The sequence below is a fragment of the Plutella xylostella genome, chromosome 12 (assembly GCF_932276165.1).
Source record: "Plutella xylostella chromosome 12, ilPluXylo3.1, whole genome shotgun sequence".
Taxonomy (NCBI): Eukaryota; Metazoa; Arthropoda; class Insecta; order Lepidoptera; family Plutellidae; genus Plutella; species Plutella xylostella.
Window position 1 is genome coordinate 10140209 of NC_063992.1, and position 62892 is coordinate 10203100.

At 39.1% G+C, this 62892-nt stretch overlaps 5 protein-coding genes across 9 annotated transcripts in view; 4 read left to right on the forward strand and 1 right to left on the reverse strand.

Moving 5' to 3' along the window:
• The window catches only part of LOC125489281 (retinoid-inducible serine carboxypeptidase-like), a 13980-nt gene extending 2409 nt beyond the window's left edge, over nt 1-11571 (forward strand). The window contains exons 5-8 of the mRNA XM_048624683.1: nt 1-44; nt 10435-10512; nt 10737-10891; nt 11486-11571. The exon at nt 1-44 is cut by the window's left edge and continues 401 nt beyond it. Of these exons, the coding sequence (XP_048480640.1) occupies nt 1-44; nt 10435-10512; nt 10737-10891; nt 11486-11548 (340 nt within the window). The 3' untranslated portion in view covers nt 11549-11571. The remainder of the gene's footprint in view (nt 45-10434; nt 10513-10736; nt 10892-11485) is intronic.
• LOC125488555 lies at nt 383-3636 on the forward strand. 3 transcript variants are annotated; one of them, XM_048624680.1, is made up of 2 exons: nt 383-766; nt 1361-3636. In XM_048624680.1, exon 2 carries the CDS (start codon nt 1961-1963, stop codon nt 3335-3337), a length of 1377 nt encoding a protein of 458 aa, XP_048480637.1. In that variant the 5' UTR covers nt 383-766; nt 1361-1960; the 3' UTR covers nt 3338-3636. The 3 variants fall into 3 exon arrangements, with proteins under 3 accessions (XP_048480637.1, XP_048480635.1, XP_048480636.1); XM_048624678.1 differs by lacking the exon at nt 383-766 and adding an exon at nt 888-1099; XM_048624679.1 differs by lacking the exon at nt 383-766 and adding an exon at nt 1118-1220.
• A 7584-nt stretch (nt 11572-19155) lies between the features above and the next one.
• Nucleotides 19156-31591, forward strand: LOC105382737 (facilitated trehalose transporter Tret1). 2 transcript variants are annotated; one of them, XM_048624731.1, is made up of 10 exons: nt 19156-19384; nt 20218-20353; nt 21870-22084; nt 23700-23761; nt 24170-24252; nt 25422-25566; nt 26749-26915; nt 27978-28173; nt 28567-28750; nt 30755-31591. In XM_048624731.1, exons 1-10 carry the CDS (start codon nt 19355-19357, stop codon nt 30923-30925), a joined length of 1389 nt encoding a protein of 462 aa, XP_048480688.1. In that variant the 5' UTR covers nt 19156-19354; the 3' UTR covers nt 30926-31591. The 2 variants fall into 2 exon arrangements, with proteins under 2 accessions (XP_048480688.1, XP_048480687.1); XM_048624730.1 differs by lacking the exon at nt 24170-24252 and having other exon boundaries at nt 19158-19384; nt 23700-23844; nt 30755-31590.
• Nucleotides 31592-37748: 6157 nt separating this feature from the next.
• LOC105382771 (glycine-rich cell wall structural protein 1.8) lies at nt 37749-41355 on the forward strand. Of its 2 annotated transcripts, none has more exons than XM_011552708.3 (5): nt 37749-37859; nt 38613-39638; nt 39738-39927; nt 40123-40173; nt 40421-41355. In XM_011552708.3, the coding sequence occupies exons 1-5, from the start codon at nt 37851-37853 to the stop codon at nt 41197-41199; spliced, it is 2055 nt and encodes a 684-aa protein (XP_011551010.3). In that variant the 5' UTR covers nt 37749-37850; the 3' UTR covers nt 41200-41355. The 2 variants fall into 2 exon arrangements, with proteins under 2 accessions (XP_011551010.3, XP_048480650.1); XM_048624693.1 differs by having other exon boundaries at nt 39738-39786.
• Nucleotides 41350-49096, reverse strand: LOC105382738. Its single transcript, XM_048624694.1, has 6 exons — nt 48870-49096; nt 45625-45760; nt 43591-43745; nt 42986-43093; nt 42315-42480; nt 41350-41752 (listed from the first exon to the last, which is right to left on the reverse strand). The coding sequence occupies exons 1-6, from the start codon at nt 49011-49013 to the stop codon at nt 41685-41687; spliced, it is 777 nt and encodes a 258-aa protein (XP_048480651.1). The 5' UTR covers nt 49014-49096; the 3' UTR covers nt 41350-41684.
• Between the last annotated feature and the right edge of the window lie 13796 nt (nt 49097-62892).

Consider the following 62892-nt stretch of genomic DNA (forward strand, 5'->3'; position numbering starts at 1 on the left):
CGAGTACCTCGAAACTGACTACATGAATCCTGTCACCGACGGAAGTGAGTAATATCACATTCTTTGCTATGGAACTGGTAAGGGCCTAATCAGATGGCAGAGGGAGTTATTCCATACGTCTTACCGCTACCCATGGCTGAAGCGGGTATATAGTCCATCTGAGTAGGCCCTTGATAGGTTAGCTCAAGTGCTAACATGAGGAAATCTATAGTGTAATCCAGTGTTTTTCAACCTTTTTCATGACGCGACCCCCCTGAAATCAAATTTTTTTTCGCGACCCCCTTAACCCTTCGGTTTTTCATCATGTTTACAGTAATACCAATTCAGTCCATAAGACGTATTTATGGTCTCCATTATTAGGATTCGATATAAGTACATACCTACTGTTGCGGCTACTGAAGCTGGCAACATCGGTGCAAGAGGAGGAGCGCGGGGAGCAGCGACACCACGTATAAATGCGTCATCTTCGGTTGTCCGGACCCTCTTACCCTCTTACCTTTCGGACGCACGATCTTATCATACATATTTCTCATACAACCATTGTAAACCAGACATTAAATTATTCCATACCATAAAATACAGTCCACTCATTTATTAGCTTAGGGCTTATCCTATCATCATCATAGTCAGGACCCTAGGCCCAGTCAGTTTGGTCCTTTCGCCGTCTTTACGAAGAATCGACGCACGCGCACGCAGTGGACTTCGGACCCCCAGTTCGCCGGCATTTTGGAGGACACGTGGAGGACTAAGGACACTGACAAAAGGAGTGAGTCGTTCCAATTTCCTATCTTTCCTTATCTCATCTTGCTTTCCAAATCCTGCATAATTCCAGTGATTTAATTTAGCGCTAATCGGATCGGGCATTGCGATCTCTTTAAATAGTGTGATTTACTTCATTCATAAATAGCTATAGCTACTTCTATTACGCATTTCAGCTGTTTCAGAGGCAATAAACTCATAAAATTCACCCATTCATAAAATCGTGCGTTGCTTATCAGTAGCCGCATTCTTTCTATTGTCCGCCGGCTGACCTTGGCCGTCAATGTGCTTCGCATAACCTTAACTATACATTAGTCGTATTTTAGCTACATTCATTGAAGTACGTATTTATCGCCTTGCTTAATTACAACTTATAACATAATATAATCTAATAATGGCTAATAACAGTGACAAAATTGATAATAGTGAATTAAAGCTTCTAATTAAAAAACGTGGTTCGTGTAAGGCCCAACTCACGCAATTTGAAACCTTTTTGAGTCGCTTAGATGGTTGTGATGGGCTGAGTGAGCTTCTAAAAACGGAGTTAGGGATACGTATGAAGAAAATCGAGTTGCTACAAAGTGATTTTGATAAATTACAGTGTGAAATCGAGTTGCTGTCGGACAACGTGGACGAGGCTTATGCGGACCGCGATCAGTTCGAGTCCAAGTTGTTCCGCCTGCTGTCCGTGGCTCACGGGCTGCTCGCGGCGGCGGCGCGCTACCCGGCGGCCGGGGCTCCCGGGGGAGACGGGACGAGCGACGCTGCCGAGGAATGCCGTGGAGGAGGTTTCGTCAGGCTGCCCAAAATTGACCTTCCTCACTTCGATGGCGATTATCAGCACTGGCTTTCATTCAGAGATACGTATATTTCACTTATACACGACAACACCAGCATTAATAACGTAAATAAATTTCATTATTTACGTGCTGCACTTACAGGCAGCGCGTCTTTGATCATTCAAAGCTTGGATCTAACCTCTGAAAATTATTCTATTGCTTGGCAATTACTTTCTGATAGGTACGACAATCCGAGATTGCTTATCAACAATCACATTAGTGCCTTATTTTCTGTGGACCCCATTCAAAGGGAGTCTAGCTCAGCATTACGTAACATTGTTGACGTAACTAACAAAAACTTACGTGCCCTCGCCTCTTTAGGCGAACCAACCGATCATTGGGACAGTTTAATTGTTTTTCTTATGTCCAAAAAGCTAGACTCGTCCTCTTACAGACAATGGGAAGAACATAGAAACAATCTTGATTCTTCGCCCACATTACAGCAATTTATTAAATTCTTAATTAACAGAGCGGATCTCTTAGAAACCTTAACTGATACATTAAAATATAAACAAAATAACAAACCTAATAATAACAATGACGCATTCAAAACAAAAAACTTTTTAGTGTCCACTGATAACACTAGAGCCTATTCATGCCCAATGTGCTCACAATCTCACGGCTTATTTAATTGCCCATCATTCAAAGCTTTGGACATTGATTCACGCATTAAAAAAGCAAAAGAAAGTCGTGTTTGCATGAATTGTTTACGATTAGGTCATGTAGAAAACGCTTGTACGTTGACACATTGTAAGTACTGTAAGTACAGACACAACACATTGTTACATAAAGACGTAAAAAAAAACACATACACCAACAAGTCTGCTTCAGTACCTACAACCAGTGGTTTAGCGAACAATGTAGCCCTTTCGTCGGACATTTCACCAAGTACATTAAATAACCATGGCTCTGTACTGCTTTCCACAGCGCTCGTGAAGGTGGCAGACAAGCACGGGAGCCTGCACACAGCGCGGCTGCTCCTCGATAACGGCAGCACTTCTAATTTCGTCACCGAGTCCCTCTGCGAGAAACTTGATCTGAAGAGGTATAACGCGAGCTCCACAGTGTCAGGTATAAATAATCATGCGACCTCCACTACAGAGTCTTGTGACCTTGCTATACAGTCTTACACCGGTGATTATAGGACTAACGTGCGCTGTCATGTGTTGCCCCACATTACTAAATGTCTGCCCTCGTCTTATATAGATACAACAAACATACCTATACCTACCGGAATACTACTGGCTGATCCTTCCTTCAATGAGCCTGCGGCCATAGATATTCTCGTAGGTGCTGAATTCTTTTGGGACGTATTAGGTACAAAAACCATAGACTTAGGTAAACGTCAACCTAAGTTACATCATTCTAAATTAGGCTGGCTCTTATCCGGGTGTGTTTATAATAATAATATTCCCCATAGCCAATCTTATCTTTGCCATTTCACCGACACATCACGCACTGAACCCAGTCTTACGCGTTTTTGGGAACTTGATTCAGTGTCTTCTAAACATTGCTTATCTTTTGAAGAAAACAAATGCGAGGAACATTTTAAAAATAAAACTTGTCGTGACGTTGATGGTAGGTTTATTGTTACCATGCCGCTGAAGGAATCTCCTGAAGTCTTAGGCAATTCTTACACAATAGCCAAGCGTCGTCTCTTATCTTTAGAACGCAAATTAGACAAAGACCATATCTTAAACATAGATACCATGAATTTACGCGAGAATATCTTGACTTAGGACACATGACTGAGAATAATAATACTTATGTACCTTATGAAATTAATTATTCCTAATGGAACTCTTATTCAGATAACCTATACTTTGCGATAAACATAAAAGCTGGTAATAAAATTACTAAGCGGACCATACTTTCATTGATAAGTCAAGTTTTTGATCCCTTAGGTTTAGTAGGCCCTTGTACAGTCGAAACTAAAATTCTCATACAAAAACTTTGGATCAACAAATATGAGTGGGATCAGGAAGTTCCACAACATATAAAAACATTATTTCACGAAATCATTAACTCCTTACATAACTTAAACCAATTTAACATTCCTCGCTGGGCGTTCTCAGATAACATAATAAAAACAGAAATCCATACATTTTCAGATGCTTCCGAGCGGGCATATGGCTCATGTGTCTATATAAGGACCATCAGAAATGATGGTACAGCGCACGTTTGTCTTCTAACCTCGAAAAACAAGGTGGCTCCCATCAAACCCACCACCATCCCTCGACTCGAGCTTTGCGGAGCCCTGTTAGGCACAAGACTCTGTAAAAAGGTACTTGATTTACTCACCTTCAAGATCGATCAGTGCTATTATTGGTCGGACTCGACAATAGTACTGGGCTGGCTTAACACAGCCACTTCTCGTCTTGAGCGCTTCGTTCGCAACCGAGTCAACGAAATACAGGAGAGTACTGCCGGAGACACATGGAGCTACGTTCCCTCTAAACAGAATTCTGCGGATCTTGTTTCTCGCGGGGTGAAGGCTGACTTAATCAGTGCATCGGCGTTATGGTGGAGCGGGCCCACTTTCTTACATAATTCTAACTCAGAATTTCCCTCAACCCCTAACTTAAAAAACATAAATCAACTTCCAGACATAGTATTACATACAAGTATAGTGGAAACTAACGAAATAAATACATTAATGAATAAAATTTCTAATTACAGTAAATTAATAAGAATATTTGCATATGTACAGCGGTTCATTTATAATTGTAAAAATAGTAATAAAAAATATGGTAACTTATCTTTTTCAGAATTAAAATCATCAAAAATCGCCTTGCTACAAATCGCTCAACAAGAAATGTTCACCGATGAATTATCATATTCTCAAATCGGGAAATACTTTAAACAAGAAAAATAGATTGATTTCCCTTTCCCCTTTTTATGATACAGATAATAATCTGATCAGAGTTGGAGGTCGTCTTGACAACAGTTGTTACAGTTATAATGTAAAGCACCCTATACTCTTGTGTAGTAAACACCCTTTAACCAAACTTATATTTGAGTTTCATCATATAACCTTGTTACATGCAGGTCCTCTTTTGATGCTTTCATGCATAAGGCAAAATTACTGGCCACTCTCGGGACGTAACCTTGCTAAACGAATAGTTCGCACTTGTGTACGTTGTTTTAGAGTGAAACCTAAAACAATACAGCCAGTTATGGGTAATCTGCCAAGCCATAGAACTAAATTAGAGTTTCCCTTTTTAAATACTGGGGTGGATTACGCTGGGCCAGTGCTTATAGCCGATCGTAGCGGAAGAGGTGCAAGACTGACGAAATCTTACCTATGCATTTTTATTTGTCTTGCAGTGAAGGCGGTGCACATCGAGCTCGTCTCGTCTCTCACGAAGGAGGCATACCTGGCTGCGTTAAATCGCTTCATGGCTCGCCGGGGAAGGCCCCAGACCATTTATTCGGACCACGGTTCCAACTTTATTGGTGGTTTTAACGAGCTCTCAGATCTTTTTAGAAGCTCACTTAGCGACATTCCAACCATTCTATCACATGACGAAATTGATTTTAAATTTATTCCTCCATATAGCCCCCATTTCGGCGGAATTTGGGAGGCGGCTGTCAAATCTGTCAAACACCACTTGCGGCGTGTTCTTGCCCTAGCTCATCTCACTTATGAAGAAATGATCACTTGCCTGAATCAGATAGAGGCCATTTTAAATTCACGTCCCTTAACACCTCTATCTTCTGATCCTTCCGATCTTTCATTTCTTTCCCCCTCCCACTTCCTCATTGGACGACCGCTCACGTCGGTTCCTTATCCTCAGGTGTCGGATTGCAACGTGCATCGCCTGGACCGCTTCCAACGCATCGAATTCCTGCGGCAGCACTTCTGGAATCGATACTGCGCAGAGTACGTGACCTTGCTCCAGCAGAAGACGAAGTGGCTCACGTCGACGGGACACCTACAAGTCGGATCCCTTGTCTTGGTCAAGGACAAGACGCAACCCCCCTTGATGTGGCTCATGGGACGGATCGTCCAGCTACATCCCGGCAAAGACGGAGTCAGCAGAGTGGCAGACATAGAGACCAAACGAGGCATAATTCAACGGGCCTACAACAATATCTGTCCTCTACCCTTGGACTGTTGAATACCTCAACGGCGGGGAGCTTGTTGCGGCTACTGAAGCTGGCAACATCGGTGCAAGAGGAGGAGCGCGGGGAGCAGCGACACCACGTATAAATGCGTCATCTTCGGTTGTCCGGACCCTCTTACCCTCTTACCTTTCGGACGCACGATCTTATCATACATATTTCTCATACAACCATTGTAAACCAGACATTAAATTATTCCATACCATAAAATACAGTCCACTCATTTATTAGCTTAGGGCTTATCCTATCATCATCATAGTCAGGACCCTAGGCCCAGTCACCTACTTATCGGATATAAAACACATTCTTTTACAATTACATACATCGGATACGTCGCCATACGGTACGTAGGTACTCGTACGACGAATGCCGTAAAAAAATACTTGTGGTAAAAATTTACTCTTTGAACCAAAATACCTAACTTTGACATAATCTTTTACTGAAGAATTCGTTGTGAGGTAAAAAATCAAGCCTACATTCTGTGTAAAAAGTATCGAGACTGGATCAATAAAACACAAAACGTTTATTATTCATCCAAATTTATTTTAAATCACCTTCAAAGTATGCTTCTTCAGAAACGATACACATACGCCAGCAAATTATCCAATCATCACAGCATTTTTTAAAGGCTTTTTCAGAGTTGTGTGTTTAGAATTCGCGGCGATTTTTCCATTGAAAAAAATGTCACGAAGTGGTAATTTGTGTTTAGGAAAAAAAAGAAGCTAGAGCCGTGAGCTGCAGCCATATCTGGTGCATATGGTGGATGCTCGATGACATTTGATGAGTGTTTGCTCAAAAATTCATTCACGATGATCCTTGCGAAGGCGCATTATCGTGGTGCAAAATCTTTTCTCGGTTTTTTCCACAAATCTGGCCTTCTTCGTTTTCTTTACTTGCCGTTTGACTTTCTGGCATGAATATTAGAATAGAATAGAATAGAATAGAATTCATTTATTCACAAGAAACAAGGTTATACATGAGATCTTAAACATCAAAATTACAGTTTCTATCATGCTTCACCGAGGAATCGGTATGTGAAATACTTAACAAATAAAATGTTATTTCATGCACAAATTGAGATGACTTAAATAGGTATTAAATGCACCACAATAATTACATAAATTAAAATACTATGCCAATTCAATACAATTAATTAAATAGGTACTAGTGATATGTCAATTGAAATTAAAATAAGAATAACAAAATATTAATACATATTAAAATTCATTTGCAATCTCATAATTTAATTTATAATTCATTCTTTTATAATTAAAAAAGTCATTGATTGAATAAAATACATTTTCTGTCAACCAATATTTTAGTTTATGCTTAAATAGTTTTAGAGGCAATTGTTTTATTTCATGCGGTATACAGTTATAGACCTTTATAGTCATGATGTGACAATTTTTGCTATACAAGGCACTATTATGCTTTGGTAGAACTAGGCGTTCTTTGTTCCTTATGTCAAAATTTACAATGTTGCCAGCTTTTTTATAAAGATTAGGGTTACTTTTAACATGTATAGCTGCCTCTAGAATGTACATAGAAGCAAGTGTCATAATTTTAGACTTTTTAAACAAAGGCTTGCACGAATCTGTTTGTTTCTTACCGTATATTGCTCTTAAACATTTTTTTTGAACAATAAAGGCTTTATTAAAGTCTGTGGAGTTTCCCCAAATCAATAAGCCATATCTTAGGACAGACAATACATATCCGTGATATGCTGCAAGAGCAGCCTTTTGGCCTGTTATCCTGCTCAATCTATACAGTACATACACGAACCTATTTAGCTTGTTACATACGTTTTCAATATGAGATTTCCAATTACAGTTCCTATCAATTGTAACTCCGAGAAATTTGACTGTATCGGACTCTTTGATTGTTTTATTTTTATGTTTTACTGTGAGACCCATTTTCTTGTTGTTATAATTTTGGAATTGGACATATGTAGTTTTATCAAGATTAACTTGCAGATTATTTGATTCAAGCCATTCAACAACAGATTCAATGGTTAGATTGATTTCGTTCTCTAATCCCTCTTTGTTGCTTGAAATCAAAATAGATATATCATCTGCGAATAAAATTGACCTATATTGGGATATTTCAGGTAAGTCGTTTATATACAAAAGGAACAATATTGGGCCAAGGACACTTCCTTGAGGCACTCCGAATGTATTTACTCTCGTTGAAGAATCAAAAGACATCATTTCATCATTGACCAAGCTATCAATACGAACAAACTGCTGTCTATTCTCTAGATAGCTTTTTATCCAATCCAGAGCAGTACCCCTGATGCCATAACAGTTACATTTCTCTAAAAGAGTTTTGTGGTCAACATGGTCAAATGCCTTTGTCATGTCAAAGAACATTACTACAGCTGGTTTCCGAATATCAATTAGTTGAGAAATATCTTTTACGAGATTATAGATAGCTAGTGTAGTTGATTTATTTGTTTGAAAACCAAATTGCTCGTCTCTAATGATACTGAATTTATCCAGGAATGAAATCAACCTTTTTTTAAATATTTTTTCAAATATTTTTGATATTACTGGAAGAAGTGCCATGGGTCTATACTTATTCATTAATGTTTTGTCACCCTGTTTATGTAGCGGTTTTATCATATAAAATTTTAGTTTATTGGGAAATATTCCGTGCTCAAATGATAGGTTGATGAGATGAGACATAACTAAAGCTATTATATCAGCGCTAATTTTTAGTATTTTTGTTGAAAGTTCATCAGGACCAACAGAATTCGTATTTTTTAGCATGAATATGGTTTTAAAAACTTCATCAGGGCATGTAGGATGGAGAAACATGCTGCTGTGTATGGGTTGCAATTGTGTTTTTGTCCTTGCACTATTTTTATCTATTTTATCAGAAGAAACACTATCTATAAAGAAGTCATTAAAACATTCTGATATCTTACTGGGATCACTAATCAATTCATTTTTATTTGATTTTATTGATATTATCCCACTTTTTACCGATAACTGACCGTTTGTGTAGTTATTTATTATGTCCCATGATTTTTTGCATGTATTTTTTGCTTCTGATATAAGTGCAGTGTTTGTTCTTTTTTGAGATAAATCTATTATTTTTTTTAACATTTTTGAATAACTTTGAAATTTGGATTTATTATTTAGAGTTTTATTTTTGTAATACGTAGACCTTAGTCGACTTTTTGTAATGCATGAAATCTTTACACCTTTGCTGATCCATTTTTTACCTTGTTTGACATCTCTTACTCTTACTCTGCACAATGGAAAGCAAAGATTGTACATTAATGAGTAGATGGAATGAAAATGATCAAAAGCTTCATTGACATCAATTGTATTGTAGCATTCACTCCATGACAAACTATTAATGCATTCACGAAACTTTCTTATGTTGTCTTTGTTAAAATCTCGTTTATATGTGTAAATACAGCTTTTTGACTTGGTGGTACTTTGAGGAATGTTTAATATCTGTCCCGTGTTGTGGTCTGATAATCCTAGCTCAATAACCTTACCAGTAGCATCCACAATATTACTACAGATAAGATCGAGGCATGCTTCTTGTCTTGTTGGTGAAGTTACATGAGAAACCATATTATAGTTTGAGAGAATAGATTTAAACGTATTAGCTTTGTCATTTGACTTTATGATATCAATATTAAAATCACCAACAATTATAACTTTTTTGTTCGATTTAATTGTTAAGTTCAGTAGTATTTCATTTAGTGCATCAAAAAATATATTTACGTCAGGGTACAACACCATGATAGTCAAAGAAAACAGTCAACATGACTTTGACTAACAATCGATAGAAGACAAAAAGGAAAGTTCGCCGTGAGTACTAAACACAACTCTGAAAACAGTGTTTAAAAAAATGTTGTGATTATTGGATCATTCTATGGCGTATGTGTATCGTTTCTGAAGGAGCATATAGGTACTTTGAAGGTGATAAAATAAATTAGGATGAATAACAAAGATTTTGTGTTTTATTGATCCAGTCCCGATACTTTTTACACAGAGTAGGTAGTATACCTGGTATGAAAATGGTGTTAAGAAGATAATTTTAAAGAAGAATTCTGTAGTTACTTCTCAGAGCAAGAGATATCATGCAGCTAATTTTTTTGGTTTAATAAATATTATTTCATTTTCATTTAATTTTCAGCTATAAATGAAGCTAATTAACCAAATAAGCTCAAACATAATTTGTTAAACATATCTGCGGATGGGATTTTACACCTGGAATTCAAGTCTTCTAATTTGGATAGGTACCTTTTAGTTAATGAGAAAAACAGAATACCCTGGAATTGACAACTCAGGCTTTGAAGTGTTTTCAGATTCCATTTGCCACCTATGCGAGTGCGAGCCTATGCGAGTTGATATGTAAGCAAAGAAATGGATTAAATTTGGAAAGCGATTTAATTCTATATGTCGCAAAAACAGATCCACGATGTCATAAAATTTATAAAAAACAAGCTCAACCTTCGCATTAATGCGCATCTTAGGATTTTATTTTTTGTTTATAAAATATTAAAATGGTTATTAGTAATTATCCGTTTCAAAAAATTCTCTTACAGTACGAGAGATTGTTTTTTGTACCCAGTTTTTTCGACCTCTGGCGACCCCCCTACAGAAGCTTCGCGACCCCCCAGGGGGTCGCGACCCACAGGTTGAAAAACACTGGTGTAATCTAACTAAGCATACACTGTGTCATGTTTCAGTTGAAAGACTCCTGAATGAGACGGACATCATCGTGACCAAGTACAACGGCAACATGGACCAGATTTGTGGCACTGCAGGTACCTACAACTCTAAGTATATAAACTTAAGTGAATATATTGTGTAGAGGTTGACAGAAATATTTAAACTTTATTACCTAAGTATAGGATAAATTACTCATGCAGTAAACATAAGATTTCGTGGGATTCCCGCAACTTGGAAAACGTCCACCTTTTTTCTGACGGCATTACTAACATGTTGAAGATTGGGAGTCCAGAATTGAGACCAACGCTTTCCACAACAGGTCAGATGCTGTGGGTGGAGCGCCTGCAGTGGGCCGGGGCTGCGCAGTTCCAGGCGGCCCCCCGCGAGCCCGTCTGGGTGAACGGCCGGTTGGAAGGATACGTGCAGTCTCACGGCAACTTCCGGTTCTTCTACATGAACGTGGCGGGACACAGTGTGAGTTTAACCGGGGTTGCCACCATCGAACATTAGCCATTAACAATCCTTGCAGCATCGCTCACTGGTCAAGTCTGATGTAACTGAAGTATCGATCTGACGCGTGTTTTGAAACTATACAAGGCCAGAACGCAGAGGTTGGGACTGCTCGCGTATATTTTCAAATTAAAATGGTGCCATAATTTACTTGAAAATATACAAGGCACTAATCGCGTATATTTTCAAGTAAGTTGGGCCAAAATTATTGCTTGAAAATATACTGCAGCAGTTACTACTGTTAAATAGTAAAATGATCTTAGAAGAGGGTGTAGAACAATTCATAAAAGACAATTACGGTGAATTCAAAACTTGATGAAAAATATTTCTGTAATAGGGCAAGACCTCTACTACACTCACGAGCAATACCCGGGACACTTCGCGGGTTGGGGATAGATCCCCAGACTGGGCAGTTATGGGTTTAAAGGCAGAAAAACATATTTTCTCTAGAGTCTTGGGGGTGTTGTATGATATCTCCAACTCTCACGGCACAGGTGATGGCATATTTTTCAGTCACAGTCTTCATTTTGAAATTAATGAAACTTATTTATTTTCTAGGTGCCAAAAGACAGCCCGGAAGGGATGACGGCGATTCTACGCGATATGACTTCGTTTGGTTAAATAAAAAAAGATTTAATTTAAAATAATTGTTTTTATTTTTACACCTGAAATGCTTTACCTCGCTACGTCAGATTTCTAACGGTTCATGACAGTAGTTCCTAAAGAGTAACCCCCTTATTCATAAAAAAGTTACTGGACGGATTAGCTATTGAACTGTTTTGTCACTCTCTGTCAAAGAACAAATTGTTCTCTGTCAGAGAGGGACAGAACAGTTCAATAGTTAATCCGTTCAGTAACTTTTTTATGAATAAGGGGGTAAGTTTGTAGGTATAACTATACTGTATACTGCAGTGTAAAAAATATCCAATCCATTTTGCGATCGGATTGCGTGGATAGTCTGGTTGTGTGGTGTGGATCCGGCTATCCGTCCGTCGCAGGCATTACTAGCGCAGCTGATGTCTCTCCAGGCAAGCCTCAAACCCACCAATAATGCAGTGCAGCATCCTACTAATATTAAAAATACGAAAGTTTGTGAGTATGTATGTGTGTATGTTTGTTACTTCTTCAAAACGGCTGAACCAATTTTGACGAAATATGGTAAGTATGGAGTTATCTGACACCCTGGATTAACTCGTAGGCTTTTTATCCCGGTATTTCCACGACTTTTTGAGGTGAAGCGGAGCTCGCGGCAACTGCTAGTTTATTATAACTCGCAATGGTTTATAAGAAAGAAGATTCACAGAGTAACGTATTAACAGTACCTTAGGCGCAACGACCGACGAAAAGCCCTGGGCTGTCAGCGACTGTAAATTATAGTGCCACAAACTTATCTGTTCCGGTGAGAGCTCACGTAAATGTCTAATATTTCTTCATTCTATAAGATTTTTAAGTTTGTCAGTAGTGGTAATTCGCTCTTGTGGTTTTAATAAACCCATCTAATCTATATCAATACATAATCCATAAGTAAGTAATGAGATATGGATCAATTTAGTTCGATCTCACCGGAACAGATAAGTTTGTCGCACTGTAATCTGATTCTCTTCACCACGATGACAAACCCTAGCCCAGCTCTAGTGTTTGTCACGTAACAGCAACATAATAATAACATCCGAACATATCTATTAAATAAATTGAAATAGCCATATCGCAGAATCATTAGATATAAATTTAATCATTTTAACTCCGGAAATAAATCCACTCTAGTATACTCGGAAGAGTAGATTTATTCCTGGATTAATAATTCGCTCACGGATAACAAAATTTCTAAGAAATGTATTTTAAATAGATTGTACATACCTACCTACTTAAGAATTATTACTAAATATGATTATGAATAATGATTAATTAGCTATTGGAAATGATTGAATGATTATGCCCTTAAATTTCGTAGAAGCCAGAGGTGTAGGTCGTAACGTATTATTTAAGTACTTACATATATTTTTTATCCATATCAATTTATATTGTAAACTATTATAATTACCTACGTAATAATAATTTTCAGAAAATGTTTACAATTATCTAAAAGTAGACACTAGCGTAAGCACATAATACATATATTAATTGAATACCTTGGATCAGTGCGTGGTATCATAAATAGGTGTTTTAAAAACCTGTAGTTATCAATAAAATCTGTAACTGCCACTTTCAATAACCTATCGATAACTAACAGTTACTATCATACGATTTTGACACAACAAAAGTAGCATTCTGTCAAAATCGTATTAAAGTAACGGTCAGTTATCGATAGAAAGAGTTAGTTACTTATTCCAAAATGGCGATATGGTTCGCAACCTATCACGTGAGTACAAATGTACTGCGAAAAGTGGGTGGCTCGCTTTGTGAGCCACCTCTGACTACTATTACAGTCGTGAGTGCATTTATGTATGTATGTAGTTATTGAAGCTGGCAGTAACTTTGATATTGATATTGAAGTGACTTTGATAACCGCCACATATTGGGAACCGATGGGACATTTTAGGTGACGATGACGGAACATCACCGACCTATCCGGTTTGGGATCACGTGAGTGTCGTGATGCCACAAATCACATGTTTATAATATTTGTTGTTATTTTGTTACCGCCATGTGATTGTGATTACCAAGTGATGACAAATATTCCCACGTCACATCGCTACATCACCGGGTCGGCAGACCAAACTATTAACATAAGTATATTTATTTAGTTAATACTTTTTTGGACAAATATGACATATAAGTGTACAAAAGGTGGACTTATGCTAAAACATTCTCTACCAGCCAACCTACAGGAGGTACATACATACAAGTAAAAAGGTAGAAAGGTGCAATAAAAGATAAGTATGTATATATGAAAGCAGGAAAAACTAAAATATTTAAGTAAGTATTTGTAAAAGTATGGTAAAAGTTGGTGGTGACGTATAGTGCAGTAAGTAGTTATGATGGTTGATACTCTTCTTTAATAAACAATGCTACGAACTAGATGGAGTACCTACCAGTACAACAAAAAAAAACTCGACAAATAGCACCTTACTTTTCTACCGCTGAGCTTTTATTTTGAATAAATTCGTTTACTAGATTTGTGAATTTATTCATTAGTACAACGATTGTCATTAGGTTGAACTTCTGACTTTAATCTCTTTTATCGACGAGTACTTATGTACTTAGTACATTTTTATACTTTACGTAAACGGTAAACGTGCACCGATTTTCCCAAATCAAGTCCTGATTTGTGCGTAAATAAAATTGATAATGATCTCTGATTTCATTTCTATTTACTATCTCGGCTAATATCTTACTTGAAAGCCTATTGGCGTAGGTTCAACTGTCATTCATTACTCGTCAACATCATCGTCATTATCAGCGAGGTGATTCTGTAACAACTCGTGGGATCATTGCTGAAAGTCAAAACCTGATTTATTCACTATTTTGACATCATACATCCCAGCTGGCACGTTCATAGTACTCACACATTTGCAATTTTCCTTACAATCATGTTTAACATACGCGTCGATCACACGTGACTATCACTGACGGATGAATATAAAAAATATCATTTATAAAAAAAATACGAGACGTCACGAGTCACGACTAAAAAAAACATCAATGAAAAAAATGTTACATTACCTACAGGTACAAAAACGCGTGGTCTTGTCCACCTCAGCTAAGGCTATTGAAAAAATGAAATGGATATAGGTACTTAAGTAAAATTGTAGGTACTAGATATAAGTAAAAATTGTAATAGATTATAAGGAAAAAGTTGAAAAGATGCTCGAGGAGTTTCTTTCGCCATTTCTTTCCTTCTCAATGACGGGGCCTTTGTGAAATGGTGGTAGATGACTATCGACAAATAATTGTAAAATTTTAGGTCGATTAAACCATTTGAATTTGAATTTGAGGTATACAGGTACTATAAAGTCCTGAAAACGGAATTAGATCCTTACTAATTGTAAAAGACTGTTTAATCGATCTATTATATGTATTTATTTAAGCACAAATCCGTTAAAAAGCCATTTTCTATCGGTATCTTATTTATTATATATTAAAAACTATGTAAATGTACGTAAGTGTAAGTATCTAAATAACTAGGAGCGGTGGTAGCTCAGTCGGGTAAGCGCCCGCTTCTCACGCCAGAGATGCGGGTTCGAATCCCGGCGCTGACATGTACCTATGAGTTCTTTTAACTTAAGTACAATGTATACCATCGCTCTAACGGTGTAGGAAAACATCGTGAGGAAACCTGCATATCTAGATCTAGCACATCTAGATATGTGAACCCACCAACCCGCAGTGGACCAGCGTGGTGGGAAATGGTCCAAGCTTAGGAAGGCAGTTTAGATCTTGGGGATATGCACAAAGGTTCCACTCGAGAGAGCCAGGTGCAGGTACTTACCCCCACATAGAATAGAATAGAATATCTAAATAACTGACAATGATAAAAAGTCGTTCCAAAATCGCACTCTTCATTTTCATGACTTTATGACTTTAGTCCACTGGACTATAAAAAGTCATGTTTTCATCATGTAAATGATTTTTTTTATCACAGAATGACCCGGCACATCTCGAGTGGTTCACAATCTGTATCACACTGAGATATCTGCATCTCCAGCAAACACCTTGGCACGCGATTGATCAGATTGATGAGATTGATTAGTTTTTAACTGACTTGCGTAGGTAAGTTCTGCGGATGTCTACTTGTCGGCCTATTTTCCGAGGCAGAATATTATCTACTAAGTATATAAAAGAATGTCAGCAGCTACTTGTTAAGACATACATACATATATGCACTCACGACTGTAATCCCCCGTTGATCTTATACATTTTGTGCTCCATAATATTATTATATGTAACATCTATACATTTTGGTCTGAAATAAATGATTTATTATTATTATATTATACAGGGTGGTGCAAAAAGGGCATACTAGGCCGAAACCTACGTGTGCAGCATGTTATAGCTAAGCCCGGAAATAAAATCAGAATGTCAACATTTGTGAAAAACAAACACCATTTTCGATAGGCATCGGTTTAGTATAGCCTTTTTGCAACACCTTGTATTTCCATCAGTGATGATAGTTTATACTAATGAGAATGACGAATGACTGCCATCAATTTGTCATGTACTATAATGAAGGAAAAAAGCTATTGCTACGACGATTTTCCTGAGGAAATTATACCATAAAATTGTACCTCTACCATAAAATTTGCTCACGTGCATATAAAGGTAGGTGATGTCGTGTAATAAATAGATGCATCTCATGTTTTATAATGTAAATTCTTCCTGATTTCAGCGTAATGGGAAGGAAACATGTATTTTATAAAATAATTAGGCATAAGAATTAACACACAGACACACTACGTGCACGCACTATACATATTGGTGGTTAATAGTTAAAAAACAAAACGAAAATTGTTTCAGTCGTTTAGGAGATACCTACACTGCCTCAGATACACAGACACGTAAAATTTATAACACCCCTCATTTTCCGCCTAGGTAAAAAAAAAGTATAAATCAAAAGAGTGACTCAGTAGGCCATTTAAAACTTTTTTTTCTTAAGATATTTGAAAAAAAAAAATTTAGAAACTTTGCTGGTCACGTCATTTTAAAATACCTACTCTACTAGGAAAAGTCGTTTTTTTTTTAAGAATTTCCAATAGCCGTGTTTGCCTTTTGTCAGCTTACTATTCTACTTTCGCAACAGTCAGTGTGTATTGATTGATTGATTGATTTTTGGAATTCTTTATTAAATAAATATAAATACAGTTGACACAAAAAAAAATACAAATCGAGTCGACACACAACATCAAAAAGATTGTTTTTACCAGGCTAACCACCTACAAAAAACTTATATCATGACCTACTAGAACAACTTAAATAACAATAAATGTTTAAACATACTTAGTGGTTTCACTGTTAATTAATATTTTTTTACACATGTACTATTAAGTTTTTTAGTTACATTTTAAAGCATTAGAAGAAAAGAGAAGCGAAAAAAGTGAATATTATAAAGTCAGTGTGTATTGCAATTGTGATAGCTGACCACAACACACTGGAAGTTCCGAGTGACGTAGCAACAGTACCTTTACCAGCAGGTCAGGTACAGGTTTGATAGTTTGTCGAAAACTATAAAAGTTTACGTTTTCTCGCATAAGTACTAAGTGGCGCCTCTAATGGAAACTATCATGCAACTTTTGATAGATAATGTATGCAGATAACAGGAGAAAACGTAATTTTTTTTAGTTTTTAAAAACAGCAAATCCCGTACTAGGTACTGTTGCTACGTCACTCGGTGAGTCCGTTTTTTTTAACCGTGCCCTAGGATACCGCCACCGCGTTCCGTGGTGGAAGGATAACTCTATAGCTGTTAGCTTTTTCTCTATCTATCTACTAATAATACTTACATTTAACCATAGCTAATCTCAACCAGGATATCCTAGTTTAAACGAATTAGGAATGTCGAAATGTTGATTCGTTTAATAGGCATTGTATCTGAACTAAAAACTTCGTGGCGTCCAAAACACTTTATCTTTTGTTTTTTAACGACGTTTACACGATGAAGAACTTGATCGGTCCTCTTTAAAAACCCCGTATTCAACATTTAAAAAGTCGCATAACTTTTGAACGGCTGATCCGATTTTGATAAAATATGGCTAGGCGCATATTATACTCGTGGTAACATTACCGATGACCCAAAAAAACTTCCTCAGACAGATACTCAGACACCACAGACATGTTAAACGTCTTCAGCGTGTGTTTTTGTAGGGAACATTCTTCTTCTTCTTCTTCTTTGTAGGGAACATAATGTGGCCATATGGCTATGGTTCTAAGTTTAGAATCCCCAATAAATCTACTATTACTAACGGACCTCTAAAATTAAACAAATATCTAGTGGCCTTGAAAACCGGTTGTTCTTTATCCGGCTTGAATAGTTAATTATAAATAGACGACATGTGCAAAAAATCGGTCAAGTCTAGTACGACACCAAAATCAATTGCGATAAGTTTAAAAATAATTATTCGTCTAATTAGTAATCCGGCGGAATCCTGACAGTTTTATTGCCCTGAAATGATCAAAAATTTTCCTTTTTTTCGGTGAAGAGATTTTTTAGTAGCATCACTTATAAAATGACAGAATTCCGCGGGATTAAAAATTAAGGTATACTTAGAAGTTTAGAACCAATCAGATTAGGTACTTAGGTATTCGCAAACTGTTCAGGGTGCACCCGTCATAAGGAACGGGAAATACGATCTAACCCCCCCCCCCCATCAACAAGCCAAAAAAAAAGTATTTGAAAGGTATTACTTATGCTACTGTTAGTTTTAAGCAACAAAATGTATTATGAATCAACCATTGAGTTATACATATATTTGGAATGTACCTGTTGCGTTAATGTCTGAAATGAAGTAGTACGTAAAAAACTAATTACTTTTAGTTGAAATTAAGATATTTAAGGTACCTTAGTATTCTTTAGACTAGCCCCTAGGCTGCCTAACTTTAGATAAAAATGTACCTAGCTACTAGCCTCGGCACTAAAAATATTACGTTATATCGAAATGAGGACGAAAATTTCAGTCACCTGACTTCAGTTAACTGAAGTTTTGCAAATATACTTGTTACTTATAAGATTTGTGCAAACATTTAAGGATAACATTATCATAATAATTGCAACCTTTAGAAAGTGTGTGATTGCGTAAATGATCACAAGATTTATTGAAATCTTCAGGAGTCTCATTTACTTCCGAACTGATACTAATGATTAATAAAAACGGATCTCACAAAAAAATAATTTTACTGTTATGAAATTTAAAAGAACTCGTACAGAACTAAGATTTTTTGCTCATGGACTGTAAACTTCAGACAGCATTAAATCATTGAAAATACCTACAATCTTTAAACTCTACATATATTAAAACGATACGAAACGATATAACTTCAAGGGACAGAAGAGGAGAAATACTTATTCTGCATGCAGTAAAATATTTTTTACAAGAGAATATGTATTTTAAACCTCAACTCGATATCTTTACACATTCCCGAGTTAGGGCCGTTAGAGACAGTCAGAAAATAACAAAAAGTCAATAAGTGACCCTGTGGAGGTACGTACGGAACCCTAAAAACAACATAAACATTGTTATCATAGCTCCTGATTGACAGCGTTCTAACGGTAGTTAGCATCTCTAGTTGTCGGATTTATCTGACAGCCGAGTGATCAGTTGGGACTGACCGCGGTAATCTTCAGGTAAAGCCACGGATCAGCCGCAGTCAGTCTGCGAGTGACCCGCCCGGGCGCGACTCCACGGATGTGAGCGGTGAACAACGGAAAAACAATCGCGTTCGATTTTCAAACTTTACTTTTTAAAGTGGAACTGTGAAAGTTTTTTTTTGTTTACCATGATTGTGCCGACCGCCTTTTTGAAGCAGGTTAGTGTTTAGTTTTCTGTCTGGTTTTGTTTACCAATTTTAGCTTTATAAAATACATATCTATTAATTAATGGTGTAAGTATAGGTAAGTACTGTAGTTAATTTATTTTATATCGGATATAAAAATATAGATAGATAGAGTACTCTTTATTTTTACCCCAAGAAATAAGTAAATATTAATTTTATAGCAAATTTAATCAGGGTACGTAAGGTGGTATTATCGTTTATAGCGATCTCTACCAGACAACCTTTGGATAGATGGACCAAAAGACACAGAAATAGAGTACAAAACGAACTCATAGATTGTACTATGAAATGTAAGCCCACATAATTTTTCGCCCAACGATGCAAAATACAGGTTGCTAGAGACGTAAAAAGAGGGGTGTCGTTAGTTTGACGTGTCTGTGTATCTGTCTGTGGTACTGTGGTAGCATAGCTCTCAAAGGGCTGAACATTTGGTATTGTTTTTTAGGGTGATTGGTAATGTTACCCGGTCCTTAGCTACATTTTATTAAAATGGGCTTACCCATTAAAGAGTTATGCGACTTTAAGTGAGGAATGTCGGAGTTTTTTAACGTTGGCTAGGTTAGGTTATAATTATGAGAAGGGTTTCTTGACCAACTCGGCGCCCACTTTCTACTATGGGTCGTGAAAGGTCATCGCACATATAAGGGTAAAACGTAAAGGGATCGCTTCTTTTTCTTTTGTCAATCAATAGAACAAGCACGCAAACGCCTGGTTGACAGATGAAAAAAAAAACGATTCCTTTTATATGTGCTACGCTTAAAAAAGACCCAAATATGTAAAATAAATATGTCCATCATTGTCCCCAGCTATGGCTGACGCTGGGCGCGTCGCTGGCCTTCCTCATCATCGGGCTGGTCCGCGGGCACTCCGCCTCCGCGCTGCCCTCGCTCGAGGCGCTGGACCCCGCCCTCGTCACAAACACGCAGATGAAGTCCTGGATAGGTAAGTCTTCCCTCTGATTTTCTGGGAGAGACCCCAGAGATCCGAGGGTTTTGGATCGTAGTATCTCCACGCCTTTGCAATGTAACAAGACGGGTCTCTGGGGGCTCCCCGGGACCTCATTAACCTAGGTGGTCTACTGGCTCTCTGGCGTGAGCTTGGATGGCTTAATAGCTAGTCGCCCATCGGCCCACCTTATTAGAAGTTGAATACGGAAAATCAGCTCGCCACAATAGAAAGATAGATACGTCAGTGAAGAGTATATAGTGCGACAAAGTGTACGAAATGCTGATATTTATTTAACCAAAATTTTACAATTACACAATGAATTAAAATAAAATAGAAAATCAATGTCTGTTATTATTATTGTACTTACAGACGTTCTAAAACTAATTATATCAAAATATTATCTAAACAAGATAAAAGACGACGCAATGAACTACAAATCCGCACAGTTAGCAAAATTCCTTAAACTATTTGCATTTTGGCACGATCGCAGATATTATAGAATGCAGCCCACACTAATTAAGTATAAGCAATCGACCGCTTTCTCATCAAGTTCAAGTTCACGATTCATGCAGTGTAGTGAAAAAAATACAGCTACATGGTAAATATACCGACATGGTACTTAATACTAGACTGAAAATTGCGATTAACGTAACATGAAAAAAATGGCTTCACAACATTGTCATAAGCAGCTCGTTAGACCAATATAATAAGTATTTAAATACTTCCGCCGGCATGCATTTATTCACTGGCTGAAAAGACTAATTGGATTAATTTCCAAAACAGAAAATTGGCACAAAATATGGCCATGCATGTTACGTGGATAGAACTGCACAATGTAGGTACAATATTGGAAAACACACGAATTGCATTACGTAAGCGTATGCATAGGCGCCCTTATTGCAAAAAGCGATCTCATCCAGGCAACCTTTGGGTGAATACGCTGTAAATATATATAGTTATCTCACGTGCCACGTGAATGAATACGTTTATCTGGTCGGTGGCTCCATTCTTCTGATTCGTTTGTTATTTCGTTATTGCTCTGGTAGTTTTCCTGAGTTTTGGTTACTAATATTATTATTGTTCAACACTTTAATTCTATTGTTAATTATGTGACTTTTGTATGTTGCTGAAAATAAAATTATAAATAAGTAATTGCAGTAGCTTAGTATCTACCTTGTCCAAATACTCCAATTACAATATACAAAGCAATAGGTACCTACCTACCTGTCACGCAGACAATATGTTGGTAGGTATGCATGGTCCTTCTGCTAGGTAAGTCCGATTATTAGGTGTGAAAATTCCAGAAACAACACACCATACAACACCCTGTGTTGTATGGTGTGTTGTTTCTGGAATTTTCAAAAGTCGTACCAATAATAAAAGTTGTTTACAGTAAGCCTCTTAGTCATCCGTTTTCAACATTTGAAAGACCCTGTAAATAGCCACCGTCTTGGAAAAAGTCACCTTCATCATAGTCAATTATTCTGATCCTATTCTCTTCTACTTCCAGGCGCGATCCCTCCGCTCGGCGCGTTCTTGGGCAGCCTCTGCTCCGGGGTGATCATGCAACGGGCGGGGCGGAAACGCACGCTGCAGTTTACCGCCCCCCTGTGGGGCGCTGCGTGGCTGGTGCTCGGGTTCGCGCCCTCCTTCCCGCTCGTGTTGGTGGGGCGGCTTGCGTCAGGCATCTGTGTGGGGCTGGCGCTGGCTCCGGCGCAGGTTTATGTGAGTGTTGGATGATTTAATTTCATTTGAAAGGCTAACACGGGGTGTAAGACGCGCAGCGCGCCTCGTTAGGTATATCGCACGGCTTCGAGCGACGGAAGACTTTTTCTTTTGCACGTCTTGCACCCCGTGCTAAGCCTTCTCAAAGACAGAAAGAAGTCTATCATACCAGTATTTTTCTATTTCTAGGTCCTTTAGCTCTCTAGTTTCTGAATACATCGGGGAAATACCTAAATAATATGTACTTAAATCGGATATAAATTTTACAATATGAATATAGACTAAGTACCTACTATGTGTGACTAGCTACATAATTATATTTTTTGAATGCTATTCAGTTACTATTTTTAGACACATTATTTTGATTCGCATGGATTGAGTGAATCCGGTCAGCTCTACAATACTGAGGGTCAAGGTCTCATGTCAGTCTCAATGTATTTAATCTTTCCGGCTCTCGTGACACCGGCGGATCCTATCACCCACTGGTTTAGGCACAAGTGGGAGATTGTGCAATTCCACTCGCGTCTGAGCATAAATGTTTGTTGGTTTTTATAACGCTACACTATAAAGATACAAAAAGGGTATAGTCAGCCGAAAGGAAATGATTCGAGGTGTCATTCTAAATAACTTGTGTTTACGACGTTCTGGTAAATTTGGTTCTCTGCGCCCTTGCATATAGGCACCTCTAGATCACCCCTAGATATGACAGTGGGTCTGCATCTGCACAAAGAACTGCTCTACTCTATAGCCCCAGTTCCAAATACCTTCAACTCTTCAATACAATCGAGCTATGTGTCAGTAATTGGGTATGAATTGCCGTATTGTGCAGATATTTATAGAGCTGTAGGAAGCTGTGTGTTCAGTCACACGATCAATGACCATTGGTTTCCTAGTACCTAACATACTTACTATAGATAATGCCTATGTATGTCCATATGACTGTCTGTATGCTACTGAATTTGTAGAACTTTAATAAAGTTTATGATGACCAACAAGGCTAGCACGGGGCGCAGTAAAGACGTGACAAAAGTTCTCGCTCTTGAGGCTGCACGATGTGAGTGAGCGCGATGCAATACTTTTGATCCGCCCCGTGCTAGCCCGGTGAATATAGAGGTAAATGGTGGCAATGCCGTCTGATTCAGGATGTTTATAAATATGAGCAATGAAATAATTTTCTACATGAGCGCTGAAAGAACAATCGCATTCCACATGCTTGGGAAATCATAGTACAATAATCAATTTCTAAATAGCTAGGTAGGTGGTATTAAGGTAAGTATAACACGCGCACATAAAGAAACAACATTAAAATGGTACGGTCTATGCCATTGTACCTATCAGCAGGAAAAAAACCAAATTTCCCTACAGGGTAGGATATTTAATAATATTCATTCATCGTTATCATGCAGTATCTTAACCAATATAGGTACCTAACCTATGTCCATAGGTAGGTGATGTATATTGTACCTACATCACAAAACACAAAAAATGCGATCCGTTAACACAACTCCTGAATCCTTGGTAGATTTAAAACAGTTCAGTGGTTCCTGTCATGTGTCTTCTTATGTTCATAAAAGGTGTGGTGTGACTGACTAACCCGTCTCATTGCGACTCGCAGGTGAGCGAATGCTGCGACCCGCACATCCGCGGGCGGCTGGGCTCGCTGCCCGCGCTGTGCATGTCGCTGGGCATCGTGGTCTCCTACGTGGCCGGCTCCTGGCTCTACTGGCGGCACCTCGCCTTCCTGTCCGCTGGGTTTTGCTGTAAGTTATAACTGTAACTATATGTTGGAGACAGCTGGCTTTCCTGTCTGCGGTTCTTTTGAGAGTTATAGAGGTACACTGTTGCAGATATATGAAAAAGCAGAGCCCTAAGCGGCAAAGTTTTAAAAGCTATAATATTATATCCGCCCATTTCCATCCTCATTACCGCAAGCAATGAAAAAGCGCGGGTCCAGATTAGCGCGGTGTATCTATGAATGAGCGGGGGTCCAGAATAGCAATACCAAGACTATGTTAGTATCTGTGTGCCTGTCTGTAAGTATATTATCACACGCGGGCGGCTGGGCTCGCTGCCCGCGCTGTGCATGTCGCTCGGCATCGTGGTCTCCTACGTGGCCGGCTCCTGGCTCTACTGGCGGCACCTCGCCTTCCTGTCCGCTGGGTTTTGCTGTAAGTTCTATTACACTCACGGGCAATGAAAAAGTTCCAGTGACATATGGAATGTCAATGGCTGGTGGAACTTTTTCATTGCTCGTGAGTGTGTGTTGTATTTTCTATGGGGGTCACACGAATGGAACTTTTGTGCATATCCCCAAGGTCTTAAGTCCGGATTGACATGTAGATGTGCTAAATCAAGATATTCAAGTTTCCTTACGATGCTTTCCTTCATTGTATTGGAGACACGGGAGGCCTGCCCGTGCGTGGCTGGTATAAGTATGTATTATTAAAACTAAAACACCTCAAGGTAGGTATACTTACCCATTTAAAATATTAGCTCATCAAGTAGATTAACACAACTTTTTTTTATGCGATTATGTATTTGCTAATCAGTTGACCTTCAATATAGAACTTCCGTGGTTTAAATTATTTCCACTACTTATACAATCCACCTACCATGTAACTATCATCTCTATTTATTAGGTCTACATTTGCCATACAAATTTTACCCTTACATGGTCCAGACTTATATGATCCATGAGTGATACAAAGCTCAAAGGGATATTATAGCAATCCTGCACTTTACCAAGACCTTATTATGCTTAATCGTATCATGTAAAGGAAATACGCAGTCATAAATTTATCCCAGCGACATGTGAAAAAGACCCAACGTGACTCTTATTTCTTATTTCCCTTTTTAAACAGCTTATTATTTCCATAAACCCTGCCATATCAGTAGTGTAACTTGCAGGGTGGAAATCGTGGAAAAGATTCATTCACTCTAGATTTTTATATATGTTAAGTACCTATATTTTAAGATTCAAGGTTGAGCAAGATGAATTAGTTGATAAATCACAGGAAATATTTACAACAGTTTAATGTTAGATATCTCAGACTTAGTAAATTTTAATTGTTTTATTTAGCTAGGTGCATCTGACACTTAGCTTTCTGATGATGAGTGAGACTACTTACCCAATTTTTGACACAATTCTATAAGCACATGTGAACCTACAAAATATGCGCTATTCTTGCGTAAGTCACGTGGCTTCCTCTTATAGGGACTCCGTCTTTTTTACTATTTTCCAAAAGTAGTTCAGAATGACCCCCTAAGGCAACAATCCATATGTGACTGGAACTTTTTTCAGTGCACGCTAGTGTAAATCAACATTTATAATTTCCAGTGGCCCTATTCCTGGCTCTGCTGCCGCTGCCCGAGTCCCCCGTGTGGCTGGAGGCGCAGGGGCTCGACGCCGCCGCCGCCGTCAAGTGGCTCCAACTGACCCCGCGCGCCACCGCCGCCGTGAAAGAGGAGGTGGATGAGAAACAGTGAGTCAACTGGCAGTCTATTAGCACGGGGCGCATTTATGGCGTGACATGAGTTTTGAATCGCGCTCACTCACATCACGCATCAGGCCTTCTGGGATGGAGTAAAGAATGGTGTTTCGTGCAGTTGGAATGTGTCTCGCAAGACACAGTCTTGCCCAAGGAATCAGAAGATATTTGAAGTTCAGCTTTATGTTGTTGAATATTTTTTTTGTAAATAATTATGTTTTTTTAGCATTTATGTATAGGTATTTATGATAAAGAAAATGGTAAAATGTTACCTGCAGATCCATAAATACTTACGAATAAGCCTGTAGTTATAGTGTATATGTAAATGTGAGAGCATTACGTTTTCATCTATTTTTCCATTGTTCTTCATAATTATGTCTAGACTTCTTTTGATAGTGTCGTTAATGAGTTTCAACCACAACACATATTTCTGACCTACTGCAGTCCGGAGTAGTATTGTAGCTATTGATATTGCATCTTTACCTATTATGCCTATCGTATTTATGTAAAACATTAGCAGCTCTATCTTTTGCTTATTGGCATAACACGTCCTGCAGCTTGGTTCATTGACCCGATAATAAATACCTATAAGTGTAATATAAATGTACAATAGTAGGTATCTCATAAGTAAATATTATCTTTTTTCGAACACGTGCTCAAGACTGTTCCAACTCAGCATTCAATGTTAGCAAAAGGCGTAAAAATTCAGTAAGTATAAGATTTCGTCATCGCCGTCGCGTCGTGGGATACCCTCTTCATTGAACTTTAAAAAACTTTGTTACAAATAGCCTTACAGAATGTTAAATTTATTATCTACTTATCAAGCGTGCACAAGATTTTCCCGAAGTACCTCATGGTATCAAAATCGATTATAAAGCCCGTCACAGACTTAGCTATAATATATATTAATATTTTTATAGCTAGGCATATTACTATAATATTTTCTAAACATTTTCGCAGTGACCGCACACTCAGCTATAATATATATTTATGTGAAGTCACCAATTGTTTGGTATATTAATGTATATTATAGCTAAGTATGTGGCGGGCTTAATATTATGTTTCATGGCACGTAATGACAACAATTTAATGGTGATTAGTTCCTTTCAATTTTCGTTTCCCCAATTGTTCTACCTGATTCCCGCACCTCATTTAACCCGACCGCTCTTCCCGCAGACAGATGGAGGAGCCCGCCCCTACAGACAGCGTGTTCTCTCGCAAGGTGCTCTGCTCCTCCGTGGTCTACAAGCCCCTCATCATCGGCTTCTCGCTGCTGTTCTTCCAGCAGTTCAGCGGGATCGATGCCGTCATCTTCTTCACTGTTGAGATCTTTGAGAGCGCCGGTGAGTTTGTCTTTATAGAAAAATGGAATAAATTGGTTACTCTTCGTTTCCAAATAAAACTACAGATTTACATTCGATTTAAAATTGCTGGGCCACGGTCAAAAATACAGAATCGTCACAATGTTTAGATAAGGTCATCTGACCGACAGATAGTAACTAAACCAAGGATTTTTATGTATATCGTTTCTTTGTAAGGTACCTACATATGCAAGTAATTTTCGATCTGTAGGTAAGTACAAATCTATTTAAGTACTTGTATCAAATATAGAAATTTCATAGTTATTCATACATAAAACGTATTGATATTTATAGGAAATGCTATAAACCTCAGATACATGGAAGCTGCATTTATTTTCCTGCTGAACAATTCACAAAATTATGTTAAAGTAAAGATGCAACTTGTGCCATCACGCAGCCGTGGCATGCGGCAAAATGCCTCCAAGACCTTGAACTAAATTGATGAGGAAGCACAGAACACAGTGCTATATACAGGAACTGATTAATTTCCCCTTAGCTACGAAATAACTAGTGTACCTAAGTATATTTACTTTAACAAATCAATTAAAAAACCCGTGTTTTTGTTATTATATTGTTATTGCCTATTGATTGAGGATACTCAACATTTTTATTACTTATTTTATAATTATATTACTTAGAGACATGTGATGCTGATCATATAGCATTGAGAAAGGTTGAGACACACAGCAAGGAAGTTAAATATAATATATTAATATTATGATTAGTGTTGTACCTATTCCGTATTTACCTAAAAACCATGCATACTACAAAATGGTTTATGTAATGATTATGATCGTATGAGGCAGTTGTAAAGTAATTCGCTTCGAGAAAGCGTTTGTTGAGACAATTTGAAAGGCCTTTACTTTTGAGTTTAGAGATCGCACGCCATTTTCCTGCGTCCCGCGTGCGTATCCCACTCATTACCATAAATACATGTATGAAAAGAACACTTGCGGCTGCAGGATTAAATTCGCACTCTTTTAAAAACACCCTAACCCCACAATTTACCCCGCACCGCTAAACCCCTTCCTCCTAAACCCCCAGGAAGCACCTTAGACCCGATGACAGCAACAATCCTAGTCGGAGTAGTGCAGCTACTGAGCAACGCTCTGAGCACGCTGCTGGTGGACCGCGCGGGGCGGCGCCCGCTGCTGCTGGCCTCCGCCGCCGTGATGGCAGCTTCTATGATGGCAATGGGAGCCGCGTTCTACTTCAAGTTCGAGCAGGAGTCGTGGCTTGGGTGAGTGTTGAGGTTGTGTTACAACGCATCTAGAATAATATTGCAGTCACAGGACACGAATACGTTTATCACTTAGCTAATTTATCCAGGATTACAATCTGCCAGTGCCCCCTCCAAATATTATTCAGGAATAAAAGATTTTGTTAAAATAGGAGACGTGAAAATCTTACGTCACCAGAAACCAGAATCAAAACCGGAACAGACCAAAATTAATTTAAAATAGTTGTGCCATGCGGGTAGGTAATTTATCTATTTATAAGTAAATTACCTTATTATAACGATACATTTCATTAAGGTTAGAATGCTATCTGTCTGTAGCTAACAGCTACGCTTCACACCACGCCGTAAAAAACAAAGTTAAACCTATCTTTAACCCATATTCCCCCTCCCTAGCTACCTGCCCGTCATCAGCTTAGTCTCCTTCATGCTGGGCTTCTCCGTCGGCTTCGGGGTTCTCCCCTTCCTGCTGCTGGGGGAGCTGTTTCCCGCGCGCCACCGCTCGCCGCTCAGCGCGCTGGCCGGCGCTGTCAACCTGCTGGCCATGTTCACCGTCATCAAGACTTACCATTCGCTTGACGTGAGTTATACCTTTTGGTTTCTAGAGGTTCCTGCAAGCTTCTTTTCGTCATAAAAAGTTTTCCCGCGGGAACAGCGTGGTGAGTTATGGTTAATAGCTTTTGAGTTCGGTTCGTATTACAAGTTTTCCCGTGGGAATCCCGGGATAAAAACTACATTATGTGTTAATCCATGGTATCAGCTAACTCCATACCAAATTTGGTTACAACCGGTACAGCCGTTTTGACGTGAAGAAGTAACAAACTCTCGCCTTTACAACACATAGATAGTTACATACTATTACATACGGGTTCGGGGGCTCCCCTTCCTGCTACTGGGGGAGCTGTTCCCCGCGCGCCACCGCTCGCCGCTCAGCGCGCTGGCCGGCGCCGTCAACCTGCTGGCCATGTTCTCAAGACTCACCGTCATCAAGACTTACCATTCGCTTGACGTGAGTTGTGTTGGTTACTAGCTGTTTCCCCAAGCTTCACTTGGACAATTCACTCGATGTGAGTTATATTGGTTACTGGCTGATCCCGCGAGCTTCACTTCGCTTTAAAAAGTTTTCCCGTGGGAATTCCGGGATAAAAAGTAGCCTATGTTAATCCCGGGTGTCAGCTTACTCCATACCAAATTTGGTTAAAATCGGTTCAGCCGTTTGACGTAAAGAAGTAACAAACTTTCCTCTCTATAATATCAGTAGGATACATAGATAGTTACATACTATTACATACGGGTTCGGGGGCTCCCCTTCCTGCTGCTGGGCGAGCTGTTCCCCGCGCGCCACCGCTCGCCGCTCAGCGCGCTGGCCGGCGGCGCCGCTCACAAAATTTCGCCATAGGTACGGTTTATACATAATACATATATGCTCATGACTGTAATCCCACGATCACGAAGGGGTAGTCAGAGGTGACTCGCAACCTCGCAAGCGAGTTATCCGCTTTTCGCTTTACATTTGTACTCACGTGATAGGCTTTTATAATAATTTAATTAATAATTTTTATTCCATTTTGCGGACTCGGGAGAGGTAGTTACAAATATTTTTCGTTAGGTACTTATATCCCTATATCAGCATACAGCTTCCGATCTGTTTAGTATAGTAAAATAAAACATGGTTAAAATGACAGGGAATATACATATTAGATAAATGAAGATTAAATCAAAATAATGATTTGCCGATAGCTTATCTCTACAGCCACTCAATAAGTGGTACAGATTGGAAAAGTAGCGTATCTACAGATATTTCGTAATACTTATCCACATAATATCTGCCATGTAGTAGTTACTTATCTGATTTATTGGGGCTCTATGATAAATCGAGTACAACTTACATACATCTGCAAAATTCACTAGTGAAATAGATAAAGTCGTGTAGTGTCATACAGACTGAGTGCCTTAGTGAACAGAGTAATCTTTATAAACCCACACAATAACAACTTGTTGCTCTAGCTATTTAGCAGGCGCCTGTACAGTAGATCTAGAGTACAGTAGATAGGTACAAAGACAAATCTACATAATTATACTAAGTTAGTAGCAAGTTTGGACAATTAGAATACAAACAGGTAATACAGTAATGTTGAAAGTCCAGGTTTACCTCCCCGAGGGTTAGAGTAACTAGTTAGCTAATACGTGGTTACCAGGAACCGACATGTTTAGTTTAGGATGGTTTAGGTAGGTACCTTTTAGTTACAAGTTAATCTACCACGTAAATTTATACGTTTCAATAGGTTAGAAAAGACATAGGTAATATTGATGGTTTGAAAAGACAAAAATAAAACTATAGGGTTTATATACCTTAGCAAAATTAATGCACTTGTTTTCCTAAATCCTAAATAAAAAAAATCGTAATTCGTCAACATTCATTATAGGAATATAGGACCAACTATGAAACTGAACAACAACAAACATTGACAAGGTAAATACCAAACTTCGATAGATTAGTTTAGATTCATGTGACCACCCGTACCGTAAATGTACAGAAACTATAAATCACCACTTGACCTCACTTGTCCTTCTTCCTTCCCAGCACCTGCTGACGTCAGCGGGGACCTTCTGGATGTACGGAGGCTTCTGCGTGCTGGCCTTCTTCTTCGTGCTGTTCGCCGTGCCGGAGACCAAGGGCAAGACCCTGGGCGAGATCGAGCACCACTTCCGCTCCAAGAAGAAGAAGCAGGCGATGGCTATGACGGCTGCGTAGGCGAAGTGAGGGTTAAAGATGGCTGATGATGTCTGGGGTTATCGCGAAGTCAAAAAGATGTACCTAACATTTACGAAGTAATTAACTACAAGTGTCAAATTAAATACGATGTGAATCCGAAAATCGTTGTCAAAACAAGTTTGCGATAGGGGTCGGGGTTTCAGCAGTCGACGAGTCGAAACTTCACACTTTTGGGATGATGCAATTATTGTAATAAATAGGGAGGGATATTGTGTGAATATTGTAAAATAAGGACATTGAAAGTCGTACGGGACAGTGTCGGTCACGTTCCTATACAAAAGTTTCAGCACAAAATACGACCGTATATGGTCAGCAATTTGATAGTCTAAAATTTTTCTATTCTGCTTATCGTCGTTAATTCAGTAAAAATATCTTCGTTTTCTTGTGCCGTTCTATTTCTGAATCCTTCCGTCTTAACAGCCTGAATAGTCCTGCACTTGTGAAAACCTACAGGCATTTGAGATGATGAATGATAGATTCATCATCAATATCTCAAAAAACAACCTTTAAAATTATTTTAGATTAAGTGCTTGTGTATAAATTTAAGTGCTTGTAATATAATCCTAGCCTAGGTTGATGAGATAACTTTTGAATATTTAAATAATTTTGATAACTTGTCTGATGTGGAAACAAACATAGATTCTCATGTATAGTTGTATACCATACCTGTGAATAAATGTATGTATTGAACAATCATTAAAAAAATTTTTATTCTATTGTATCGTATGAATAGTGAATTTATTTGGTCATTATTTCACAGTAGCTAACCCATTTCGTATTAAGTAAATAGTTCACAGGTTATTTTAATTACATTGAAATATTGTCAGAATTCAAAGTGATATAAGTGTATTTGCTGATTCAGTTCATTTTGCTAATTAATTAAATAAACATGAAAACTGTGATATCACAAATATTTTAAGCATAGTTATTGTTAGTGCCATGGGAATGAATAATTAGAAAGCTCTATTAATATTGCAGCAAACAAAATAAAATAGTTTATTAGCATTAATCTACCAAAATAGATTTTAAGTTTTAATTGTTATGTACCAAATAGTGAATTGTTAATTATAATAGTACATAGTGTTATTATTATTTGCTTTTGTTATAAAAATACATTATTTTATAAATAAATACTATCTTTTTTATTAAATGTCCTATAGTTACATAAATAAATAAATACAATATAAGTACTGATTGAATCGGTTCATTTCAGTGCTACAAACCCTCACACAGTCAAACAGCAACTTACACCCTAATTTTTTTAGGTGGAGGATAAAATTTATGTTAAAATCGTGCCAAATGTTTATCCATGACTTATTTACTACCCAAGTCAAGCCTCAGTGTTTACGTAACGTAATTATATGACAGATGATACGCACTAAAGCTCGGCGTGAGAACCTAAATGAATCTAGAATCTAGACTTTCATGCAGACGAGTAGAGCGGGATGGCTATTGTTATTTGTCTCGCCATCTCAGTTCTAGATCAGCGGGGTTATTCTTATTTTACATTTACATTACTTCGTTCGTTATGACGTTTTTTTATAAAATATTATTTTCTTTAGGTAAGTTCAATACAATACTCATGACAAAATCTATTGAATTTAATTATGGAATACTTATCTCTTAATCCATAAATCTAAAAACGTCTCCATAACGTTACAGGAATCATCTTAGCTGAAATGAGGTAGGTATTATAGGCCATAGACACCACAGAGGAATGAGAGCTGATGCCCCATTTGCATGGTGGCTGAGTCAATCCAACCTAAATTCTTGTTGGCCATGTTATGTTGGCACACCTGATCCTGAGATACTTCTTTCACTTCCTCTACATTCGTCTTTCCATACACGCTCGTCGGTTTTGGAAACTTCTAATGTGACTTTTGTTAAGTACAAGTACCTATATCGCCTATTTGGTCGCCATACTTCCGCCTAAGACGTTTCCTACTGATATAACATTTCACCTACGCGCAGGAAAATAATTTAAAAAATAGGTACGGAACCTTCGTGCCACCACTGCAGAATGGTGCAGAATCTCCCTGGCAGCAACGATGGCCCACATTCGCGGTTGCGCCACGCCGCCGCCGCGCCGCCGCCGCCGCCGCACGCCTCGCGTGACACGTTAACGAAGATGACACAAATCAAATCGTGGTCTCCTATCGAAGGATGTGAGCGATCCCTTGGCTGGGGAATGTTTTGCTAAAGTGGCTCCGGCCGGTCTTTATTGCACAAATGATGATGGGCACAAATCTATGGAAGCTGGGACCATCACCAATAGAAATGAGTGAGAGTGATGGTTCTACCTTTTTTGGTCTAAGATTTATTTGTATAATCTCGTATTGCATAGTAACGTTTGGTCAAAGTCTCGTTTCGCCGAAAATCGTATGGCATAGATCTCGTTTGGTAAAAAGTTATTTCGCATAATCTTGTTTAGCCTAATAATGGTATGGTGGCCGAATCTTGAAACGCCTAATAATGCTACATATATTAAGTATAATTTGCATAGGTTATACAAAGTAATAATATTCTTTTGGCTTTAACATTGACGAAGCGTCTCCCTACGTAGCGCAAACTGGTGCCTAGATAAAAAAAAATATTGTAATGTTTCCGCTATGTGGGAAACGCTCCGCTCCGCTTCGCTGCGCTCCGCTTTGCTTTTGACGAACTTTGCTCGTCGTCGCACCTATCTTTATGTTCCGATCCTATGGGGTTTGTAATAACTATAATGGTCAATCACAGATTGATCATTCAATATCGTAATTTTCGGGATGTAAGAGAGAAATACCACAATTTTTACATTTACTACATACTTAATATATTATTTATTTAGATAATAAAAGGAGAAACAAGATTATACATAGGTATAGATGAACATAAATTTGACCAAACGAGACTTAGATGTTTCAAGATTGTACCAAAAGAGTTTTCGGCGAAACGAGCCTTAGGCCACATAAGTCTTGACGAAGTGATGATTCGACCAAAACAGTTTAGACCATACGAGTAATGCGAATCGAGTTTTGCGAAATAAATATTAGGCGAGATGAGGGGAACCCGAGAGTGATACATCGTTGAAAAGGTATTTTTTTTGCAGAATATGAATAACGGAAGCGCTAGTCCTGATTTACTGTCCTATTAGAATAATCGTACCATGAAAGTTTTTATATTTTATGTCTGCAATTTTAATGTTTTTGTTTTAATTTTTATAACAAAATGCTCATTATTCATTATATTATTATATTTGTTTATTATCTTTGTAAATAAAACCAGTTGAAAGTAATTTCTCCCTTTTTAATAATACGTATTTAGGTACGTGTATGACGCCCTAACTGTCATTAGGAAAAAAAGTGCAATGCCATAGAAAAATACTTCCTTCCGACGAATATATTTCAAAATGGACAACTTATTTAAACGGATTTGTCGTCATAATATTTTTTTGCTCACTTCAAAAGATGTACGACTCATCTTTATTGAACATAGGTCCCAAAACGCCCAGTGTCATTTATTTTCTTTATTTGCAAACCCTTCCTTCATTGGAAGGAGACCCATGCCCCAGCAGTGGGGACGTGATGGGTTGCGATGATGATCATGATGATTAAAAACTAGTTTTTATATGGATAAATATATTTGTTTTATATTGTAAGTTAATATGTGCTTCACTTGGACTGATAGGATATGCGAAAGGTAAGTTCGGGGCACTGAAAAAATGGCCCTCGAGACGCTGAAGCCAGTTCTACTTACGAGCCTGAAAAACATATCCTTAGATTTTCAGGTTTCTTTACGTAGTCTACTAGTAGTCTTTACGAAGTAAGTGATTTGCCTTGATATAGCAGAATTGGGCCAGCGTGCGCGCGTGGCAACTTGTAGCCTTAACAGTGCAGCGAGCACTGGATTCGATACTATTTTCGAATCTACACGAAGGGTCACTTTTACCAAACGCTAAACGTATTTAAATCAAATTTTAAATACATTTTGTACTAACTGACAGACGTATGACAGGCTACTAAATACGTTTAGCGTTTGGTGAAATTCCACCTAACATATGGAAAAAACAAATGTCACTTTTGGAACTAGGTAACTTTGCCTCACATTTTGACAGTGACAGTTGACGATACGCAACGTTAACGGAGGATCGAAACTTGTGCTCGACACTCAGAAAGATGTGACATCCAGCTCTTCAGCTGTAATACTAGGCTAAAAGTTAGTCCTATACATAGAAATAATAAATCTGTCCTATAGTGATATTGGAAAAAAAGAAAACTATAGGTGGTAATTGTATTATTCCATGAATCACCATAATGAAGCCACTGCACTATGTCCTCGGCGTTTCTTGTCATATCACTCCAGGTTGCAATCATAAATTAATTTAGGTAGGTACCTACTTGAAAGTCGTCAAATAAAGTGCAGAGACCGAGTTTGAGGGGTCACTCTAGTTTACGAAAAAAAATAGTTTCAGAGCGTACAGGGCCTCTAGTACGGGATTTTCAATTTACATGAACTTCTGTCACCTGCATACATTATCTGTCAAAAGTTTCATGATAGTTTCCGCTAGAGGCGCCACTTTCTATGCGAGAAAACTGAAACGTTTATAGTTTTCGACAATCTATCAAACCTGTACTAGACGTACTGATATTACATTTTTGTTAATGTAAAGTAATCCCCCTAAACGGTTCACGAACAGTCGATGCTCGTAAACTGTTGGCCTAAAGAAAGTTTCGACGACGAACTTTTCTTTCTCCCTTTATGTGCCCTTGTACCTAGTTAACACTCACAGGTAATGAAAATGTTCAAGTGACAATAGCACCAAATTCCTAAACGGAAAAGACTAGCTCAATGTTGTGCTTAAAAAGGTTAATATTTTGATCAAATTCTAAATTAAATGTAAAAATGAATTATTTGGTATTGATGTTTTGTGAGTGGAACTCTTCCATTGTTCGTGAGTGAATTTGTATGCTTGTGGTTTACGGTATGAATCATGCTGAGTAATTATGTCATGGGGAAATCGATTAATTAATAATAAAATAATAAAAAAAAATAAAAATTCGTTTATTTGAAAACCAACAAAGACACATACAAATTGTTGAAACCTTGGTCCTCAAACTAGGATTCCCTGTGCTATGAGGACCAGGACCCGTCGTTGATTATTTATCTAATTTAAAAGTGCCTATTAGAAGCATATATAAATTACAAAAGTTAAATGCTTACTTGCTAATTAGGGATATACTTTAGATCTGATGAGATTACATCTGGTAGGTACATCCTTAATTAATAAATTAAAAAAAAAAAAACAGTTATTGAACATTTAACTTTGTAGGTACATTTTATGAAAGTAGAATATAAAAATATATAATCGACGACTGAATGGCGTAGTAGTTAGTGACACTGACTACTGAGCCGTAGGTCCCGGGTTCGATTCCCGGCTGGGGCAGATATTTGTTTAAACACAGATATTTGTTCTCGGGTCTTGGATGTGCCCGTGAAATGGCAATAGGCCCGCTCCCTATTACATTGGGACTAACATAACACTGCCTATACCCCGCAAGGGAGTACATTAGTACAAGGTGTGAGTGTTTATATATAATTATATAATCGATTTTTATTGAACAAAACAATTTTTAATAATTTACAGGGTGTGAGAAAAGCTCGGACAGAGCATAGGTCCTATTAAGCTTTTTTAGGTACTAGGTTGTAATACCTACGCAGACATAAATTTTTTCTCTAATCGAAGCCACCTTAGTAAAGTATTAGAATCAATGTAATTAATAAGAACCTTCCCCTATACTTACCTATAGTTAAGTAGTATTATATTACCTGTGTCTATGCAAACTAATCACGGTTATAGGAAGGCATGTCCACCACTGGACGATTAAAAGATCATGAGGTAGGTACATTTCTTTGAATAAGTACATTTCATCTTATTATATTGGACGTATGAAGACTCTTATTATACTAACTTTGGAGTTAGTCTGGAATTGATCACTAAAATATGGTCGTCTTGTGACTGGCTTTAGTTTAGTACTTACCTTGATTAAGTTGTTATTGATGTTGATGCACTAATAACAACTTTATCAGTTACTTATTTATCTACTTACATTAAACACCGGTACAAGCAATGAAACCGCGATGTGATTAGAACTACCGCTAACTCACCATCTCATCACTGTGTCGGTCAAACACGACAAAATCGTAAAAATCAGCACAAACGTGAAACGTGCTCAATTACTTCGATTTATTTACATGAATCTTGGCACTCCGTTTATTCGATCTTTATTCGCTAAAGAGGTGAATTAAAAAGTAAGCGTTTGGAGTGATCCGAGGACGATCCTTCTGAATGAACCAACGACGCTCGACCGACTCTGAGGCACGACTGGTGATGCTTTAGGTATCAGTTTGAACCTTATTGACATAGTCATAAGCCCTGCTGGAATATATCCTATCAAATTGTATAGGGTAAACAGCAAACTTTTAAAATTTTAGCAAAAAAGAAAGTGATTTAAGTTTAAGCCCTCTTAAAAGTTAAGTCGGATTACTTTGCATCGCTACGCAAAACAGGTGTATTTATTTTGATGATAGTTATTACGGCGGCGTTTAGCATCATCATCACCATATTTTACTTCGTAGTACGTAAGCTGCTGCTATTAGGGCAGTTAGTTGTGTGTCATTGTGGTAAGAGGAGGGCTCGCATTATCCGCGAGTGTCAACATGCCTCGAGGCTGACACACACGGCGTCGTGTTGTACCACCGTGGGCTCTTTATCACGCTCGGCTTCCAACTTTCCTATATAAAGACAACCTCCTATTTCAATTTTAATGTATTCAATATTTGAAACTAAATGAAGAAGCACTCGTAAACAGTCCGACTGCGGTGTTGGTTTAAAACTTTACTTTCATGAGAAGGATCTGCAGTAGCTATGATTAAAGTGAGTTTTTAAATTTGTTAAGTATCTTAACTCTTCTTTTTTTTCGGGAAAAGCTTTCAGTTGCGCGGAGAGGGAAGTTGTGTTTTTCCCGGTTTTGTATTTTAAATTGCGTTTGTTTACGGATTTTACTCGGATTTTTTCTCGTTAAAGTTAAATTATTTGTCGATATTAGAATGGGTACTTAAGTAGGTATTACCTCTTCACTTAACCACTGCCACGCTTAGAGAAGTTAGGTAGTAGGGGGTAGAGGTCAGATTAATGAGGCACTCCTCAATATTTTTTACAATATCTGTAGATATATCCAAAGTACTACTAAGTACATACTTATAACTATTGATTATTTAAGCTTTCACAATTTATCGATCATGACATTAGATAGTATAAAAAGTGTTGAGCATATCTGTAATTGGTACATGTTATAGATAAGTACCTCTCTAACCTTTTTTTTTGTAAGTGTATTGTAACATGTACTGTTGATGTGCCTTCAATCCTAACTAATATTATAAATGCGAAAGTAACTGTGTCTGTCTGTCTGTCTGTCTGTTACTCTTTCACGCCAAAACTACTGAACGGATTTGAATGAAATTTGGTATACCCTGGGAAAGAACATAGGCTACTTTTTATCCCGGAATTCCCACGGGAAAACTTTTTAAGGCGAGGCGAAGCGCGCGGGAACAGCTAGTAAATAAATAAAATAAATAGTAATTAGGTATGCATAAGTATTATTAAATGAAAGCTTTTGAATATCCGCAGTGGCTTGTGTGTGTTGGCGCGCTGGCGATGTCGACCTCCGGGGAGCCCCCCGTGAGCAGCTACCTGCCCCCGGCGCGGGGCGGGGGCGGGGGCGGGGGTCCCTCCGCGCAGTACGGGCCGCCGGGGCAGGGCGGCGGGGCGCGCGGGGGCGGCCGCGCCGGGGGCTTCGGTAGCCAGCCCGCCGGCGGCCTGCAGGAACCACTCGGCGGCTTCGGAAACCAACCTTCCTCAGAATACGGCCCGCCAGGCCAGGGGTCTGGTGCTGCGCAGAATCAAGGACGCAATCCAGGTGGTCAGGGACGCAACGGCTTCGGCGCCGGAGCCCCCCCGTCGGCGAAGTACGGCCCGCCAGGCCAAGGCGGAGCCTCAGGGTTCGGTCGACAAGGCCCAGGCGGCCAACAAGGAAATCGCCCTAACTCCCCGCAGAACACCTACTCGGCTCCTGGGCAGTTCGGCCAATCAGGGGGACTGTCTACGGAATACGGACCTCCGAATCAGGGTTCAGGATCCAATCAAGGTTTTGGTGGGCGAGGTTCACAAGGTGGGTTCGGACAAGATCAGGGCCAAGAAAGCGGGTTCGGCGGAGGCCGGCCCGGGCAGGCTGCGGGAGGGCGGCCACAGTCCTCGTACGGTCCTCCGGGGAGGGACGGAGCTGGCAGTGGAGCTGGTAGACAACAGGGCGGCAACGGAGGTTTTGGACAAGGAGGTCAGGCCAACGGGCAAGGAAGACAAGGAGGAAGGCAGCAAGGTGGAAGGCCAGAAAGTTCTTACGGTCCCCCGGCTAGTGGAAGTCTTGAGGCTCCTGGTTTTGGTCGCGGCGGTGGCCAGCGCCCGGACTCGTCGTACGGGGCTCCGGGACTCGGCGGTTCTCAGGGACTCGGTGGGTCTCAAGGCGGTCGTGGCGGGAACCAGCAGCTCGGAGGACTAGGCGGGGGCCCACCCTCATCTTCCTACGGAACCCCCGGCTTTGGTAGCGGACAGGGTGGTCAGGGAGCAGACGAAGATTTTGGTGGCAGCGATTCTAACGTGAGAATTTCGACGCCAGACTATTGGCTAGCGCTTGAGATTTATTTTATTAACCTTAAAGGTTGTACGGTAAAAGCTAAAGTGATATTTCTGTTTTAGGAGCCAGCTAAATACGAGTTTAGCTATGATGTGGACGACTCGCAGACAGGTACTAAATTTGGTCATTCAGAGCAGCGGGACGGCGACGTGGCCACAGGGGAGTATAATGTATTGCTTCCTGACGGGAGGACGCAGGTGGTCGAGTACGAGGCCGGCCTGCAGGGATACAAGCCCATGATACGATACGAGGGTTTGTTCATTGCATTCGTTGATTGGATGGGAGCACGCACCGGCTGCTTGATCACGAATAAGACCAAATAATACTTAACTGTGTACATATTTTGAGGAAAATTCATGCGTTTTTATATTGCTGATATTGTTGCCAAGTTATACATTTAATTTATTTATGCTTTGGCCTTCGTATCAACAGTTTTATAATTTCCAGGCGGTGCTGCTGGTGCTGGTGGGAGCAGTGGCTCAGGATTCGGTGGATCAGGTTGGTCATAAGCACAATAAGTTAATTTAAATCTGCATAAAGCCATTAAAAATTATAACGTTATCGTAGGTCTTCTTAGTCTTCTTACTATCATTGTCGGTGAGAAAATTATATTAGAGAGCGTCTATCGTCATTTACCGACTGCCTAAGGTGCACCAGATGACAATAAAGTATAATTGGAGAGGCTCCTCGGTAAACCCCATCTATCTTATTGTATTAATTTACATATCAACTCTTAAATTCCCAGGTGCTGGTGGCCGCGGTGGCAGTCAGGGCTACCCGAGCGGCGGGCCCGGCGGCGACGGCGGCTTCTCCGGCGCTGACAACGACCTCGGCTACCCTCAGGGAGGCCCCGGCCAGGGCTCCCCCGGCTCCGGGAGACAGACCCAGGGCGGCCAAGGGCAAGGCTACCCGGACTCATTCCAGCCACAACCCGGCTTCGGCGGACAAGAATCTCAGGGATACAGTGATCAAGCTAGCGGCCAGGGTGAGATGGGCTACCCTAGAGGGGGCCCGGGGCAGGCAGGTGGCAGGGGCGGTCAAGGCAACGGCAGGGACGGTCAAGGCAACGGCAGAGGTGGTCAAAACGGCGGTCGCGGAGGGCGGCCAGACCAGGGCGGTGCGGAGGGGTACCCGCGAGGCGGCCCGGGGCAGAGCGGCTTCGGCGGAGGTCAGGGACAGCAAGGAAGAGGGCAGCAAGGCTTCGGCTCCGGCGCAGGCAACGATGGCTACCCGAGTGGTGGACCTCAAGGCGGCCTGGGCGGGCGGGGTGACAGCTTCACCGGTGGGGATGAAGGCTACCCCAGTGGTGGACCGCAGGGTGGTAGGGCGGGCTTCCAGGACGGCCGTGGTGCCCAGGGCGGGCGGGGCTCTCAGGGCGGTCAGGGCGGCAGAGGGGGTGCGGACGAGGGCTACCCGCGTGGTGGACCCCAAGGTGGACCCCAGGGTGGGAGGGGCGGCCAGGTTGGTGGCGACGAGGGCTACCCCAGCGGTGGACCCAGCGGCGCTAGAGGATCCGGATATTGAATCGACCTACCTTCATGAAACTACATCTACCTAATAAATTGATAATGCTCATCTCGATAGTAGCTCATAATTTTAAATGCTTTAAGTACTCTTAGTTAGGGTTTGAATGTAAATGGAAAATGTAAATAAATATGATTTTTTATACTTGAAATAAGATTTATTTCTTTAATTTTTAATTATAAAAGCTAACCTAGCTAAAATTTGTGTAAGGCTACCACATTTTACATCATAATATGCATTATTAAGATTAAATGCTCCATATAATATCACAATTAATTGACGGCCACAATATGATACCACATACTCGAAAAATAAATATGTAAAACCTCGATTGCTATTAAAATAATTAAGCTCAATACAATCATGATATGTAAACCAATATTTTAATATCTATAAATTATCAAGAGACGTAATTTTAATTCAAATATACATACAGTTTTCAAAACACTTTCTTAATGCTAATGCTTCAGATTATTACTTCAGAGCTATAATATAAATTTTAAAATTATACTTACAACAGGTGTAAATATTGAAAAGGAACGGTAACATTTACCTGAAAAAGATGAAATTAATTATGTCAATCAATACACACCGGCGGGTTAGAGGTATCACATTACAAATAACACTTCCCTGACCAGCAGGGATCGAACCTGGGACCCTCAGCACAACATTCAGAGCACATAATTATAAACAAATGCACTATCCGGTCTTGACTTTGTACAGACCTTATAGTCCTTCACTTACACGTCATCGTTGTAAGAGTTTTTGACTGCAGAAGCTGTATTTAGATAGATAGACTTACCCCCTTATTCATAGAGAAGTTACAGAACGTTTTAACTAATAAACTGTTTTGTCCCTCTCCAACAAAGAACAATTTGTTCTTTGACAGAGAGGGACAAAACAGTATATTAGTTAAAAAGTGTTGTATTTTTTCTATGAATAAGGGGGTTAGAATATACTTTCTTTGTACACCAAAAAGGAATAATAAAATTAACAAGTTGTAACTTAATAAGGGTACAAAAGGCGGTCTTATCTCTGCCAGTCAACCTGTGGATGGAGGGAATAAGAGATTAAGATTGGGTGCAGTGTACAATGTACATTATACATGTATTTACCTGAATTACTCTGTTGTTCTTCTTCTGAAGTTGCGAAAACACCCATGATGTTTCCGAAGTCGGCGAAATGGCTCTTCTCGTGGTATACAGGGGGCTCAGTCACCTCCTCTTGTGACGAACTGTGCACAGATTCGTTCTGGTATAGCGGCGGTATCATCGCTTGACACTGGAATATAAAGATAAGGAAACCGTGTTTAAAAGTACTAAAGAAATTAATTTAGTTATGATTATAGATTTGTAGATCTCTAAATGAATTATAGGTCTGGAGACTAGAGTTAGTATAATCTAAAACGGGATTCACTTTCTAAGCTTGACTCTTTCTATTGTCCACGACACTGACCAACGCGGGATGGAGGGTTCAACATCCAACAGTGTTGCTAAACTAGCAAGTTTCCCCAGGAACGAAAACTTTTGTACCAATTTTATTGATTATGTTATTGAATGCCCGAGTTCGCATTGTTCTATATGCCTATATACCGTAACATTTATTGTTTTCAATTGTTTTTATGTATTTATTTATTTAACTCTTTGACACTCTTTGTGGCACAAATATAGGTGTAAACGTACAAAAGGTCGCCTAATGCTAAATTTCTACCAACCAACCTAAATGAGGTACTCACATATATATTTTTTATACAAAATTCCGTCGTGAGCGCAGCGGAAACACTAACCTTTAAAGTCATCTGTCCGAAGTGGAAGTGGCTCGGCTGCACCGTGAACTGCAGCTGCAGCGTCGTGGTGACGGCGTCCGGGCCCGGCCAGTACTGCCGCCAGGGACCCTGCCACAGACCGACATAGTAAGACATGGAAGCGAATAAAATGTTTAATAAAATTGAAACCATGCCATGGGAAATTAACTTACGATCTTCAGTACAAAGTTAGTTATTACCTAGATACTTATAGTGGAATTGTGTGAAAGCATGTTTTCCATTTCACTTTTACCGCAATGATAATATGGATATATCCACAAAGCAAATACATTCGAGAAGGATCTTTTGATACACTCCCCAAAAAAAAACATCAGGAAAATTACGTAAAATTGTTGTATCGGAGCTTTTAGGTAAGCGTCTATCTAAATATATTGGTATCGTACGTATCGGACCAAACGGGTTTTTATAAATGTATGAAGAAACGGCGCGGCGTCGGCAATGCCGATGCACTTGTGTGAATTTCTTTACAAAGAATACTGAATGCGATGCGTCCGCCGTTGCGTACAAAGCGGAAAAGTGGATACTTACCTTTACGAGAGCCAACATTCCACGTATCCTCGCCCTACCTGCACATCCTGGCTCGGGGCAAGCTGCCGGTTGACCCACCACTGCAGCCGGGCCTCCGGGCGCGAGGGGGGGGAGGTGCAGTTCACCCGGACCCGGTCCCCCGGCCGGTACTGCTGCTGCAAGCCGGAGATGCGGGGGCCGGACGTAGGGACCACTGCGAGGTTGAGGGGGTTTTGTGATAGTGAGCAATGGTTAGGTAGTACAAAATGTATACCAAATACAGGGTGTTGCAAAAAGGGTATACTAAGCAGATACCTACGTGTGCAGCATGTTATATTTAAGCTCGAAAATTAAATCAGAATGTCAAAATTTCCTTTTTGCAACGCCCTGTATATTAAAATACAATCGTAAATACGTTTAGCGTTTGATAAACATTCACCCATAGTAATGTATACATGGCTATGGCTAGTGACAAAAACCATAATCTATACACAGAGTGTCTCAAAAGGTTACGAAGCTGCATATCGAAAATAATTTAAGGCAAATGTGAAATGACCAGCGTGGTGGGAAATTTACTAATTTCAGGACGATAGAGATTGATAAAAGATATTCAAGTTAGTAACCAATGTAGGATTTTTTAAGTAAATTGCGATATGTATGTATCTACCTACCTACTTTTATGAAAGACAATGAAAATTACTTATTGGCATTTTCATTTAGCAGTTAATTTTCAATTTATCTTTCACTACTTGAAATGTTCACAAATACTGTAAGTTTATCAGAAATTGAGATTATTGGTTTTCAAACTATCCAACTGCTGGGCACGGGCAAAGTTATTTGATTTATTAATAAAGTGCCTTTAAAGTGCCTACTTACTCAAAATAGCTAAACAGGATTTAAATACTTTAGTTTGATAATAAATTGAATACAAAACGGAATATTTTCACGATCACTATGAATTTATGAAGTGAAAATTTTCCTTCACAATCTGTTCAGAATTATCCCCTGAGTCACCATTCATTTGTGTACATCTCTTTGAAGCTTTCAAGGATTATAGTGAGGGCTATGCAGGTATCTAGATCGCCATGTAAAATAGGACGAGGGCGATAATAACAACGCACGGGATGGTATTACTCACTCTCGAGACGGCCTTTTATTTCTTATACTAAACTTAATATTCGGTAATACAGGAAAACATACACAGGCTGCCTGATCAACAGAGCGAATCTGTGTGGAGCTGTGTGCGAGGCTATGATCCTCCAATGACTCCACGAATTTACCAAGAATTTTCCCGCGAGAATTTTGCGTTAAACTGAAGGACTTTCATATACACTTGTGTCCCCTATTTTACCCCTTTAGGGATGGAGTTTCTGAAAATCCTTTCTCAGTGCTCTCTTAAACTACCTAAGAAACCTACGTGCCATGTTTCATGAATGTAGTTTGAGCCGTTTGGGCTGTGCGTTGATGCCCAATAGTGTTGCCCAAATTCAGTCTTGGTCTTGCAGTCTTGGTCTTGTTCTTGCGTTTTTGCAAGACCAAGACCAAGAACAAGACCGCGTATTTTTAGCAAGACCAAGACCAAGACTGACCGTGCAAGACTTGAGCAAGAACAAGACATAGCCTGCAAGACTCTTGCGTCTTGCAGAGCGCTATTTCACTGAGTAGTTAGGTGTAACAGTTCGGTGTATAGGTAAGTACGCTTAGGAATTCTATGAGATGCAAAAAACTGTATCAAAGAAAATGAAAAACTGGACCTATGCGCATTACGACTAATACCATAAACATAGCGAATAAAAAAATATCTATTAAAATCAAAAAGTTAACTTTAATAAATAGTAATAGACTAATAGGTAATTGCAAGACTCTTGCTGCAAGACCAAGACCAAGACCAAGACTGGGAGCGCAAGACCAAGACCAAGACCAAGACCAGGTGTATTGGCGCAAGACCAAGACCAAGACCAAGACCAGGTGTATTGGCGCAAGACCAAGACCAAGACTGGCTAAGTCTCGTCTTGTTCTTGCATTTGGGCAACACTAATGCCCAATCAGTCACTTTCTTCTTTTATATACACAGATGAAAATGACAAACTCACAGTACACTTGGATGTGCTTCTCCTGTGCGACGGTGTTGAAGTGCGGGGTCTCCCCCGACACCTCGCAGCGGTAGACGCCGGCGGAGCGCCGCGTGAGGCCCACCAGCGTCACCACGTCGCTGGACGAACGCTGCATCTGGAGGTGGTATACAGGGGGTTGTAAAAGGTGTTGTATAATATTTACCCTTTATATATGACTAGCTATGACCGCTACACTACTATATTCTGTGCTACCCAGTGGGCCTGGCGTATCCAGGATGCAGGGTAAAACCTGGCTGGGATAGTGCAATTCAATCAATCAATCAATTTATATATGACTAGCTATGACCGCGATCTGCGCTTCCCGTCCCCCCCTACATACTAACTCCAATATCGGTTAGGATATAGGAATAGTAAGCTGAAAGGTGTTAAGTCGATCTCGAGAGGGTATTCTTAAAAAACAGGAGCTTTGATGTTAACCCTATAAATGTATGAAGTTATTATGTGCTATCCGCAGGGGTTTTGCTAAAGCTATCGGTAATAAGAATTCAATTTCTGCTGAACGAATAGTCTAATGTACCTACCTATAAATATAGGTAGATACATTATTATTTACTTCAGCATACCTACTTACCTACCTAGGTACTTAATTTTTTGAGGAAGATTCTGAATTTCTAAGTGTGTCATTTGGACACGTTAAAACACTTTGTTTCGTAGAAATAGCATATATTATACCTATTAATATTTGTTCAAACATGATTTGTAATAACAGTTATGAGTAAGTATGGCAAAATAAACTTACCTACTTGACTTTTAAACGTTAAGTGGAAACAAGACATCTAAAGAGCTTTAATTGTTTAGCTGCCTGTATTCTATTCACGACTTCGCCTAAAGGCATCATGTATTTAGTCTACTGCAAACGTAAGTATTAATACTCTGAGCGGTATAAAATTTACAAACAGGAATTTCTTATGACAATTAATTATTTTACCGGAAAACCGAACTTTTCCGAAGTATCTCGACGGATTTTGTTAATTCTTTGTAAGTATAGCTAATAAAGCTTGCATGTGTACCTCTTTAGTTACAACACTGAAATCTTTGCATGGTCGTTAGCTGGCAGAACTCTTTACAGGGTGTTGCAAAAAGGCTAGGTATACTAAGCCGAAATGGGGTGACTCAGGGGGTCATTCTGAAATGAATGAATTCACGAAAAGAAAATATCTTTGTCATATGCGCGTGTGCAACATCATGCAACATCCTGTATTGGTACTTTGCAGTGTTGTAGCATGAAATTTGTTCGCGACTGCAGCGCCGCGACCGCCGCGCCGCCTGGTAGCCGTCGGCGGAAACTAAAAACAAAAGAACTGAAAGAATCCTCTGAAAGAGGCCTGTAGAATTTTCACTTCTCAATCTGAACTCGTCACGATACGCATCTGTATAAATTGTATTATATGCAGTTTTCTTTGTAAATAAACGTAATATCAGCACAAAACCTATGGATTATTAATCGCTTGAACATAAATTTGGACCTCCGGAGCCGTATAAAACAAGAAAATTGAAGAATTCGGAAATACAATATACGAGTAATCGAGCCACGTCTACTTCGACGAATCCAGTAGTACGTGCGGCGAATACGAAGTCGACGAGTCAGAACCACTGGATCAGACGCCAGATACGCTGGACGAGCATCCTGAAACGAGAAACATACGAGAGAAGCAGATGTCCCACTGAGGCGAGCGAGAATCCCACCACTTCGAGGCGGTCTCCACGCAGTCAGCGCGGCGTCGAGAACACGGTCAAGACATTCCTACTACATATTCCTTTGCCCTTTGCCAGAGATCTGTGTTAACATAGCTTGTGCACTCACTTTTCAGTACACGAGACCCTGCTGTTCGGCTCAGGTTGGCGCGCGCAGCACAGGATAACTGTGAGTACTTTTGCATTCTATAAACTGCCAAAATGAGTAAAGAGGATAATAGTAGAAGTAGGTCACCTTGTAATCCACGCATTAGCGACCTTAAGAAACAGAGAGGTACGTTAAAATGCAGATTAACTATATTCGAAAAGTACGTTACAAAATTTAAAGATAATACGTTAGACAAATTGCAAAAAACCGAAGTTAGCATTAGAATTCAGTCGATGGAGGATGCATATAAATGTTTTAATGCTATTCAGAGCGATATAGAAGGATTAGCCGATGAGGATGAGCTTATGTTGCAGTTGGATTACCGCGAGTCATTTGAGGAACAATATTTTAATCTCATAGCTGTTGCTAAATGCTTGCTTGACGATGAATCGCCTAGTTCTAGTGCCAAATGCGCTCCATTCACTAATATAAAATTGCCTGACATTAAACTCCCTTCCTTTGACGGTAGCTATGATCGCTGGCTTGAGTTTCGAAACTCATATGTAACGATGATTCATGAACGCACTGATTTAGATTGCATTCAAAAGTTTCACTACTTAAAATCGTCACTAACTGGTAGCGCTTCTCAAGTTATTAGTGCTTTAGAGTTTACTGCGGATAATTACACGCACGCTTGGGAGCTACTAGAAAAGAGATACCATAACGATAGGCTACTTGTTCATTGATCCAGACAATATTAAGAAGAAGTTAGTAAGTGCACCGCCCGCGGCCTCGCGTGCACTTAGCCAGCCTTTGAGCTTCTCACGTAATGAGAATAGATGGAGAAGCCACAAAATATACGGCTTAGACGAGATAACATTTTAATGCAGCCCGTAATTATCTAATGCAGGACATGGAAATCTTCTAAGACTGCAGGGTTACTGCTATTTGAATCTCCATGCTTGGCGGGCGGATTAGAGACATCATACAAGAAAAAAACTTAACACCCGTGCCGTGGCTCGAACCTGGCACTTCCAGCGTAGCAGTCCTCGTTACTAACCACACTACTCCGGACGATAGTTAAATTAGCTGCTGCCGCCACACGGGTTCGTTATCGACACGTAGATAAACGTCCCTATATCGAAATTTGCCATAAATATGACGCTGTTTTGGAGGAACGCGTATTAAATGAGTTTATCGACGTAGATATCGGACCGTGTAGCGGCAGCTGATAACTCATATGGGTGATAAAAAAGAGTCCCTCGCCTGTCAGACATCTGTCAGATCCATACAAGTTATACATCAGAATTGACAGGCGAGTGACGCTTATGGATTTTTAAATGCTAATGTTCGGTGGTGGTAGTGGTAACCCCACAGGAAAAAGGTTCACAAAACAACAGTTCATACAAAAATATCTTACATCAACTGTGATACCAGGAGCGGAGAAGTGCGACGCAGGTGGCGAGTTGCCCGGCACGAAGCGGTAGAACTCTCTGTTGTCCTGGTACCACTTGACGGAGTACAGCGCCTCCCCCTCCAAGTCGAAGGCGCAGCCCAGGATCATCTCCCCCCCCTCAGCCGCTTGCGCCGGCGCCCGTAGCTCCGTTATTGTGATGGCTGATGTTAGCTCTGATGGAAGAAAAAAATGGTGAGCAAGAAGTTCCGTACGTTACGGTCACGACAGATTCCTTCTGGACTATTGAATTGATGATGATGATGATGTTGAATTCCTATTAATAAACATAGATAATTATATAGTCTCAAGGACTCTAGCTTGGCGATAATGTATACAAATGTATTATGGTAGGTAAAACGAATAAAGAAGGACATCATACTAAACGTATACATAAAGTAAACGACGACTCTCGTACATGACTCTCGCATAGAGATATGTATGCTTCTGAATCACCATGAATTATCTATCTAAAAATAACAGCATCCCTGAATATTGCTGGAAACTCAAAGGGTTGTCCATATTTCACGTTTGAACAAAAACATTATCATCTCTTCCTTTCAGCCTGTTTGTGTGGAAGTGACATGAGCCAATTAGGTACCTGTATTATCTCAACGAGATCGCGAATCATCAAAGTGATCAAAGTTCAAAGGGGTGGTGGTGGTACAGTATAAATTATAATTAAAAAATATCACTGAATTTCCCGGCAATATAAAAAAAAACTGTATTGAAAAAAAAGGGTTTCTCGTGCACTTCGAGTAAATATTGACTGTTGAAAACATAACTCTTAATTTGATTACAGTGAATATCGGGGCAATTCCTTTATAAATGTTTTCGCACAAATATGTAGTAATTTCATAATTTGTGGGAATTATAGTACTCTAATAAACCAATAGAGTAATGGTCGGTTGCTGATTAAGTTAAAAACATCGCTTCCTTTGTCCATACTAGTGCCAGAACTTGATCCTGTGAATGACCATGATCTGCTTAAATATAACCATGATCTGATTGTAAAACATGATTCAAAAAATTCAAAATTCAAAATTATTTATTATCCATATAACACAAAAACATAATTATAAAAGATACACCTTGCCCTTACAATTTTACAATTTTACAAAATTTTATGTTTATAACTAAAATTAATTATAGTGGCCCCACACTAAGCAAGCTTGTATCGTGGGTACCTTTACAAAGATTTACTTATTACTATTTCGCAGAGGTAGTTAGGCAGGTTTTTGAGTCAGTCAGTCAGTTTGTAGATTGTATCCTAAACTATTTCTAAACATGCAATAAAAGAAAAATAAATAAATTAGGGGTAATAATATAAAATGAATACGGTGAATAAATATATACTTTGATAAATATATACATTTATGTGAGTAAGTAATAATATATTTTAAATTATGATTTTAAGAATTTCTTCAGTCTGTTCGTATGACAAATTAAGTAAAATCTTATATGTTTTCAATTTAACCTCATTGCACGTGTTTTCACGGAAGTCACAAATACTGTGAAGTTTATTATAAACAAACGGGTGCAGAAAATAGGGAAATTTTTGGGCGAATTTCGTTTTTACCTGAGTGACGTTAGCTCTGTATATTCTTTTCCTAATTACTTCGGGATAGTCTGTTGAATTTAGAATTTGTTTGTGAGCTCGGGGTACGATTTTGTAAATAAATAATCTACGGACACTAAGAAGCTCTGCCTCCAAATACAATTTGCGTGTTGGGTATCTGTACTTTCTTTTTAACATTACCTTTATGACAGACCGCTGAGCTCTTTCCACCTCTATTATTGTAGTCTTATCTGATCCTCCCCATACCGAAATACAATAGCAAAGAACAGATTCACAGATGGCTTTGTAAATAGTTTTCAGCAGTGGAAGGTCTGCAGAATTGCGGAGGTGCTTCATTATGTTAATGACTTTTCTCACTCTACCAGAAAGAACATGAATATGGGGTTTAAAAGAGAGGTGTTGGTCCAGTATCACCCCCAAATACCTAACGTTGTCTACCCTACTCAATTCTGGGCACCGGCATGATACGGCTAGGTGGTTAAAAGGTCGAAGCTGTCCGCCGCATTTGTGGATTTGAAGTTTGGCAGCTAGTGGAGGTTTCGATGCTAAAGTTTTATGAAAACAGATGTAATTTGTTTTTTCAGCGTTTAGAGTTAAAAGATTACGAAGTAACCACTTAGCAACCTCGCTCATGCCCTCTTCCGCCATAAGATAGACATCATCCCAAGAATCCCCATGAAAAATTACGGCTGTGTCATCTGCGTAGCAGTATAGTTCGGCTTTTCCGATTGCAAGGGATGAAATGTCATTTAGGTACATCAAAAATAATGTTGGGCCCAGAATGCTACCCTGCGGCACGCCAAAAGTGATCTCCGTAATTGAGCTAGTAGTTTGTCCAATTTTTGTACACTGTTTTCGCTTTGATAAATAGCTTTGAAACCAGTTCAAAACTATTCCTCTGATTCCAAAAGACTCTAATTTCTTTAGTAGGATAGGCACAGACACCGTGTCGAACGCTTTAGAAAGGTCCAGGAACACACCCAAGCACGATTTTCCACTATCCAAAAGAGAGGAAACAGACTTGACCATATCTCCCACGGCGTCTTCGGTTGATAAGCCACGTCTGAAACCATACTGTCGGTCATATAGTAAGTTGTGGGTCTCGAGAAAGTGTACCAAACGAACGTTAACTATCTTTTCCAGGATCTTGGAGAATGTTGGGAGCAATGATATTGGACGATAGTTTGAGGGGTCATTCTTTGAACCGCTTTTATGTATTGGAGAAACTGATGCAGTTTTCCATACCTCTGGGAAAACTCCCTCAGATAAACTGTTGTTATAGATGTGTAAGAGGGGGATCACTACATACTTCCTGAGTTTTTTAATAAGCCTGTTACTAACTTTATCCAAACCTGGGGCGCTACTTGTTGGGAGATGCTGTATTATTGAACTCAGTTCAAGCTCATCAGTTGGATTTAGAAATAAGGAAGCTACGGTAGAGGTGCGTGAGAGCGTTTTAGATGCTAATGAGCCCTCACTTTCTCCGGAGACATTAAGTATGTGGCCCGCCAGAGAGGCTCCTATGGAACAGAAAAAGGAGTTACAGTGATCTATGGAATCCTGTGGATTGTCACAAGTGGAAAGCAGCGGTGTGTTGTTAGTCTTAGGTTTATGTGAGTGACAGATATCCTTTATTGAATTCCAGAGTTTTTTAGGTTCATTTTTATTGCGGTTCAATTCATTTCTTTCGTACTCGTGTTTTAGGTTATGAAGAAGAGTATTACAAAAATTTCGATATCGTAAATATGTCAACTTCACTATGTCATTGTTAGGATATTTACGAGTTTTTGCGTGCAGAGCATCCCTATTTTTAATGCATTTCATCAGACCAGGAGTGATCCAAGGTCTAAAGTTGTATTTTGACCTTGGTATTCTTACTTCCTTGGTATGTTTGTCAATGGTGGATGTTATAATGGTCATGAATATATCTGCAGCTCTATCGACTGATTGTTCATTAGTGACCGGAGACCAGTCAAGGTTTTTTATATCATTTACTACGGCATCATCGTCTACTTTAAGCAATACTCGTTTTAAGGGTCTGATGACTGCCAACCTTACCCCCAACATGACAAAGTCATGATCGGTAACGGTGGCTTTGCAAACAATAGATTCAACGTCCGTTCCAGCTGTGACAAAAATGTGATCTATGCAAGACTTGCCATGGGTTGGTTTCGTAACTGCTGGAACCAGACCATGCTCTGCAGCCATACACAGATATTCAGATCGTCCCCTGATAGTTTTGTCTGATATAAGGTCAATGTTAATGTCTCCCGCCAGTATCACACGACGTTTTTTATCTAGAGTCTGCAATACACCACCAAGAGATGTCACGAAATCTGTCGGGTCGTTAAAGGATGGGGAGCGATAGACACCCACTATAGTTGGGTGGTTAGGGATATCCAAAGTTATACAATTACCTTGCTTGAAGGTGGGTTCGTACATTATTGCATCTAAGTCTGACCGGACGTATGCCACAACACCGCAGTTTTGATTGATAAAAACGCTTGATTTAAAAGAGGTGTACCCATCGAGCGCTCCAACAATTGTCCTATCACTTAACCGACATTCCGTAAGGATAATGACGTCAAAACTCAAATTTAACCTTTTCAACAATACTAGGAAACCATCAAAATTGCACTCAATGCTTCTAATATTAAAGGTGGCAATTTTTAACGGAAAGTCATTATTTAAAATTTTCTTGCATTCTTCAGCTGTTGCTAATTCGTGACATTTAATCTCGAAAACATTATCCATATTGTTCAAAGTCGTATCTACTGTTAATTGAGCCATCTGGATCGTGTATATTTAGAAAATAGATAACTTTTGATTAACGGTGTGATATAATTGATAAATTGTAGACTGTTCGGCATATCAAAGCTATATTGTATACTTGGTGCAATAAACATGACTAAGTATGTTCTACTGTTTTTTCTAGATTGAGTATTATAGATAGATGTAATTGGGCTTTCATATATACGTATATTAACATAAATATAATAGGTATACTTCATGCACATATTATATATAAAATATATATTATAATCAGATAAATTTGAGAGTGTGTTGAGTTTTAGATTAAGTACATGCTTTGTTCCTAATGATAATGTGAATGAATAGATGTATAAAAGTAAAGGTAAAAGAGAGCTAATTATGTATCTAGTATGAGAATGTATCATTCCTATAACGTCCTATCATTCGGCCAGATCAGGCACTAGTCAATCAGGCATCGGGGAGTACCTACTTAGCATTAACACAGTATTTTCACAGCTTAATTTTAATGTTGTCGTAGAGTAAATTTACCTTGTACACAGAAATAGTACACAGTCAATAAGGTCACTGTCCTTTGCATCTTAATTCCTTCAACACTGAGCTCACTTTCCAACGCACTATAGTTAAAACTAGTAAACAGTGGCCCTAACCCTCAGTTCTAAACACTCTCACTTTATTTTTCAATGCACTTGAGTCTAAAGACCATTGTATGGGTTGAGGTGTACGTTTGAAAATATGAAAATCGAATCGTGGTAGGAATGGTTCGAGGCCGGTTCTAAATTTAAAGTTAGTCGTTAAACTGGGCATGCGCAGTGGCGCCCGCGCGAATACTACTGCGAGCTTCAGACCGCTGCGACGATCAGTTTAGACCATTTTGGTATAAATAAATCCGGAACTCCGATTCAGTGGAATGCTGAAAATGTCACTCGGGAATTAAATCATGTCTGGATTAGTTTTGTGGCTACTAAAGTTTCAGATTAAGAGATTATTATTATGATTAACTATGTTTATGGACAGTTATACTTAATTTTAAATAAAAACGGCTGCTTTCGGAATATCACCATAAATATTATCATAAATTACAATCAGTGGATGTTACGAATAAATACGATTGTCATAATATTCGCAATTAAATATAACAATGCATTTCATTTGTTTTTGAGTTTATGCAAAAAAACATGGACAGCATATGAGCTAATAATAAACTAAAATTTAATAAAACTTTACTAATAATGGGTCAAACTAAAAAGTCATACGAAAATTAAACAGCCAGTCATGCGAAATGGCAAAAGAATGTTATCTCAGGAATTTGGCCAGTCACATAAAAACACAGTGAGTGGGAGGGCCGCGGCCGCGCATAAAAATGGTAATTTTAATTATTATTTACCCTCTATTGTTTTTGAATAGGGTGTGAAATAATGACGAGTGACGTGTCCGAGGGGGCTTACGGCGAATACTTTTAATGGAGCCGTGGATTCAGTCACGTATGACGTTTACTAACCCGGCGTACAACCCGCAAGAGTAAACTTGAGGTTTACCAAGAGATGTTGTATACCTACAGCTATGCTGCAATGCTATGAGGGTCATTCAATATAATGGGTGGATATCAAAAGCTACTATAATAACGTAGCATAGGCTATGCTACGTTACATCGCCCAGGTCTCAAGTTAACTTTGGTGGGTTGTAAGACGTAAGTTTCTGTGATGTCTTCTTTGCCAAATTTCGAACCACTACGATAATTATAGGTAATATCCTTTATTATAGTGTCTGTAGTGAAAAGATAACAATATAGGTAATTTGATGGATGCTAGTTAATTGAATAACTTCAATCCTATCGGAACAGGAGCAGGCTATCCGTTTCCCAAAACAACAGTTCCCAAAACATGAGTTTACCAAATAACTCATTTCCGATACATAAGTTTCACGTAGCATATTTTTCCATATTTTATATATTTACAAAACTGTCCAAGTGGAGTATGTTTGTTTCTTTGTGGCCAAATCGGGTGAATCCAATTTCTAATGAATTAATAATTTATGATCTCACGATGTTCATGAACATCAGGGATAATGATTGATGTAGTTCATGTTTCATTTAGTATGTTGCACTATAATAAGACATCAACAACAATAATTAATCATAATGTAATAAGGTACACACACATACAGAATAATATATTGACTGGAAACCGCCGAACATTTGCTAATTCAATCGGAATTTAAACCGTAAAAGCAATTAGGCTGATTTATTTCACATTTACTTTGCATAATGAGTGGCCGCCGCCGCCGCCGCGCTGCGATCGAGTGCTAACATTACTATTTTATTGCTATTCAGTGTAATGTTCCACTGGAATGGGAGACCCCGTGTCGGCAAACGGCGTGTCGGTCGCCCCCCAACCCGTTGGTCTGATGATCTGCGGAAGGTAGCGGGAAGCCGCTGGATGCAGATGGCGGGTGACCGTTTGGGGTGGCGATCGTTAGGAGAGGCCTATGTCCAACAGTGGACTACGGAAGGCTGAGAGAGAGACACTCACTATTATGGTAAGATACATTAATAGTAAGTAAGATAGCATTAAGCACTCAGAAAAAACAGTTAGGCGCCCTGTGCGTTAGATGTGGGCTTTGTTGCCACTTGTATAACTCTAGGCGTTATAATATGCTCATTGCTACAGTAGGTTCCTATTATCTTCCATAAACTTAACTCTCGAATCACATTTCGTTACATATTCACATAATCGCAATTATCTCATATGTGTCTTATGACTCATTTCGCCAAAACTTCGAAATTTTATTTTTTTCGAATTTATTTTCGCATAACTCTATTGATTCTATCTTATGAAATATATAGGTATACTAAGTAATTATACTTGTATTAATTGAGGTAATTTCCACCTTCATCCCGATATTCATAACACCTACAGAAAATCATGAAAGTAAGTATTGAATGGATTTCCCTGATACCCTACATGACATAGTGGACAATGTGCGTGAAGTGTCAAGAAACCCGGCTAATTTATCTCAATACGCTAGTGTGAATGTTTTAACCGATGTTGTCGGGTGTTTGCGGCGGTGGCAGTGATTCCTAGTCCCGAGGGGCGCTGAGTTACCGCCCCTCCGGGAGCCAGCCAGAGTATATCATCATTACCCGAGACGCACCATGATTCGAAGGAGCTCGACCGTCGGAACGGCACGTTTTGACTTCGTTTAATGTCACACTGATGAAGCTCAGCAGAAAATATCAGCATATGAATTGGAGTTGATTGTAACTAAATAATAATTACCTGAAAACCACAATTATTGTATACGTATAAGCCATTGATATAAAAATAGGTAAGTAGTTATTATTATGTACTTATATTGTGGTAAAAAAAGGCATGGGATATCCTCTCTAACTTATCATGTACAGTTTTGTAGCAGTCAGGCAGCAAATGTTGCGATTGCGAGCCATAAGTACTTAAAATTATTTTGAAGAGATAATGGGTGAGAGACAGACGAAGAGGGGTTGGCCTAGAGACAGGCAAAGATCTGTTGGCAGACCACCTGCTAGATGGTCCGATGACATCTGCAGACCGGAAGAATTGGCGTACAAATAAGGAGGCCTATACCCAACAGTGGGCGATAGAAGGCTGATGATGATGATGATGGGTGAGAAGGGAACAGCTAGGCCGTCGTGCTGTGAGTATAAAGTCTGTTTTTTCATCTCAGATACTTACTAAATTGACTGATTCAGAACGGTTCATCAATCGAATCGACTGTTGATGAAACGTTCAGAACCTGTCAATTTAGTATCTGAGATTAAATAACAGACTATAGGCTAATTACGAATATAACAATTGAGAATATATTTTGCAGGTGGGATAGTCTTAACTCTTATTAAGAAATACGATGATACAAATAATTGCACTTTATTGACATTATGACATATTAGTATTATTTAGATTATTAGTTATCGCTGGTGTATTAAGTATGGTGATACTCGATTCCAATAATAAGTTCACACGTTTGATTACTGGCCGAAATGCTGTGAATCAGGTAGCTAGCCAGCGTCGAATAAAACATTCTATTTGGTAGGTATACTCTGCCCTTAATAAGATTGTCCATTAATAACGCTGCCTTGTGTTAAAACCGTAATAAAGGGTCTACGTAACATTCACATTTATTAAAAAATCATGACGTTTCAACGCTTTTTACTTTGGGTTTGTTCATGTTCAGCCATGCATGTCAGTAAGTAATTTATGAACTTTTACAATATAAAACTATTGTTAAGGTTGTTAAGTGTAACTAGTTTCTAAGTAGGAACACTACAATTATTGCAATCCCAACTCAAATTCTGATAGTGTTGGTAGTGATCCACCTATCACGCAACGCAACCTAATAAAATGGATTGAGGTAGGTTAGTAAGAAATTAAAGGGATCTAAATATTATAGTATTTTTCAAAGTACCTATTTTTCAAATGGTTATAGCCTAGGTCAACAAAATTATTATATCTCTAAATGTTTGTAAGGTTAATTTTTATTGTTGTTGTAAGGTGACTAAAGTTTGAACTGTATATTTATAAATACAACATAAAGTAGGTAATACTCTCTATCTATATTGAGATATTTTTTATCAACACATTAATTGATTATGTAAGCTTTTTCCATTCGTTGAATTCACTCATGGATATTCCTGAAATTGCCAGATTTAGCTTTCAACAATAATCCAGATTATGCCTCGGTTGGAATTGGGGAATTGGCTCTGTCATAGAATATCTGAGACGTGGGTGTTCAATGGCGAATTTCACGAGACTTGAATCGCCTGAACTTGTGCTTTCACGCGGCTTCTCGTAAGAAATACATTTCTATAAGTATTTATAGTATATTATTATGTGTTATTAAATTGCTTATAATAGTATAATTATGTGGTTTTAAGTACCTACTCACGATGCAAAAGAAACATCCAATACTCCTAAAATAAATATTCTAAACTCTTTTCAATAATGATTTCTTAATTCAAGTGAAAAATATTGTCAGTTTAGTTTGTCACCGTCTTAAATGCCTTTTAAAATGACCGCTTCGATTCCTATCTGGTACCTTCAGGTTTTTGTTTGAACTATAAAATTATGTTTATAATTATTTAATTAAATAGTTTAAACTTCGAAATTTGGCACAAGTATTGAAAAACACAACCTCCTATTTATTACATTCTGACTCTGATTCGCGTAGCTACGGAATAAAAAAGTATCAATAACGATAACCTCATAAAACAATAACTGAGCCTCGGTCCGTATAAACTAACCTTTTTACCAAAGCCCGGCCCATAGGCACATACAAACAGACAGTCCGTAAAATCTTTAGATATATCTAATAAAATTTATCTAATAAGCGCAAAATTTCCGATCAATGGTGTGTCTGAATGGCAATAAATTCGTGTGGCTCCATTGAAAATGATAAGCTGACATCTGTTTCAGACGTTTTCTAATTTACACACTTCACGCCGCTCTCTATTCAGGAGCGAGGAGCATTGGAAGTGCTTATTGGCAAATTTTAACTGATTGGTTTCACTTTGAACTTTGATGGTAACTTTATTTTCGAGTTAATCTGGACGAATTTCCTTAATTTTTAAATTACCTACATTTCGCGGTGGCTTTTGGGAGCGGAAATACGTAACATAAACCGTCTTGCCATTGAACAGTTTTGATTTTTAAAATTATGTTTATTTAGAAGGATTATTTTAAACAATTATACCTAGTTTTAATAAAACGTTTGCAATTTGAGATTTATTGTCCGGAGTTTTTGTTTGATAATGGAGTAGGTATAATTTATTTGTGGTTCTGGTGACCAATAAAGTTATATTCTATTCTATTCTATAATTATAATTATACAGCCCCCGAAATACTACATAGGTACTCGTATACGAGTATGTAGTATTTCGGGGGCAGCTAGTGCACCACTAACACAGACTGCCCATGCTTAGCTAGCCATGACTGACATGTTTTTGTTTCATTTGTGTTTGAATTGTATTTCTGTGTATGTAGTGTATTAGTGTAGTACCGATTAAATCTGTTTTCTTTCTTTCTTTCTTATACTTATTTGATCTAGCGGAGGCGCTCCTCCCCTTAGTTAATCAAAGGGACTTAATTCCCAAAGCAATGTCTACCAGGGCAACAGTGGATCCTGAAGGTAAATCAGTTTCATCAGTCCAGTGACGTCATGCGGTCGTGTGATCCAGACAAAGAGGAATTTATAGACGCTTCCTGAGCCTAAATGCCACTCATTAGCACATCAAACTGTTCCCGGGCGCACTGGGTAGGGTGACCATGGTTCATATATTTTAGGAATTTGTTAAATTAACACTTTGCAGTAAAGCTCAATTATTATATTATAAATTAATTAATACCTATGAAGAAAAATGCGGGTTAGAGCTAGAGGGGGGCTAACGGACGAGTTTGAAGTCGTGACCGGACTCAAGCAGGGTGACGCCCTTTCGCCTGTTCTGTTCAATCTAGCTCTCGAACACATTATCCGAAAAGTTTTACTGATTGATGGGGGAGTAGAGTTGAACGGAAAGCACAAAATTGTAGGGTATGCCGATGACCTTGCGATCCTTGGGCAAAGTGAACGAGAAGTGGTCAAAATGACGGAGAAACTGGAGGAAGAGGGGAAAGGTGTGGGTCTCAGAATCAGCCACGAGAAAACCGAATACCTTCACATGAAACGATATAAAGACCGCTCAACAAAGCGAAAAGTCCTTCACGTAAATGGTATAACTTACAGGGGTGTCGACATGTTCAAATATCTCGGGTGCACAATTACAGACACAAACCGGAGGGAGGATGAAATCGACATCCGTATAGTTAACGCCCTAAGATGTACCGCAGCCCTTCACAAGGTGTTAGTGTCCAAGTTGTTAAGCAGAACCACTAAAATCCGGATCTGCAAAACTGTCATCAAGCCGATTTTAATGTATGGGTGCGAAACTTGGACGCTAACTTTAAAGGAGGAAAATAAACTTCTAGTGGCGGAACGGAAGATATTGCGGAAGATTCTGGGGCCGACAATAGGAGAAGATGGGGAATGGAGGCAGAGGTACAATCGGGAGATTGAAAATATAGTGTCCGAGCCCAACATCATCGGAGAAATAAAATCTTCCCGACTCCGCTGGCTAGGACATGTGGAGAGGATGGGAGAGGATCGAGCCGTAAGAAAAGCATATCTTGGTCAACCTTCTGGGCGTCACCCGGTGGGGCGGCCGAGATTCTGCTGCAAGGACGAAGTCGCCAAAGACCTGAAAGAGCTGGAAGTGTCCGACTGGTCAGAATTGGCACAGAATAGAGAAGATTGGCGCACTTTAATGTCGGAGGCCAAGATCCACTTCGGGTCGCTGAGCCAGCGGAGTAAGTGAGTAAGTATCATCTTTTGATTTCGTTTCACGTGAAGTGGCTACATCGGATGAGCCAAATTTAATGTTCTTAGTACATTTTTACCAAGATGAAGATAATCATAAATAAGATTTAAATAACAAACTTATATTTTTCAAGGGAGATTTTATTTACGTTACAATATTTACATAAACTTAATATATCTGTGTATGTTATAATTTGCTCATACCATCACATTTTCTTTCAAGTCCTTCAAACTGCAAAAGCATGGCCACCGCCGCTCTGCATGCACCGCTCGGTATACAGTGTATAATTGTATAGCAGGTGGCACCTACACGTAGCCTGGCTAGGTATAGTGTATAGTTAATTACAGGCTTTGTATTCAAAGCTCTGCTGAAAGCGTACAGCCTGCGGTTTTCAGCGGTATACTGAATAAATCGCACCTCTTTGTTTTGTAAACATGTACACATAAGGTGCATAGATAGAGCCTTGTGGAGCGATTTTATAGCCGATGGAAAATCGCCTGAGCAACTGAGTGAATTTTCAGTGACGATATACTTGATACTGAGGGGAATAGTGGGAGTTTTCCTCGTGGTTCGAGCAGTGAAAACTAAACGCGAATTGTAATTTGTATGCTGCTACTGTATAGCAGCGCTTGTACTGTTAAATTTTCTGTACTGAATGACCTGCACTAACTAAACGTACTACATAAATAGCAGCCATCAGTCTGAAGTACTCGAGATCTTTTTAGTAAAGAAAGCAAACATAAATTTCATGTTTATTCACTTTCTGAAAGCAAAATCAGAATAGATATAACTTAACTCACTTATTTTTTAATAAGCATTGCCAGTCCGTATAATCACTGCGGCAATCAAGAAGACATTTTGGCCGTGGAGCTGTTTATGCAGCATTTTTAAGTAGCTGCAGAATGGGAAATTCGTAGTTGAAAATTGTGGACGACAAAAGGAAATTTTAATTCACTGAGCGAAATAAGATTCGAATTAAACGTTCGCAATTCTAGAGGAATGCTCTAGCTTGACAAAAATATAACATACGAGAGCTGTTAATGAGAGCGGTGGTAGCTCAGTCGGGTAAGCGCCCGCTTCTCACGCAAGAGATGCTGGTTCGAATCCCGGCGCTGACATGTACCAAGGAGTTCTTTTAACTTAAGTACAATGTATACCACCCCTCTTACGGTGAAGGAAAACATCGTGAGGAAACCTGCATATCTAGATTAAGCCATCTAGATATGTGAACCCACCAACCCGCAGTGGACCAGCGTGGTGGGAAATGGTCCAAGCTTAGGAAGGCAGTTTAGACCTTGAGGATATGCACAAAGGTTCCACTCGAGAGAGCCAGGTGCAGGTACTTACACTCCCACAGAGAATAGAATAGAATAGCTGTTTAATGCAAGAAGATAGAGCCGTGATGAGCGCACCAGTACTCGAAACTTGGTATTTCGTAAGTTAGAGTAAGCCCCCAGTGAAGCGACATCTTTACGCGAAAGCTGTACTTATATTTCAGCTGATTTTACAAGTGGCTTATAAATCTAGGAATGGCTCTCTGAACTTAATTGGCTTTTATGCACTTCGTAAATTCATACATACACTTAGTGCGAGTTGCTTCAATTATCAATATGTTTACAGGTGGGTCTTGATAATTGAAATTATAAATACTCAATTGAAAAGTATAAAAGTGCAGCAAGAATTGTAGTCATAATTATATATTTTTTTCCTAATTGCTTTAAAAATCATAAACATTGTCTTCATCAACACAAATCAAAGAAGTATTTCAGATACTGTTTAATATACAGATGCTGCAGGTACAAAACATTCTCAAAATGCTACAGAACCGTCTGAAAATAAGTAGATAAGTACGATCCTACTTTTCGATAAACACGACACATCGAACCTATAATACCCCGCCGTTTTTCCACAGAGGTTAAAGTGAAAATCACAAAGTCACATCATCGTAAGTAGTTAACGTAACTCCCTTTGTGGGTCCGCAGCTACTTTACACAAATTCACAAATTGAGTCGCTTTCATTTCCATTATCGAGATCATTGTAGGAAGCGGCGACTCGACTCCAGGCTGCTGGGCACTTGGGCACGTCCGAAACCGACGATGTGGCCCTTTGCCCGAGGTTACAACTTACAAACAATGTAATACGTAGGCCCAGTTTCAGTACTTCACTATTTACTTTTGGCAAATGCGAGTCATGGATTGCGAAAGATCGCTAAGTCCCAGTTTCACCATACTCTGTTATATCGTAACAAGGGATTAGT

Bases quoted from the DNA above. Each gene is read 5' to 3' on its own strand.
- LOC125488555 (XM_048624680.1), top strand. From the start codon at position 1,961: ATGTCCAAAAAGCTAGACTCGTCCTCTTACAGACAATGGGAAGAACAT.
- LOC105382738 (XM_048624694.1), bottom strand. From the start codon at position 49,013: ATGATCCTGGGCTGCGCCTTCGACTTGGAGGGGGAGGCGCTGTACTCC. The intron at 43,746-45,624 runs GTGAGTTTGTCA...TCAACCTCGCAG, and splicing joins GAAGCACATCCAAGTGTACT to TGGTCCCTACGTCCGGCCCC. The intron at 41,753-42,314 runs GTAAATACATGT...CATCTTTTTCAG, and splicing joins AGAACAACAGAGTAATTCAG to GTAAATGTTACCGTTCCTTT.
- LOC105382737 (XM_048624731.1), top strand. From the start codon at position 19,355: ATGATTGTGCCGACCGCCTTTTTGAAGCAG. The intron at 19,385-20,217 runs GTTAGTGTTTAG...CATTGTCCCCAG, and splicing joins CGACCGCCTTTTTGAAGCAG to CTATGGCTGACGCTGGGCGC. The intron at 26,916-27,977 runs GTGAGTTTGTCT...CTAAACCCCCAG, and splicing joins TGAGATCTTTGAGAGCGCCG to GAAGCACCTTAGACCCGATG.
- LOC105382771 (XM_011552708.3), top strand. The intron at 39,639-39,737 runs GTGAGAATTTCG...TTTCTGTTTTAG, and splicing joins TTGGTGGCAGCGATTCTAAC to GAGCCAGCTAAATACGAGTT. The intron at 40,174-40,420 runs GTTGGTCATAAG...TTAAATTCCCAG, and splicing joins CTCAGGATTCGGTGGATCAG to GTGCTGGTGGCCGCGGTGGC.